The 72089-nt window shown below is 47.2% G+C and overlaps 2 protein-coding genes, 1 long non-coding RNA gene and 1 other non-coding gene across 8 annotated transcripts; 2 read left to right on the top strand and 2 right to left on the bottom strand.

The window, feature by feature from the left end:
• Positions 1–14689: 14689 nt before the first annotated feature.
• On the top strand, positions 14690–14851 carry LOC119296617. The gene has a single exon (XR_005145339.1). It is a non-coding gene; the product is annotated as a U1 spliceosomal RNA (small nuclear RNA).
• A 20579-nt stretch (positions 14852–35430) lies between these two features.
• On the bottom strand, positions 35431–37637 carry LOC119291257. Of its 4 annotated transcripts, none has more exons than XR_005142275.1 (4): positions 36882–37637; positions 36307–36424; positions 36156–36232; positions 35431–35753 (listed from the first exon to the last, which is right to left on the bottom strand). It is a non-coding gene; the product is annotated as an uncharacterized LOC119291257 (long non-coding RNA). The 4 variants fall into 4 exon arrangements; XR_005142274.1 differs by having other exon boundaries at positions 36307–36395; XR_005142276.1 differs by having other exon boundaries at positions 36307–37010; positions 37309–37637.
• Positions 37638–39779: 2142 nt separating this feature from the next.
• LOC119291256 (uncharacterized protein At5g01610-like) lies at positions 39780–45714 on the top strand. Its single transcript, XM_037569984.1, has 3 exons — positions 39780–40005; positions 40664–40718; positions 45111–45714. The coding sequence occupies exons 1-3, from the start codon at positions 39919–39921 to the stop codon at positions 45488–45490; spliced, it is 522 nt and encodes a 173-aa protein (XP_037425881.1). The 5' UTR covers positions 39780–39918; the 3' UTR covers positions 45491–45714.
• An 856-nt stretch (positions 45715–46570) lies between these two features.
• LOC119291254 (uncharacterized protein At5g39570-like) lies at positions 46571–50921 on the bottom strand. 2 transcript variants are annotated; one of them, XR_005142272.1, is made up of 2 exons: positions 49476–50921; positions 46571–46971 (listed from the first exon to the last, which is right to left on the bottom strand). XR_005142272.1 is itself a non-coding variant. In XM_037569983.1 (1 exon), the coding sequence occupies exon 1, from the start codon at positions 50808–50810 to the stop codon at positions 49527–49529; it is 1284 nt and encodes a 427-aa protein (XP_037425880.1). In that variant the 5' UTR covers positions 50811–50920; the 3' UTR covers positions 49239–49526. The 2 variants fall into 2 exon arrangements, 1 of the variants encoding a protein (XP_037425880.1); XM_037569983.1 differs by lacking the exon at positions 46571–46971 and having other exon boundaries at positions 49239–50920.
• Positions 50922–72089: the final 21168 nt, after the last annotated feature.

Below are 72089 nucleotides of genomic sequence, written 5' to 3'. Positions count from 1 at the left end.
ATTGACTTGACCCATTCCGTTAGCTTAGCACTTGATTGTTTAGTATATTGCTATTGCTTTCTTCATGACTTATACAAAGTTCCTGCAACTATGAGATTGTGCAACTCCCGTTTATCGGAGGAACACTTTGTGTGCTACCAAATGTCACAACGTAACTGGGTGATTATAAAGGTGCTCTACAGGTGTCTCCTAAGGTACATGTTGGGTTGGCATAATTCGAGATTAGGTTTTGTCACTCTGATTTTCGGAGAGGTATCTCTGGGCCCTCTCGGTAATACGCATCACCTAAGCCTTGCAAGCATTGTAACTAATGAGTTAGTTATAAGATGATGTATTACAGAACGAGTAAAGAGACTTGCCAGTAACGAGATTGAACTAGGTATTGGATACCGACGATCGAATCTCGGGCAAGTAACGTACCGATGACAAAGGGAACAACGTATGTTGTTATGCGGTTTGACCGATAAAGATCTTCGTAGAATATGTAGGAACCAATATGAACATCCAGGTTCCGCTATTGGTTATTGACCGAGAATAGTTCTAGGTCATGTCTACATAGTTCTCGAACCCGTAGGGTCCGCACGCTTAACGTTACGATGACAGTTTTATTATGAGTTTATAAGTTTTGATGTACCGAAGTTTGTTCGGTGTCCCGGATGTGATCACGGACATGACGAGGAGTCTCGAAATGGTCGAGACATAATGATTGATATATTGGACGACTATATTCGGACACCGAAAGTGCTCCGGGTGATTTCAGAGAAAAACCGAAGTGCCGGAGGGGTTACCGGAACCCCCCGGGGAAGTATTGGGCCTTAGTGGGCCTGAGGGGAGAGAGAGGGCAGCAGCCCAAGAGGTGGCGCGCCCCCTCCCAAGGGGAGTCCGAATTGGACTAGGGGAGGGGGGAGCGGCCCCTCTTTCCCTCTCCCTCTCCCCCTCTTTCCTTCCCCCTTCCTCCTTCCTAGTTGGACTAGGAAAGGGGAGTCCTACTCCCACTAGGAGGAGGACTCCCCCCTCCTTGGCGCGCCCCAAGGGCCGGCCGGCCTTCCCCCTTGCTCCTTTATATACGGGGGCGGGGGGGCACCCCATAGACACACAAGTTGATCTACGGATCGTTCCTTAGCCGTGTGTGGTGCCCCCCTCCACCATATTCCACCTCGGTCATATCGTCGCGGAGTTTAGGTGAAGCCCTACGCTGGTAGAACATCATCATCGTCACCACGCCGTCGTGCTGACGGAACTCATCTCCGGAGGTTCGCTGGATCGGAGGCTGGAGATCGTCATCGAGCTGAACGTGTGCTGAACTCGGAGGCCCCGTATGTTCGGTGCTTGGATCGGTCGGATTGTGAAGACGTACGACTACATCAACCGCGTTGTGCTAACGCTTCCGCTTACGGTCTACGAGGGTACGTGGACGAACACTCTCCCCTCTCGTTGCTATGCCATCACCATGATCTTGCGTGTGCGTAGGAAATTTTTTGAAATTACTACGTTCCCCAACAGTGGTATCAGAGCCAGGTTTTATGCGTTGATGTTATATGCACGAGTAGAACACAAGTGAGTTGTGGGCGATACAAGTCATACTGCTTACCAGCATGTCATACTTTGGTTCGGCGGTATTGTGAGATGAAGCGGCCCGGACCGACATTACGCGTATGCTTACGCGAGACTGGTTTCACCGTTACGAGCACTCGTGCTTAAAGGTGGCTGGCGGGTGTCTGTCTCTCTCACTTTAGCTGAATCGAGTATGGCTACGCCCGGTCCTTGCGAAGGTAAAAACAACACCAACTTGACGAACTATCGTTGTGGTTTTGATGCGTAGGTAAGAACGGTTCTTGCTCAGCCCGTAGCAGCCACGTAAAACTTGCAACAACAAAGTAGAGGACGTCTAACTTGTTTTTGCAGGGCATGTTGTGATGTGATATGGCCAAGACGTGATGCTATATTTTATTGTATGAGATGATCATGTTTTGTAACCGAAGTTATCGGCAACTGGCAGGAGCCATATGGTTGTTGCTTTATTGTATGAAATGCAAACGCCCTGTAATTGCTTTACTTTATCACTAAGCGGTAGCGATAGTCGTAGAAGCAATAGATGGCGTAAACGACAACGTTGCTACGATGGAGATCAAGGTGTCGCGCCGGTGACGATGGTGATCACGATGGTGCTTCGGAGATGGAGATCACAAGCACAAGATGATGATGGCCATATCATATCACTTATATTGATTGCATGTGATGTTTATCATTTATGCATCTTATCTTGCTTTGATTGACGGTAGCATTTTAAGATGATCTCTCACTAAAATTATCAAGAAGTGTTCTCCCTGAGTATGCACCATTGCCAAAGTTCGTCGTGCCCAGACACCACGTGATGATCGGGTGTGATAAGCTCTACGTCCATCTACAATGGGTGCAAGCCAGTTTTGCACACGCAGAATACTCAGGTTAAACTTGACGAGCCTAGCATATGCAGATATGGCCTCGGAACACGGAGACCGAAAGGTCGAGCGTGAATCATATAGTAGATATGATCAACATAGTGATGTTCACCATTGAAAACTACTCCATCTCACGTGATGATCGGTTATGGTTTAGTTGATTTGGATCACGTAATCACTTAGATGACTAGAGAGATGTCTGTCTAAGTGGGAGTTCTTAAGTAATATGATTAATTGAACTTAAATTTATCATGAACTTAGTACCTGATAGTATTTTGCTTGTCTATGTTTGTTTGTAGATAGATGGCTCGTGCTGTTGTTCCGTTGAATTTTAATGTGTTCCTTGAGAAAGCAAAGTTGAAAGATGATGGTAGCAATTACACGGACTGGGTCCGTAACCTGAGGATTATCCTCATTGCTGCACAGAAAAGTTACGTCCTGGAAGCACCGCTGGGTGCCAAGCCTGCTGCTGATGCAACTGACGACGTTAAGAACATCTGGCAGAGCAAAGCTGATGACTACTCTATAGTTCAGTGTGCCATGCTTTACGGCTTAGAACCGGGCCTTCAACGATGTTTTGAACGTCATGGAGCATATGAGATGTTCCAGGAATTGAAGTTAATATTTCAAGCAAATGCCCGGTTTGAGAGATATGAAGTCTCCAATAAGTTCTACAGCTGCAAGATGGAGGAGAATAGTTCTGTCAGTGAGCATATACTCAAAATGTCTGGGTATAATAATCACTTGATTCAACTGGGAGTTAATCTTCCAGATGATAGTGTCATTGACAGAATTCTCCAATCACTGCCACCAAGCTACAAGAGCTTTGTGATGAACTATAATATGCAAGGGATGAACAAGACTATTCCCGAGCTCTTCGCAATGCTAAAAGCTGCGGAGGTAGAAATCAAGAAGGAGCATCAAGTGTTGATGGTCAACAAGACCACTAGTTTCAAGAAAAAGGGCAAAGGGAAGAAGAAGGGGAACTTCAAGAAGAACAGCAAGCAAGTTGCTGCTCAAGAGAAGAAACCCAAGTCTGGACCTAAGCCTAAAACTGAGTGCTTCTACTACAAGCAGACTGGTCACTGGAAGCGGAACTGCCCCAAGTATTTGGCGGATAAGAAGGATGGCAAAGTAAACAAAGGTATATGTGATATACATGTTATTGATGTGTACCTAACTAGAGCTCGTAGTAGCACCTGGGTATTTGATACTGGTTCTGTTGCTAATATTTGCAACTCGAAACAGGGACTACGGAATAAGCAAGCACTGGCCAAGGACGAGGTGACGATGCGCCTGGGAAACGGTTCCAAAGTCGATGTGATCGCGGTCGGCACGCTACCTCTACATCTACCTTCGGGATTAGTTTTAGACCTGAATAATTGTTATTTGGTGCCAGCGTTGAGCATGAACATTATATCTGGATCTTGTTTGATGCGAGACGGTTATTCATTTAAATCAGAGAATAATGGTTGTTCTATTTATATGAGTAATATCTTTTATGGTCATGCACCCTTGAAGAGTGGTCTATTTTTATTGAATCTCGATAGTAGTGATACACATATTCATAGTGTTGAAACCAAAAGATGCAGAGTTGATAATGATAGTGCAACTTATTTGTGGCACTGCCGTTTGGGTCATATCGGTATAAAGCGCATGAAGAAACTCCATACTGATGGACTTTTGGAATCACTTGATTATGAATCACTTGGTACTTGCGAACCGTGCCTTATGGGCAAGATGACTAAAACGCCGTTCTCTGGAACTATGGAGCGAGCAACTGATTTGTTGGAAATCATACATACTGATGTTTGTGGTCCAATGAATGTTGAGGCTCGTGGCGGGTATCGTTATTTTCTCACCTTCACAGATGATTTGAGCAGATATGGGTATATCTACTTAATGAAACACAAGTCTAAAACATTTGAAAAGTTCAAAGAATTTCAGAGTGAAGTGGAAAATCATCGTAACAAGAAAATAAAGTTTCTACGATCTGATCATGGAGGAGAATATTTGAGTTACGAGTTTGGTCTACACTTGAAACAATGTGGAATAGTTTCGCAACTTACGCCACCTGGAACACCACAACGAAATGGTGTCTCCGAATGTCGTAATCGTACTTTACTTGATATGGTGCGATCTATGATGTCTCTTACTGATTTACCGCTATCGTTTTGGGGTTATGCTTTAGAGACGGCCGCATTCACGTTAAATAGGGCACCATCAAAATCCGTTGAGACGACGCCTTATGAACTGTGGTTTGGCAAGAAACCAAAGTTGTCGTTTCTTAAAGTTTGGGGCTGCGAGGCTTATGTGAAGAAACTTCAACCAGATAAGCTCGAACCCAAATCGGAGAAATGTGTCTTCATAGGATACCCAAAAGAGACTGTTGGGTACACCTTCTATCACAGATCCGAAGGCAAGACATTCGTTGCTAAGAATGGATCCTTTCTAGAGAAGGAGTTTCTCTCGAAAGAAGTGAGTGGGAGGAAAGTAGAACTTGATGAGATAACTGTATCTACTCCCTTATTGGAAAGTAGTTCATCACGAGAACCGGTTCCTATGACAACTACACCAATTAGTGAGCAAGCTAATGATAATGATCATGAAACTTCAGATCAAGTTTCTACTGAACCTCATAGGTCTACCAGAGTAAGATCCGCACCAGAGTGGTACGGTAATCCTATTCTGGAAGTCATGTTACTTGACCATGATGAACCTACGAACTATGAGGAAGCGATGATGAGCCCAGATTCCGCAAAATGGCTAGAAGCCATGAAATCTGAGATGGGATCCATGTATGAAAACAAAGTATGGACTTTGGTTGACTTGCCCGATGATTGGCAGGCCATTGAGAATAAATGGATCTTTATGAAGAAGACTGACGCTGATGGTAATGTAACTGTCTATAAAGCTCGACTTGTTGCAAAAGGTTTTCGACAAGTTCAAGGGGTTGACTACGATGAGACTTTCTCACCCGTAGCGATGCTTAAGTCTGTCCGAATCATGTTAGCTACTGCTGCATTTCATGATTATGAAATTTGGCAAATGGATGTCAAGACTGCATTCTTGAATGGATTTCTAGAAGAAGAGTTGTATATGATGCAGCCGGAAGGTTTTGTTGATCCAAAAGGTGCTGACAAAGTGTGCAAGCTCCAGTGTTCCATTTATGTACTGGTGCAAGCATCTCGGAGTTGGAATAAACGCTTTGATAGTGTGATCAAAGCATATGGTTTTATACAGACTTTTGGAGAAGCCTGTATTTACAAGAAAGTGAGTGGGAGCTCTGTAGCATTTCTAATTTTATATGTAGATGACATATTATTAATTGGAAATGATATAGAATTTCTGGATAGCATAAAGGGATACTTGAATAAAAGTTTTTCAATGAAAGACCTCGGTGAAGCTGCTTACATATTGGGCATCAAGATCTATAGAGATAGATCAAGACGCTTAATAGGACTTTCACAAAGCACATACCTTGACAAAATTTTGAAAAAGTTCAAAATGGATCAGGCAAAGAAAGGATTCTTGCATGTGCTACAAGGTGTGAAGTTGAGTCAAACTCAATGCCCGACCATAGCAGAAGATAGAGAGAAAATGGAAAATGTTCCCTATGCTTCAGCCATAGGCTCTATCATGTATGCAATGCTGTGTACCAGACCTGATATATGCTTAGCAATAAGCTTGGCAGGAAGGTACCAAAGTAATCCAGGAGTGGATCACTGGACAGCGGTCAAGAACATCCTGAAATACCTGAAAAGGACTAAGGATATGTTTCTCGTATATGGAGGTGACAAAGAGCTAGTCGTAAATGGTTACGTCGATGCAAGCTTTGACACTGATCCGGACGATTCTAAATCGCAAACCGGATATGTGTTTTTATTAAACGGTGGAGCTGTAAGTTTGTGCAGTTCTAAACAAAGCGTCGTGGCGGGATCTACATGTGAAGCGGAGTACATAGCTGCTTCGGAAGCAGCAAATGAAGGAGTCTGGATGAAGGAGTTCATTTCCGATCTAGGTGTTATACCTAGTGCATCGGGACCAATGAAGATCTTCTGTGACAATACTGGTGCAATTGCCTTGGCAAAGGAATCCATATTTCACAAGAGGACCAAGCACATCAAGAGACGCTTCAATTCCATTCGGGACCAAGTCCAAGTGGGAGACATAGAGATTTGCAAGATACATACGGATCTGAATGTTGCAGACCCGTTGACTAAGCCTCTCTCACGAGCAAAACATGATCAGCACCAAGACTCCATGGGTGTTAGAATCATTACTATGTAATCTAGATTATTGACTCTAGTGCAAGTGGGAGACTGAAGGAAATATGCCCTAGAGGCAATAATAAAGTTATTATTTATTTCCTCATATCATGATAAATGTTTATTATTCATGCTAGAATTGTATTAACCGGAAACATAATACATGTGTGAATACATAGACAAACATAGTGTCACTAGTATGCCTCTACTTGAACTAGCTCATTGATCAAAGATGGTTATGTTTCCTAACCATAGGCATGTGTTGTCATTTGATTAGTGGGATCACATCATTAGGAGAATGATGTGATTGACTTGACCCATTCCGTTAGGTTAGCACTTGACCGTTTAGTATATTGCTATTGCTTTCTTCATGACTTATACAAAGTTCCTGCAACTATGAGATTGTGCAACTCCCGTTTACCGGAGGAACACTTTGTGTGCTACCAAACGTCACAACGTAACTGGGTGATTATAAAGGTGCTCTACAGGTGTCTCCGAAGGTACATGTTGGGTTGGCATAATTCGAGATTAGGTTTTGTCACTCCGATTGTCGGAGAGGTATCTCTGGGCCCTCTCGGTAATACTCATCACCTAAGCCTTGCAAGCATTGTAACTAATGAGTTAGTTATAAGATGATGTATTATAGAACGAGTAAAGAGACTTGCCAGTAACGAGATTGAACTAGGTATTGGATACCGACGATCGAATCTCGGGCAAGTAACATACCGATGACAAAGGGAACAACGTATGTTGTTATGCGGTTTGACCAGTAAAGATCTTCGTAGAATATGTAGGAACCAATATGAACATCCAGGTTCCGCTATTGGTTATTGACCGAGAATAGTTCTAGGTCATGTCTACATAGTTCTCGAACCCGTAGGGTCCGCGCGCTTAACGTTACGATGACAGTTTTATTATGAGTTTATAAGTTTTGATGTACCGAAGTTTGTTTGGAGTCCCGAATGTGATCACGGACATGACGAGGAGTCTCGAAATGGTCGAGACACAAAGATTGATATATTGGACGACTATATTAGGACACCGGAAGTGTTCCGGGTGATTTCGGAGAAAAACCGGAGTGCCGGAGGGGTTACCGGAACCCCCCGGGGAAGTATTGGGCCTTAGTGGGCCTGAGGGGAGAGAGAGGGCAACAGCCCAGGAGGTGGCGCGCCCCCTCCCAAGGGGAGTCCGAATTGGACTAGGGGAGGGGGGCGCGGCCCCTCTTTCCCTCTCCATCTCCCCCTCTTTCCTTCCCCCTTCCTCCTTCCTAGTTGGACTAGGAAAGGGGAGTCCTACTCCCACTAGGAGGAGGACTCCCCCCTCCTTGGCGTGCCCCAAGGGCCGGCCGGCCTCCCCCCTTGCTCCTTTATATACGGGGGCGGGGGGCACCCCATAGACACACAAGTTGATCTACGGATCGTTCCTTAGCCGTGTGCGGTGCCCCCCTCCACCATATTCCACCTCGGTCATATTGTCGCGGAGTTTAGGCGAAGCCCTGCGCCGGTAGAACATCATCATCGTCACCACGCCGTCGTGCTGACGAAACTTATCTCCCGAGATTCGCTGGATCGAAGGCCGGAGATCGTCGTCGAGCTGAACGTGTGCTGAACTCGGAGGCCCCGTACGTTCGGTGCTTGGATCGGTCGGATCGTGAAGACGTACGACTACATCAACCGCGTTGTGCTAACGCTTCCGCTTATGGTCTACGAGGGTACGTGGACGAACACTCTCCCCTCTCGTTGCTATGCCATCACCATGATCTTGCGTGTGCGTAGGAAATTTTTTGAAATTACTACGTTCCCCAACAATTTATTGATTTGACACAAGGGGAGGCAAAGAATATTCACGAGTATTAGCAGTTGAGTTGTCAATTCAACCACACCTGAAAGACTTAATATCTGCAGCAAAGTATTTAGTAGAAAAGTAGTATGATAGTAACAGAAACAGTGGCAATAGTAGCAGTAGCAGTTTTGTGGTGATTGTAACAGTAGCAACAACAAAAGTAACTTAGCAAAGATCAATATGTGAAAAGATCGTAGGCATTAGATCAGCAATGGATAATTGTGTTGGATAATATTCATCATGTAGCAGGTATAACCTAGGGCGACACAAAACTAGCTCGAATTCATCGGTTTAATGTAGGCATGTATTCCGTATATAGTCATACGTGCTTATGGGAAAGAACTCGCATGACATCTTTTGTCCTTCCCTCCTGTGGTAGTGGGGTCCATAAAGAAACTAAGGGATATTAAGGCCTCATTTTAATAGAGAACCGGGACAAAGTATTAGCACTTAGTGAATACATGAACTCCTCAAACTACGGTAATCACCGAAAAGAATCCCAATTATTGTCACCTTGGGGTATGCGGATCATAACTCGTAATAGGTGTCTACAACTTGAAAGATACGATCAAGAACTCAAATATATTGATGAGAACATAATGGGTTCAGATCTGAAATCATGGCACTCAGGTCCTAGTGACAAGCATTAAGCATAGCAAAGTCATCGCAACATCAATCTCACAACATAGTGGATACTAGGGATCAAGCCCTAACAAAACTAACTCGATTACATGATAAATCTTATCTGACCTATCACCGTCCACCAAGCCTACAAATAAATTACTCACTCCCGGCGGTGAGCATCATGAGATTGGTGATGGAGGAAGGTTGACTATGACGATGGTGACGAATTCCACCCTTCGGAGCCCCGAACAGACTCTAGATCGGCCCTCCCGATGAAGAACAGGAGGTGGCGGCGGCTCCGTATCATAAAATGCGATGAATTCTTCTCTCTGATTTTGTCTCCGCGAGTAGGTATATATGGAGTTGGACTTAGGGTTGTCGGAGCTCCAGGGGGCCCACAAGCCTGGGAGGCGCGCCTTGGGGGGTAGGCGCGCCCCAGAGCTTGTGGCTCCTCGGTGCCCCCTTCTGGTATCTTTTTCCACCAATATTTTTTATATATTACAAAAATTCTCCGTAAGTTTTCAGGTCAATCCGAGAACTTTGATTTCTACATAAAAACAACAACATGGCAATTCTGCTGAAAACAACGTCAGTCCGGGTTAGTTCCATTCAAATCATGCAAATTAGAGTCCAAAATAAGGGCAAAAGAGTTTGGAAAAGTAGATACGATGGAGACGTATCACTTATCAATTGCCATTCTATTACGTGTCGCCTATAGTGTCCAAGCTAACGTTGCATACACAAGCCAGAATAGGCGCCGCTTCCACGGGTCTGGTTGGCTCTGGTTCGAAGGAACCCAGTCAAGTCCACGACCTCCCAGTCATGCCCTAGAGCATCCTAGACGAAACTTCAGAGAACTCTCGCCGTCGTGCAAGAGAAAATGATGTGGGCACCCGTCTTTGGGACATCACAAAGGGGACACATGCCATTACCTAGGTCGTGCCTCTTCAAAACCTCCGTCCCAAATGGGAGTCAATCCCTCAATAATTCCCACACAAAAATCTTAATTGTCAAGGGCAAAGGTACTTTCCAAACATGATAAGCCCATAGAATAGTCGGCGTATGACACAGAGCATGGTATGTCGAACCAACGGAGAAAACACCCGAAGGTGAGATACTCCAGGATACGGTGTCCGGATAATCCGCGAGCACCGGTGGTAGAGTAGCCCGCAAACTCTATTGTCTTCGCTTGTCCAAATGACCGTCGGAACAAGATTATCTAATGGCCATTTTGGGCAGCCGTCGAGACCAACACCATCGGATCCGTGCAGATGGCATACAAGTTTGGGTCCCTTACATAGTGGGACTCCACCAACCCATGGATCAAGTCAGAATAGAGTCCCTCTCCATTGTCGATACAGAAGGAAACCCCTAGGCAGATTTCCTGCTAGATCCGTTGGATGGACTTCCAGAACCGGGATCCCTTCATGAGCGAGCAAGCAAGGAGGGGCTCGCCCCGCAAATACTTAGCATGAAGAAGCTATAACTACAACCCTCCTCGCCTCGAATGATCCACCAAACCCAACACAACATGAGGGCCATGTTCATGTGACAGGAAACAAGTATGTCTATCCCTCCCAGGTCATTTGGCATACAAATTTTGACCCACTTCATCATATGGTATTTTTGTCGGCCATTCGCCACCTGCCGGAAGAACTTATCAAATGAGCTATTTACCCCCTCCAGCAGATATAAACCCCATCATATAAATGGGGAGGCTGGAGACGTTAGAGTCAATCAGGACCGACTTAGTTCCTTTTGAAGTAAAATGTCCATACCAAGGTTCTACCCGAGACGCGACCCGTCCCATAAGTGGGTCGAACTCCCTCAGCACATCCCTTGAGTCAACAACGATATCCTCAAATATGTTATGGGAAAGGAGGGCAGCTTGCAATTTAGGTTGTCTGCAATCTGCTATTGCTCGGCCTTAGAGTATCCTTATACCACCACCTCGTTTTTGTCAGTTAATCTTAAGGCCAGACATGGCCTCGAAACATAGGAGGAAATTAAAATTGACAATGTCAAGGTCCGGGCCCTCCACCTCAATCATGGCATCATCTACATACTAAAGATGTGCGACACCACCCCTAGGGACCAGGTGCCCACCCATGCCAGTGAGATGTCTAACCACCCTAGGTTTTGTCGAGTATGATCACTAGGGCATCGACCACGAGGTTAAATAAGACATGGGAAATAGGGTCCCCTTTCCTCACACCCTGGACAACCTAAAGAAGGGTCCAACCTCCCCATTTATATTAATCATCGTGTTGTCACTCCGAACAAACTGCATGATCCAAGAGCACCACTGGTCGTCGAACCCCCTATGCTCAAGCACCAACCGCAGAAATGACCAATCGAGGCGGTCATATGCCTTTTAGAAATCAAGCTGAAGGAAAACACCCTTATGACTGCGCGGCAGATGAGGGTGACATGGGATGCAAGCCCATGGACGAGGGGATCGAGCACGGGGGCTCTCGCTCATCACTGCATGTGTGTGTGGCGGCTTTATGGAAGATGCCATGTACAAAAATAAAAATGGTGGGACATTTTGTATGACTTTATGGAATATTTCCAACCCAAAAAAGTGGTTCCAAAAATTTAGGAGAAGTTAAATTCAAACTTATTTGACTCGAAGCAAATGAGTTTGAATTGAGGCTAGCTTTCAGAATGTCCAAAAAAAATCATCCAAGTTTTCAATGGAGCTTGGGAAGAAGATGAAAGAAATGTCACAATGTTTGGGGACCAAATTTGATGTAGAGAAGACATGGGAATTAAATTGCAAGTGTATTTATGGGTGATCCCAAGTTAATGGAATGGTTTATTATAGCTCCCTAAAATACTGGGAGGATATATTCATAGGTTATATAGAGAACCAACATGTGAAATCCTGCTATTTAAATAGATCAAAAGATCTATGCAATTTATTTATTTGAGGAACATTTGGGTTGGAAAATTTAATGACATGTTGTAATGCAAAAAAGTATAGCACAAGCAATTTAATAATTATTATGGAAAGAATCAGCCTCGGCCTGTCACGAGAAGCTAGAATGAACTTGAAACTCTGGCTTGTAATATTCTTTAGCATGTTCCAAAGAGGAGCATTTGGATTTGGTGGGCTACAGTTTGTAATGGTTATGCAAGGATCGATTCCCGCTAGAGAACTAGTAATTACGACATCAATATCATTGTCATCATGCGTTGTGGCCGCTGAATTTTTAGGCTTTGACTTGACTTGTTCGATTGCTATGGAGGCACTGTCTTTGGATTCCCAGACTTCTTGAATATTTTCTTGTTAGGCTTCATACCACTAACATTATATGTTGAAGCTGCGGCAACTGATGCCACAACCTTACAATCATCGCTATCTGACTCGAGTTTATCTGAGTCTTCGCCAACGTATCCAGACATACTCACTCCTTTTCAGTTTATAAGGCTTATCTCAAATTTTTCGTTTTCCCGATTTAAAGAGCTCATCTCCATCTTCTATTGAGATTCCGAGGCGCATTAAATCTTTGCATGCAATATTAAAAAGGAACTTACCAATTTCAATGTTCACACTCATCCAGTGGCCAAGCATGCAAGCAGTATAATTAATCCACAGTAATGCATTAGTTTGATTTCGGTAGTTTTGTAAAATACGAGATATATTACTCCACTCATCATCTGCCTTGGTAGATAAGATTTCAGATTTGAGCCCTATAAACCGTAAAGGAGGGAGTATTATTCATATTTTCTTGTGCACTATCTACATTGTCAGAACCAGCTGTAGTGGAAGGATCATGCATAAATGCTCCATCAGCAGAGGAATCACTAAATATTTGCCATCGTGCATGCATCCACCGGTTAGATAGAAGCGTATAGACAATACACCGATTGAGATTCGTGAGATCTCCGGGCAGCTCGGCGAGTCCAAGTCAGCTACATCAACTATTCAGGGGTATTTCAACGGAGCAATAAGGAATCGTCCTGAGGAGGATGACGACTTGGATGAAAGATGCTATTTGGGCGTAGGTCACTGAATAACGCGCAGCCCCCAATGCCCCTTCCTTTCTTTCTGGGCTGACCCAATTACTCGCTTCCTTTCGCATGGAGTGATGCGGTAGTTTTTTCCAAAGAATCCTCGTTCGCTTTTTCTTTTTCTCTCTAAGTTTCTTCTTGTCCGGTTTTTTCTATTTTTTATTTATATATTTTTTTCTTTCATTTCCTGTTTTTCTTTTTTGTTTTTATTGAAATATGGGAACATTTTTTAAATTGAGAACCCTTTCTCAAAGTCATGAACTGTTTATTAATTCAATACATTTTTCAAATTCATGAACAATTTTGAAAATCATGAACACTTTTTAAATTTATGAATATTTATATAAAATATAGGAATAAGTTTTGGAATTCAGATCATTTTTTCAATTTGCAAATATATTTTGAAATCTGGGTATATTTTTTCAAATTTGTGGCAGTTTTTGAAATCCAGAACATTTTTTCTAATTCATGAACAGATTTTCAAATCCTGGATCAATTTCCAAATTTGCGAACAATTTTTATAATACGGGAACATTTTTCAAAAATGTGAATTTTTTCTGATATTCAAAACTATTTTCCAAATTTGCGAACACTTTTTAAAATCCTAGAAATATTCCTAAATTGTTTTTAAATCCAAGAACATTTTTTTTCAAATTTGAGAACATGTTTGGAAATTTGGAATATTTTATGGAATCCAAGAAGATTTTTCAAATTTGTGAATATTTTAAATTAATTTTTAAATCCCGAACTTGTTTAAAGAAGTAAAAACAAAAAGAAAAAGGAAAACACAAAAAACAAAGAAAACGAGGGGATACCGGCCCCGCATATGGGCCGGCCCAAAGCTGGTGCGAGGCAAGGGGGCTGTATGTTTCCTCTCTATTCCCCGCACAGGTCGATGAATAGGATGTTCTTAGGGGTCTGTTTTGTGTACTTGTGTTAATGGGCTATATGTACAACTGGTCTCTTGAATCCTCGGCCTTCCTGACGCCGATGGGGTTAGAAAATACTCCCTCCAATAAGTGTCTTGACTCTAGTATAACTTTGTACTAGAGTTAGTACAAAGTTGAGACACTTATTTTGGGACGGAGGAAATACTGGTTAGCCAACGTTAACGTGTGTGACTAGTTTGAACCTGGGGACTCAAAAATAAAAACCAGTTTGAACCTGGTACTACCTCCGTCCGGGTTTATTGGTCCCCATTGTATTTCATGCCAAATTTTGACCATAGATTAAACTAACAAAATATTCACGCATGTCACCAAACATTATATTTTTGAAAACTATGTTCAAATACGAATCCAATGAGATAATTTTTCTTGACATGCATTAACATTTTGTTAGTTAAATCTTTAGTCAAAATTTGGCACAAACTATAAAAAAGATCTATAAACCAGGACGGAGGTAGTAATTGCGTCTAGTTTAGTCCCATATGAAAAGATTGTGAAGATCTAATCAGGGAAGGCATCTATATAAGTGGAGGATCGGTCACTTTGAAACCTACTTACCTGGATGGGGTTTATGAGTGATCAATAAGGCTCATGGCCTAGATGAGTAGGTCATATTGCACTTTGTGAGTGTGTTGACCTATCGTCTCCTTTTTGTGGGAGTGTGGATGTCATAATTTATGATAGAGGGGCTATGCGTTCGCGCAACCCCTACCAAGTTTTCAAAGTAATTTTTATGTTGAATTTGAATAAAAGTGATCCAAGTTTTATGTATTCCTTTTGCTAACTTTCATGCTTTGGTAAACAATCAATAAATACTCCATCCGTTCCTTTTTACTTCGCATATAAGATTTGCGTCGAGTCAAACTTTACAAATTTTGACCAAATTTATATAAAAAAATATCAACATCTACAATACCAAATATATATAATATGAAACTGCATTCCATAATGAATCTAAAGATATTCCTTTGGCCCTGTAAATGTTGATACTTTTTTCTATAAGTTTAATCAAAATAGAGATATTTTGACTTCAGACAAACGTTATATGCAGACTAAAAAAACCGGAGGGAGTATGTCTAGTCGATCAGATCGACAACACACCAACCATATGCAAGTTGACGAAGAGTTTTCTTTATACTTCGAACCTCTTTCATTCATTCATGAGAATGGTGGCAACGTTTACAAGCATGGAGATTATAGAGTTCAGGGCATCTTCTAACGAAACATTAGGAGGATCATATGTAGCTACCTAGCTAGTTCATATGGGCGATACAATTTTCAGTTTGTGCCGTCATCTCTTACATGTCATGATGCTCTTGAATGTGGGATTTGGCTTGCATTGCGATGGAGTCATCTTTCTATCATCAATGAATCAGATTGCTTGGATGCTGTAAATCTAATGAAGAAGGGATATATGGACAGATCACGACGTAGACACATTCGCGTAGAAGTATGTGCTTTGTTGTGGGCAATTTGAAACTGCAGAATGATTTGGCTTTTAACAGAACAACAAATATTGATTTTTTTGCAGGTTATATTCCGAGCCACTGCGCTGATTCGTATGTGCTCGTTACTCACTCCGACAGAGGCCAGGGAGCGTTTGGTTACTGGATCTATCTGGTGAGAGATGGTAGCACGGGATATCTTCAACCGGTTTGGATGGCGGTCATGTAATAAGATAGGCAATTAGTTTTTCTATCTTTGTTATGCTAGCCGGTTGTGGCCTCTTGGCTTTTTTGTTTTTGGCGTTGTGACTCTTTGTGAGCTTGCCGTTACTTTATTTTCAGACTTTAAGACCTTATTGAACCTATTTGCTTTCTATAAAGGTGGCCGTATGCATCGTTCTGATGCAGAGGCCGGGGAGTCCTCCTTTTCGAAAAAAATGGACAGATCACGACATAGCAACATTGTACGTGAGATCAAACTACTCATGGAGCAATGAAATTATTTTATTACTCACACCCGGCGTCTTTTATTACTCACACCCGGCGTACTCAAAATGTCATAAGCCATCTAGTGGCAGCTTATGGTACGAATACCGGTCGGTGGTCGCACTCAAACCACAGTGTGGATGGGATCAGGTCCTAATGAGGTCGTTAGACAATGTAATTATGATTGTAATAATGCTACATGAGTAATAATACAAGTAATTTCCCGAGAAACAAGAGTAGACTGCTCAGCCAAGTGGTGAGTTGGACTAGTGGACATGCATCACGAGCACACCTCAAAAAATGACAAGCGCTTATGTGATGGTTGCAGCTTACGGGCGGCGCGCCGCTCAAGACCACACGACCAAACGAGTCAAACGACAAAGAAAAAGGTGGAAGACAGCCGTGAATGACAAGGACTTCGTCCAGATGTACTATACGTCGTAGATAGATGATACCATGCGCTTGTGCAACTTTTGCTTTGATAACGTGTTGCGTAGGTGACCACTGCTCGGTAGACGATCAACAGTTGTGGAAGGCCTTGTGGAAACTGAATGTCATACCAAAAGTGAGGATCTTTTGGTGGAGAGTTTTTCGTGGGATTCTTCCAGATGAAGCTACTCTCAACTATCGTCATATTGCATCAATTAGTCGGTGCAAAGTTTGCTTAGCGATGAGGGATGGAGCATGCTCTAATCCATTGTTCTCATGCGCAACGATTCTGGGATGAGGCCTGCGCATGGTTTGGTATACGTTTACCACGCCTCCATCCGGACTCATGGGCTCGCGACATTACATGTGACACCAGGTTCTCTGATGATGACTGAGCCAAAATTACCACTGTCATGTGGTCAATATGGCACTCTCGGAACCGAGTCAAGCATGGCGAAGAGGGGAGGGATCCAACATCAACGATCAGAGCTATCAAGGAGGCCCTTGCTATACTGCATCTTCCACGAAGTGCAGCCACTATTTTACCTGGTTATGGCTGGAGGCCACCTGAGGATACTACTATCAAAATCACGACGGATGGTGCACTGAACTTTGCTGAGGAACGGGGCGGCGCAGGTGGTGTTCCCGTTCTTCTTCGGCCTTGATAGGTGCTTGGTGCAAGCCATACATGGGGATTTCAGACCCTTTGATCATGGAGGCTTTCTCTCTGCGAGACGGAGTTTTATTTGCCACCCTACGAGGAATCTCGCATGTGATAATGGAAGTTGACTGCGCGGAGTTAGTGACACTCTGGAACACTCGACACAATTCTCGTTCAATTGTGGCTCCCATTCTACTAGAAATAGGAGAGCTTAGTACTCATTTTGTTTCTTTTGATATTCAGCATATTAGTAGATCAGCAAATTTACCGGCGCATCTTTGTGCGAAGCACGCTTGCACTCTGAATGTGACCGACTGCTGGATGGATGTAACTCCTAGCTTCCTAGTGACCAGCCTTATGGCTGACTGTCCTAGGACTGCTCTTTTTTGAATAAAGCTCTCTGAATTGCCCGTAAAAAAAGGTGACCACTGCTCGGTCATAGCACGGCCCCCTTCGTTGATTAGAATCGGGCGTTTCGCACACCGAGGCTGGGTCTGTGCGTGGCGGAGGACAAAATTGTGGGCAGCGCTGGGCTGCAATGCAATGGACCACCGCTCTTGGTCATGCGTGAACCAACCTGTGATTGGATGGTTAGAAGGACAGTGGTATTTTCAGTCTATCGGGGTTTAAATCCTGATGCTCGCATTATTTTTGAATTTACTTCAGGATTTACGGCGATGCGCTTTTAGTGGTAGGAGACGTTCCTGTCGACGACGAGGCACCTACAGTAACTTCGTAAATCTTAAGGTGATATTGCTCACTCAAGATGATATGTCGGCTCAGTCTTTCGGAGGTGCTCATAGGGGTAGGGTGTGCGTGTGTGCATTTATAGGGGTGAGTGTATGCGCGTATGTATGAGCTCTTGCGTCTGTACTGTGTTCAAAAAACGCTCTTGGCCATGCAACACGGGGAAATTGTCGTTCCTTACTCTGGTACCGGACCCAAGCGAGACGTCCCGCCCCGGCTTGTGTGACTAGATGGAAAGTGCGGCTTGCCGCACCCCGCACCCCTGCCAGGTGTGGTCACATATAACCTGACACGGTAGGTCACGCTTCAAATTCGATAGGTTTACATGTTAAGAAACTGAGAATGCCTTCATAGATAACATAAGTGTGTCCAATACATGGCATCCATCCAAACTGGACCAAAAGGCAGTGCAATATGTTACAGCAAAGGCTTAGCAGCATTTTGATTCCAAAAGTAAACCAACATGATGAGTCGTCACAAATTAAATACGGTAGTTCAACAATTATATAGACAAAGGGATCCATAAGGCCCGTGCAATATAAAGAACCCAAGTAGCTGCCATGTAACCTAATATTTGATAGCTTTGTCAGGTCATCCCATTGCTCAGCTCTTGCTTGACATGATATATGAATCTGTCACGATTATACAATTTAACCAATAAAATCACAGGAAGCATTTGCATAATAGTATGAGTCCAATGACAATTATAAGCAATTATAATGAAAGAACGGTCATGTACTATTACACCATGTCAGTGTGTTACTCCAGATAGTGAGAAGTCCATGTCCACGGGAATCACTTGCTAGTAGACCAAATCTTTGACCTGGAGAGTGCACCAAGCGAGTACCTTCGATTGGCTCTTCTTTAATAGCTCCGTAGCGTCCAGATCATTCAACATGTCCTCGGCGTCGTAGGTGACATACTTGAATTTGATCCGCCCAACAACTTCCCCGTCTCTTCCTCCTCGGGCGCATCTATAATCCACATCGTGTAAACAGCTTCTAGATCTTGCATCTTATCCACCATGGCATCAACATCGTCTTTAGACCTCCACAACCAGGCGGCCTCCTCCGTGGTGGGTTCACCAAGCTTGTTCGCGATTTTTCCCCCTAGCATATGTCTTGATGCATCCTGGTTGGAGATCCTTTTCCCGAGTGATCAAACATGTTGTACGGCCTGCTAAAAAAGAACAGGGCTTGGTTATTACTGTTCATATAATATTCTTATCAACTGAAGCAGACTAAACATGTATATATCTATATATGCAACAACAAATACCTCTACCCTCTGGTAATCTCTTATAATCAATTCACCAACTCACTAATACTCATATATAGATAACAACAGAGCTATGCACTCCTTGACTAAATACTCATATATAGACAGTGGGATGCTCGGTTGTAAAGGGAAATCACAGTCATGATGCTATAGGAAACTAAGTCCCAACCTATACTACCTTCTATTGGGGAACGTTGCAGAAAATTAAATTTTTTCCTACGGTTTCACCAAGATCCATCTATGAGTTCATCTAAGCAACGAGTCAAGGGAGTGAGATTGCATCTACATACCACTTGTAGATCGCGTGCGGAAGCGTTCAAGGGAAGGGTCATGATGGACTCGTACTCGCCGTGATTCAGATCACCGATGACCAAGTGCCGAATGGACAGCACCTCCGCGTTCAACACACGTACGGGACGGGAGATGTCTCCTCCTTCTTGATCCAGCAAGGGGGAATGAGAGGTTGATGATGATCCAGCAGCACGACGGCGTGGTGGTGGATGCAGCAGAACTCCGGCAGGGCTTCGCCAAGCTGCTGCGGGAGGAGGACGAGGTGTAGCAGGGGGAGGGAGGCGCCAATGCACAGGGTGCGGCTGCCCTCCCCCTTGCCCTCCTTTATATAGGCCCCCAGGGGGGCGCCGGCCCTGGGAGATCCAATCTCCCAAGGGGGGCGGCGGCCAGGGGGGTGGAGTGCCCCCCAAGGCAAGTGGGGCGCCCCCCCACCCTAGGGTTTCAACCCTAGGCGCAGGGGGTGGGCCAAGGGGGGCGCACCAGCCCACTATGGGCTGGTTCCCCTCCCCACTTCAGCCCTTGGGGCCCTCCGGGATGGGTGGCCCCACCCGGTGGACCCCCGGGACCCTTCCGGTGGTCCCGGTACAATACCGGGTGACCCCGAAACTTTCCCGATGGCCGAAACAACACTTCCTATATATAGTTCTTTACCTCCGGACCATTATGGAACTCCTCGTGATGTCCGGGATCTCATCCGGGACTCCGAACAACATTCGGTATGCTGCATACTCATATTCATACAACCCTAGCGTCACCGAACCTTAAGTGTGTAGACCCTACGGGTTCGGGAGACACGTAGACATGACCGAGACGACTCTCGGGCAATAACCAACAGCGGGATCTGGATACCCATGTTGGCTCCCACATGCTCCTCGATGATCTCATCGGATGAACCACGATGTCGAGGATTAAACAACCCCGTATTCAATTCCCTTTGTCAATCGGTACGTTACTTGCCCGAGACTCGATCGTTGGTATCCCAATACCCCGTTCAGTCTCGTTACCGGCAAGTCACTTTACTCGTACCGTAATGCATGATCCCGTGACCAAACACTTGGTCACTTTGAGCTCATTATGATGATGCATTACCGAGTGGGCCCAGAGATACCTCTCCGTCATATGGAGTGACAAATTCCAGTCTCGATCCGTGTCAACCCAACAGACACTTTCAAAGATACCTGTAGTGCACCTTTATAGTCACCCAGTTACGTTGTGACGTTTGATACACCCAAAGCACTCCTACGGTATCCGGGAGTTACACGATCTCATGGTCTAAGGAAAAGATACTTGACATTGGAAAAGCTCTAGCAAACGAACTACACGATCTTGTGCTATGCTTAGGATTGGGTCTTGTCCATCACATCATTCTCCTAATGATGTGATCTCGTTATCAACGACATCCAATGTCCATAGCCAGGAAACCATGACTATCTGTTGATCAACGAGCTAGTCAACTAGAGGCTTACTAGGGACATATTATGGTCTATGTATTCACACGTGTATTACGATTTCCGGATAATACAGTTATAGCATGAATAAAGACAATTATCATGAACAAGGAAATATAATAATAATCCTTTTATTATTGCCTCTAGGGCATATTTCCAACAGTCTCCCACTTGAACTAGAGTCAATAATCTAGTTACATTGTGATGAATCGAACACCCATAGAGTTCTGGTGTTGATCATGTTTTGCTCGCGAGAGAGGTTTAGTCAACGGATCTGCGACATTCAGATCCGTATGTACTTTGCAAATATCTATGTCTCCATCTTGAACATTTTCACGGATGGAGTTGAAACGACGCTTGATGTGCCTGGTCTTCTTGTGAAACCTGGGCTCCTTGGCAAGGGCAATAGCTCCAGTGTTGTCACAGAAGAGTTTGATCGGCCCCGAGGCATTGGGTATGACTCCTAGGTCGGTGATGAACTCCTTCACCCAAATTGCTTCATGCGCTGCCTCCGAGGCTGCCATGTACTCCGCTTCACATGTAGATCCCGCCACGACGCTCTGCTTGCAGCTGCACCAGCTTACTGCTCCACCATTCAACATATACACGTATCCGGTTTGTGACTTGGAGTCATCCAGATCTGTGTCGAAGCTAGCGTCAACGTAACCCTTTACGACGAGCTCTCCGTCACCTCCATAAACGAGAAACATGTCCTTTGTCCTTTTCAGGTACTTCAGGATATTCTTGACCGCTGTACAGTGTTCCTTGCCGGGATTACTTTGGTACCTTCCTACCAAACTTACGGCAAGGTTTACATCAGGTCTGGTACACAACATGGCATACATAATAGATCCTATGGCTGAAGCATAGGGGATGACACTCATCTGTTCTTTATCTTTTGCCGTGGTCGGGGATTGAGCTGAGCTCAATCTCACACCTTGCAACACAGGCAAGAACCCTTTCTTGGACTGATCCATTTTGAACTTCTTCAAAATCTTATCAAGGTATGTGCTTTGTGAAAGACCTATGAGGCGTCTCGATCTATCCTTATAGATCTTGATGCCTAATATGTAAGCAGCTTCTCCAAGGTCCTTCATTGAAAAACACTTATTCAAGTAGGCCTTAATGCTGTCGAAAAGTTCTATATCATTTCCCATCAAGAGTATGTCATCTACATATAATATGAGAAATGCTACAGAGCTCCCACTCACTTTCTTGTAAACGCAGGCTTCTCCATAAGTCTGCGTAAACCCAAACACTTTGATCATCTCATCAAAGCGAATGTTCCAACTCCGAGATGCTTGCACCAGCCCATAAATGGATCGCTGGAGCTTGCATACTTTGTTAGCATTCTTAGGGTCGACAAAACCTTCCGGCTGCATCATATACAGCTCTTCCTTAAGATGTCCGTTAAGGAATGCCGTTTTGACGTCTATCTGCCATATGTCATAATCATAGTATGCGGCAATTGCTAACATGATTCGGACGGACTTCAGCTTCGCTACGGGAGAGAATGTCTCATCGTAGTCAACCCCTTGAACTTGTCGATAACCCTTAGCGACAAGTCGAGCTTTATAGATGGTAACATTACCATCCGCGTCCGTCTTCTTCTTAAAGATCCATTTGTTTTCTATCGCTTGCCGATCATTGGGCAAGTCTGTCAAAGTCCATACTTTGTTTTCATACATGGATTCTATATCGGATTTCATGGCTTCAAGCCATTTGTTGGAATCTGGGCCCACCATCGCTTCTTCATAGTTCGAAGGTTCACCGTTGTCTAACAACATGATTTCTAAGACAGGGTTGCCGTACCACTCTGGTGCGGAACGTGTCCTAGTGGACCTTCGAAGTTCAGTATGAGCTTGATCTGAAGTATCTTGATCATCATCATTAACCTCCTCCCTTGTCGGTGCAGGCACCACAGGAACATCTTCCTGAGTTGCACTACTTCCTGTTTCAAGAGGCAGTACTTCATCAAGCTCTACTTTCCTCCCACTTAATTCTTTCGAGAGAAACTCTTTTTCCAGAAAGGATCCGTTCTTGGCAACAAAGATCTTGCCCTCGGATCTTAAGTAGAAGGTATACCCAATGGTTTCCTTAGGGTATCGTATGAAGACGCATTTTTCCGACTTGGGTTCGAGCTTTTCAGGTTGAAGTTTCTTGACATAAGCATCGCATCCCCAAACTTTTAGAAATGACAGCTTAGGTTTCTTCCCAAACCATAATTCATACGGTGTCGTCTCAGCGGATTTAGACGGTGCCCTATTTAAAGTGAATGTAGTTGTCTCTAGAGCGTATCCCCAAAATGATAGCGGTAAATCGGTAAGAGACATCATAGACCACACCATATCCAATAGAGTGCGATTACGACGTTCGGACACACTGTTACGCTGAGGTGTTCTAGGTGGCGTGAGTTGTGAAATGATTCCACATTTCCTTAAGTGTGTACCAAATTCATGACTTAAATATTCTCCTCCATGATCTGATCGTAGAAACTTTATCTTTCGGTCACGTTGATTCTCTACTTCATTCTGAAATTCCTTGAACTTTTCAAAGGTCTTAGACTTGTGTTTCATTAAGTAGACATACCCATATCTACTCAAGTCATCAATGAGAGTAAGAACATAACGATATCCTCCGCGAGCCTCAACGCTCATTGGACCGCACACATCGGTATGTATGATTTCCAATAAGTTGGTTGCTCGCTCCATTGTTCCGGAGAACGGAGTCTTGGTCATTTTGCCCATGAGGCATGGTTCGCATGTGTCAAATGATTCATAATCAAGAGACTCTAAAAGTCCATCAGCATGGAGCTTCTTCATGCGCTTGGCACCAATGTGACCAAGGCGGCAGTGCCACAAGTATGTGGGACTATCGTTATCAACTTTACATCTTTTGGTATTCACACTATGAATATGTGTAATATTACGCTCGAGATTCATTAAGAATAAACCATTGACCATTGGGGCATGACCATAAAACATATCTCTCATATAAATAGAACAACCATTATTCTCGGATTTAAATGAGTAGCCATCTCGTATCAAACGAGATCCAGATACAATGTTCATGCTCAAACTTGGCACCAAATAACAATTATTAATGTTTATAACTAATCCCGTAGGTAAATGTAGAGGTAGCGTGCCGACGGCGATCACATCGACCTTGGAACCATTCCCGACGTGCATCGTCACCTCGTCCTTCGCCAGTCTCCGCTTATTCCGCAGCTCCTGCTGTGAGTTACAAATATGAGCAACGGCACCGGTTTCAAATACCCAGGAGTTACTACGAGTACTGGTAAGGTACACATCAATTACATGTATATCAAATATACCTTTGGTGTTGCCGGTCTTCTTATCCGCTAAGTATTTGGGGCAGTTCCGCTTCCAGCGACCCTTCCCTTTGCAATAAAAGCACTCAGTCTCAGGCTTGGGTCCATTCTTTGACTTCTTCCCGGTAACTGGCTTACCGGGCGCGGCAACATCCTTGCCGTCTTTCTTGAAGTTCTTCTTGCCCTTGCCCTTCTTGAACTTAGTGGTCTTATTGACCATCAACACTTGATGTTCTTTCTTGATTTCAACCTCTGCTGACTTCAGCATTGAAAATACTTCAGGAATGGTCTTCACCATCCCCTGCATATTGTAGTTCATCACAAAGCTCTTGTAGCTTGGTGGAGCGACTGAAGGATTCTGTCAATGACTGCCTCATCCGGGAGGTTAATGTCCAGCTGGGACAGGCGGTTGTGCAACCCAGACATTTTGAGTATGTGCTCACTGACAGAACTACTTTCCTCCATCTTACAACTATAGAACTTGTAGGAGACTTCATATCTCTTGACCCGGGCATGAGCTTGGAAAACTAGTTTCAGCTCCTCGAACATCTCATATGCTCCGTGTTGCTCAAAACGCTTTTGGAGCCCTGGTTCTAAGCTGTAAAGCATGACGCACTGAACGAGGGAGTAATCATCAGCGCGAGACTGCCAAGCGTTCATAACGTCTTGGTTCTCTGGGACGGGAGCGTCACCTAGCGGTCCTTCTAGGACATATTGTTTCCTGGCAGCTATGAGGATGATCCTCAGGTTCCGGACCCAGTCCGTATAGTTGCTGCCATCATCTTTCAGCTTGGTTTTCTCTAGGAACGCGTTGAAGTTCATGTTGATATGAGCGTTGGCCATTTGATCTACAAGACATATTTGCAAAGGTTTTAGACTAAGTTCATGATAATTAAGTTCATCTAGTCAAATTATTACAATGAACTCCCACTCAGATTAGACATCCCTCTAGTCATCTAAGTGTTACACGATCCGAGTCGACTAGGCCGTGTCCGGTCATCACGTGAGACGGACTAGTCATCGTCGGTGAACATCTTCATGTTGATCATATCTTCCATACGACTCGTGTTCGAACTTTCGGTCTCTGTGTTCCGAGGCCATGTCTGTACATGCTAGGCTCGTCAAGTTAACCCTAAGTGTTTTGCATGTGTAAAACTGTCTTACACCCGTTGTATGTGAACGTAAGGATCTATCACACCCGATCATCACGTGGTGCTTCGAAACGACGAACTTTAGCAACAGTGCACAGTTAGGGGAGAACACTTCTTGAAATTGTTGTAAGGGATCAGCTTATTTACTACCGTCGTTCTAAGTAAACAAGATGCATAAACATAATAAACATCACATGCAATTATATAGTAGTGACATGATATGGCCAATATCATATAGCTCCATTGATCTCCATCTTCGGGGCTCCATGATCATCTTGTCACCGGCATGACACCATGATCTCCATCATCATGATCTCCATCATCGTGTCTTCATGAAGTTGTCACGCCAACGACTACTTCTACTTCTATGGCTAACGCGTTTAGCAATAAAGTAAAGTAATTTACATGGCGTTCTTCAATGACACGCAGGTCATACAAAAAATAAAGACAACTCCTATGGCTCCTGCCGGTTGTCATACTCATCGACATGCAAGTCGTGATACCTATTACAAGAACATGATCTCATACATCACAATATATCATTCATCATTCATCACAACTTCTGGCCATATCACATCACATGACAATTGCTGCAAAAACAAGTTAGACGTCCTCTAATTGTTGTTGCATCTTTTACGTGGCTGCAATTGGGTTCTAGCAAGAACGTTTTCTTACCTACGAATAACCACAACGTGATTTTGTCAACTTCTATTTACCCTTCATAAGGACCCTTTTCATCAAATCCGCTCCAACTAAAGTGGGAGAGACAGACACCCGCCAGCCACCTTATGCAACTAGTGCATGGCTGTCGGTGGAACCGGTCTCACGTAAGCGTACGTGTAAGGTTGGTCCGGGCCGCTTCATCCCACAATACCGTTGAAGCAAGAAAAGACTAGTAGTGGCAAGAAAGTTGACAAGATCTACGCCGACAACAAAATTGTGTTCTACTCGTGCAATAGAGAACTACGCATAGACCTAGCTCATGATGCCACTGTTGGGGAACGTTGCAGAAAATTAAAAATTTTCCTACGGTTTCACCAAGATCCATCTATGAGTTCATCTAAGCAACGAGTCAAGGGAGTGAGATTGCATCTACATACCACTTGTAGATCATGTGCGGAAGCGTTCAAGGGAAGGGTGATGATGGAGTCGTACTCACCGTGATTCAGATCACCGATGACCAAGTGCCGAACGGACAGCACCTCCGCGTTCAACACACGTACGGGACGGGAGATGTCTCCTCCTTCTTGATCCAGCAAGGGGGAAGGAGAGGTTGATGATGATCCAGCAGCACGACGGCGTGGTGGTGGATGCAGCAGAACTCCGGCAGGGCTTCGCCAAGCTGCTGCGGGAGGAGGACGAGGTGTAGCAGGGGGAGGGAGGCGCCAATGCATAGGGTGCGGCTGCCCTCCCCCCTGCCCTCCTTTATATAGGCCCCCAGGGGGGCACCGGCCCTGGGAGATCCAATCTCCCAAGGGGGGCGGCGGCCAGGGGGGTGGAGTGCCCCCCAAGGCAAGTGGGGCGCCCCCCCCCCCACCCTAGGGTTTCAACCCTAGGCGCAGGGGGTGGGCCAAGGGGGGCGCACCAGCCCACTATGGGCTGGTTCCCCTCCCCACTTCAGCCCTTGGGGCCCCCCGGGATGGGTGGCCCCACCCGGTGGACCCCCGGGGCCCTTTCGGTGGTCCCGGTACAATACCGGGTGACCCCGAAACTTTCCCGATGGCCGAAACAACACTTCCTACATATAATTCTTTACCTCCGGACCATTCCGAAACTCCTCGTGATGTCCGGGATCTCATTCGGGACTCCAAACAACATTCGGTATGCTGCATACTCATATTCATACAACCCTAGCATCACCGAACCTTAAGTGTGTAGACCCTACGGGTTCGGGAGACACGTAGACATGACCGAGACGACTCTCGGGCAATAACCAACAGCGGGATCTGGATACCCATGTTGGCTCCCACATGCTCCTCGATGATCTCATCGGATGAACCATGATGTCGAGGATTAAACAACCCCGTATTCAATTCCCTTTGTCAATCGGTACGTTACTTGCCCGAGACTCGATCGTCGGTATCCCAATACCTCGTTCAGTATCGTTACCGGCAAGTCACTTTACTCGTACCGTAATGCATGATCCCGTGACCAAACACTTGGTCACTTTGAGCTCATTATGATGATGCATTACCGAGTGAGCCCAGAGATACCTCTCCGTCATACGGAGTGACAAATCCCAGTCTCGATCCGTGTCAACCCAACAGACACTTTCGGAGATACTTGTAGTGCACCTTTATAGTCACCCGGTTACGTTGTGACGTTTGATACACCCAAAGCACTCCTACAGTATCCGGGAGTTACACGATCTCATGGTCTAAGGAAAAGATACTTGACATTGGAAAAGCTCTAGCAAACGAACTACACGATCTTGTGCTTTGCTTAGGATTGGGTCTTGTCCATCACATCATTCTCCTAATGATGTGATCCCGTTGTCACAGCCCTAGAATATTGTTTGTAAATAGTTGCATCTTCATCCAGGCATCATATTTAAATTTCTGAAACTTGAACTGAGGAATTTTGGAAGCCTCAAAAACTTAAATAAAAGAGGGGCAAAAACCCTAGAAATCTCATTCATTGCTCCAAAATGCTCTTCTTAAATGTTTGATAATTTTTGGTAAGGGTTCTGGTCCCAACCAAAATATTGAACATTTTTAAGGAATTATTTTTGGGACTTTGGATTTAATTCATTAGCTATTTGAATTTGAATTATATTTATATAATTAGAATATAATTTCAAATACCCCTGAAATATTTTATAAGCTTTTGGAAGAGTCCATCTAGCAATATAAAATATTCAGAGGAGTTTTTGGCATTGTTTGAATTATTTTAAATTCAAAACAGTGGCAAAATAAATTAAATAAAACAAAACAGAAATAAAAGACAGAGGAGAGAAACCTTACCTGGACTTACCTCTGCAGCCCACCAGGCCCACCTGGCCAGCCCAGCCCATCTCCACCCCCCCCCTCTGTCGTCTTCCTGCCTGCCAGGAGGACAGACACCGCGACGCCGCCGCGCGCGCCACCTCCTGCTTCCCCTGGCCACCTCCTGCTTCCTCCCCGAGCCCTCTAACGACGCCATGGAGTCGTCCCCGACCGCTATCCCTCTCTCTGCTCGCTCTGGCTCTCTCCCTCTCTCGATTTGGAGCACCACCGAGAGCCACCGGAGGGCGCCGCCGTCGCATCCATAGCCACCAGCCACCCCTCGCCCTTCCGATGAGCTCAGGAGCTCCGTCCCGACCCCATGAAGCTCCACCACGACGCATGCGACGCCGGGTGCCCTGTAGCCACGCCATCACCGCCATCTCCATCGCCACGGCCGGCAATCGCCGCCGTTCAATTCGCCGCCGACAGGACGTCCCCGAGCCCACTTAGCGTCTCGTCCGACTCCCCGTGAGCTCCTCTTCTCTTCCCCTCACTCCGCGCACTTGATTTCGTCCCCTAGCTCCATCTTCCACCACGGCCGAAGCTCGCCGCCGCCGTGCCTCGTCGCCGTCGTGGCCAGAGCCACTGGAGCTCCCACCTGAGTGCACCATCGTGCTCAGAACGTCTCCACGAGCCCGTTGCCTACCGCAGCTCGCCCTCTCGTGCCCCCTAGTGGTCGCCCGTGTCTCACCCGAGCTCCGGCGGCCGCAAGCGAGCTCGCCGCCGTCGACTCCGGCCACCCCAGGCCCGGAGACCACGACCATCCGACGCGCCATCGCGCCAGCTCTCCGTAGAGCCAAAGGGCGCACCGAACGGTGCAGTATAGACGAAACCCGAGCCACCCCGGTGCGTCTCCGCCGCGTTTTGGGTCGTCGCCGGCGAAACTCCGGCGACTGCCGACGTGGCACGCTTAATTAGTGTTAATGACCCAACTATTAAACCCACAGCCACTGACAGTGGGCCCCCACCCCTGGTCAAACCCTAGTCAGCGCTGGGTTTGACCGGGATTAGGTCCTGTGTCACTGACGTGTGGCCCCCACACGTCAGGTTTGACCCGAGCCAGTCCAGTTGACCTGCTGACGTCATCATGACGTCAGGCTGATGCAGTAATTGTTTTCTGGAGTTTTTAAATAAATCAGAAATGATTTATTAATTCCAGAAAATGCCTATAACTTCTAAAAATCATAGAAAATTAACCGTAACTCCAAATGAAATAAATTATATATGAAAAATTATCAGAAAAATTCAAGGAATCCATCTGTACCATTTTCATGCATGCTAGAACAACTTATAGCTGCTGTTTAGCACAAATCATATAAAGGGCATTTAAATATCCACATATGGAGTTTGAATTTGAATCTTGGATTCAAACCAACTTCATTTAATCTGGTTTTAGTTGCATTAGCTCAAAACACATTCATTTTGCCATGTCATGATCATGCATCATATTGTGCATTGCATTGATTGTGTTCCCTTCTGTGTTGCCGGTATTTGTCCCCTCTCGATAGACGTGATACCGATGATGTGATCGTTGACACTGATGAAGACTCAATGTTATCTTCAGAAGTGCCAGGCAAGCAAAACCCCCTTGTTCATTTCGATAAAATCCCACTCTCTCGCTCCTGCTCTCTTTTACTGCATTAGGACAACAACGACATTTTGTTACTTGCTGCGGTAGCTGAACCCCTTTATCCTTTGCATGACCTGTCATTCCACAGTAAATAGATGAAACCCACTAGCATGAGTAGGAGTTGTTTGAGCCCTGTTGTGCCTACTCATTCATGCTTGTTGTCATGCCTGCTATTGCTTAGAGTTGAGTCAGGTCTGATTCATCGGGGATGAATCAGAGGCGTGTGAACATGTCCTACTGTGTGTGAGCTAAGTGTGTGAACACGATTTGGTAAAGGTAGCGGTGAGAGGCCATGTAGGAGTACATGGTGGGTTGTCTCATTGCAGCCGTCCTCAGGAACTGAGTTCTGTGTTTGTGATCCATGATTCAGCTACTACCACGCATTGGGCCCGAAACCAATGGACCCTCTCGGCTTCTTAATCACCCTTGTCCTCTGTCCAGGAGTTGCAAGTAGTTTCTGGTGTTTGTAGTATGCTGGAGGCCGTGCGCAGCGCTGACCATAGGGGTGGGCTGTGATGCGGTAGGCACGTGGCACGGTGTACCGTGCGCCCGTTTGGTGTCTCGGAAACCCTGTTCACATCGTTTGGGGCTGTGAGCGAAACTCCGGCCGGATCTCCTCATGGATGGAACCCGAATAGGCGATAAACCTGGACTAGAGACTCGAGTGTTTAGGCAGGCCGTGGCCGACACCCACGTTGGGCTTCCGCTTGAAGGTTGCCGAGTACATGTCGTGTAAACGGCGGTAAGTGGTGAGAGCGTGTGTGAAGAAGTACACCCCTGCAGGGTTAATATGATCTATTCGAATAGCCGTGTCCGCGGAAAAGGACTTCTGGGTTGCTTATATCAGTTCATAGACAAGTGAAAGAGGATACCCTAAAATACGCAAGATAAGCGTGAGTGCTATGGATGGCGTTCTCGTAGGGAGACAGGAGCGGTTCCATAGTGGTGTATTGATATGGTGAATATGTGGACTCGTGTGCGCCACCTCAAAAGAGTTACTTGCAGTCGTAGTTCAGGTTAGCCACCGAGTCAAAGCTGGCTTGCTGCAGTTAAACCCCACCATCCCTTTGTTGATAATGATGCATATGTAGTTAGTTCTGATGTAAGTCTTGCTGGGTACATTTGTACTCACGTTTGCCCATTTTATGTTTTGCAGAGAGACTTCGGTCTCACTAGTAGTTTCGCGTGGACTTCGACGTTTAGCTTGATACCTCAGCTACGATCTTGTGCCCTCGGCAGGATCTGATAGATAGTCAGGCTTCTCAGCCCTTTTCATTTATAGATGTCTGTACTCAGACATGATAGCTTCCGCGTGTGCTTTGATTTGTATGCTCTGATTGTTGGGTCATGAGACCCATGTTTGTAATATCTCGCTCCTCGGAGCCTATTGAATAAATTACTTGAGTCGTAGAGTCATGTTGTGATGCCATGTTGTATTTGCACATATCGAGCATATTGTGTGTATGTTATTGAAATGCTTGGTATGTGTGGGATCTGACCATCTAGTTGTTTATCTTTAGTAGCCTCTCTTACGGGGAAATGTCTCCTAGTGTTTCCACTGAGCCATGGTAGCTTGCTACTGCTCCGGAACACTTAGGCTGGCCGGCATGTGTCCTTCTTCGTTCCTGTGTCTGTCCCTTCGGGGAAATGTCACGCGATGAATACCGGAGTCCTGTTAGCCCGCTACAGCCCGGTTCACCGGAGTCCTGCTAGCCCAGTGCTACAGCCTGGATTCACTCGCTGATGACCGACACGTTCGATGCTGGGTCATGGATGCCTGTCCCTGTAAGTCTGTGCCACTTTGGGTTTACGACTAGCCATGTCAGCCCGGGCTCCTTATCATATGGATGCTAGCGACACTGTCATATACGTGTGCCAAAAGGCGCAAACGGTCCCGGGCAAAGGTAAGGCGACACCCGTGGGAATACCGTGCGTGAGGCCGCAAAGTGATATGAGGTGTTACATGCTAGATCGATGTGGCATTGAGTCGGGGTCCTGACACCCGTTATCAACGACATCCAATGTCCATAGCCAGGAAACCATGACTATCTGTTGATCAACGAGCTAGTCAACTAGAGGCTTACTAGGGACATATTATGGTCTATGTATTCACACATGTACTACGATTTCCGGATAATACAGTTATAGCATGAATAAAGATAATTATCATGAACAAGGAAATATAATAATAATCCTTTTATTACTGCCTCTAGGGCATATTTCCAACACCTTCTGCTCGCCGCCAGCCATACTTGAGTAGACGAATGGGCAAGTCAGCAACAAAGAGGAGCGCAGAATATGATGCCCCTTGTCAATCCACTGTCAACAATCAATTCATTGACAAATACACCTACAAAAAAATGAATGTTGGTATCCACTATCAGCAATCTGATGGCAAGTCAACCTCATGTTTGTCAGACATGTCAACTGCATCCACACTCAAGACTGTATGACAACATGAGATAGTGAATAAATATTAAAAGGCATGATCCTTATGCAAACCGGATACCAAATGGAACCTTGTACCAAACTAATACTTGGATATATTTAATCAATATAACTGACCTTCACATGGTAAAGGAAATGACATATTTATATGAACTGCAAGAGTTTCTCCCCGTTTCAGATCTACAGACATCTACAGGCATTGAAAATAAGAACTTGAGGCAACTAAATTATGCTATTTTTATATTTGCAACGCTTTAATGACTGTATTACCGATTGGATATGACTATGCCCAGCAACATCGTTGTCGGGTGCATCAAGCCGCACTTCCTACCTGCTTATTCTACTGCCCCTAAGATCAAAAGAATGAGCAAGAAGAAATACATATATCTCAGAAAAATAGGATTGCACATCTGAAGAAAATAAATTTGTCTGATAAAATTCCATGTATGACTTGCAAAAGTATTTCTCTTCCCTTTGATCATTATTGTGATATAACATGTTATTATCCACCTTGATTTACAATTTCTTCTGGTAGAAAGCAGAAGATATAACCTATTATTTTCACACAAAATGTAACCTCTAACCATGATCTCTATCGTTTATATTTAACTTTTGAGCCTCTGGGAAATTCAGGATTCCTTCTTAAGCATGATAATATGATATGCAGAAGATCTATGGAACACAATAAACCTAATTTGAGCTTAATTTCCCTTGTTCACCAATCTGGGAAATACAGAGCTTTACCTTCATTACATGATGCAAATCCTATGGATTGTTTACTTAGTAATTAGTAATTGACATTCTTCCCTTGGAACATCTCTGCTACTTAGTATAGAAATTTTACTGCACATCTCTATTTGAACCAAAAATGTGTGTGTGTTAGAAACTAAAACATATGCAAGGATAACCTACAACTTCCTTGATTGGGTGAACTGCTTGATCAAGTAAACTACTCAGTCCTCGCTACTATACAAAGGGCAAAGGAACATAAAATGGGCAATGCATATAACACATTAACTACTGTTAAACTATTAGTGAAAAATATGTAGACCCACGCCTTGATATATGATACGTCCATTTTGCATCATATTTTTATATCAATATTTATTGCATTATGGACTGTTATTTCACTTTATGGTACAATACTTATGTCTTTTCTCTCTTATTTTGCAAGATTTACATGAAGAGGGAGAATGCCGGCAGCCGGAATTCTGGATTGGAAAGGATCAAATCTGAGAGACCTATTCTGCACAACTCCAAAAGTGCTAAAAATTTACGGAGAATTATTTTGAAATATATAAAAAAAATATTGGGCGAAGAAAATACCAGAGGGGACCCACCAGGTGGCTACAAGCCTGGGGGCGCGCCCTACCCCCTAGGCACGCCCCCAGGGCTTGTGGGCGCCCTGGCAGGTCTCCGGTGCCCACCTTTGGCTATATGGAGGGTTTTGACCTAGAAAAAAAATCAGAAGATAACTTTTGGGACGAAGCGCCGCCATCTCGAGGCGGAACCTGCGGAGGAGCAATCTAGAGCTCCGGCAGAGCGATTATGCCGGGGAAACTTCCCTTCCGGAGGGGGAAATCGAAGCCATCATCATCACCAATGATCCTCTCATCGAGAGGGGGTCAATCTCCATCAACATCTTCACCAGCACTATCTCCTCTCAAACCCTAGTTCATCTCTTGTATCCGATCTTTGTCTCACAACCTCAGATTGGTACATGTAGGTTGCTCGTAGTGTTGATTACTCCTTGTAGTTGATGCTAGTTGGTTTATTCGGTGGGAGATCATATATTCAGATCTTTGATGCTATTAAATACTCCTCTGATTATGAACATGAATATGCTTTGTGAGTAGTTACGTTTGTTCTTGAGGACATGGGAGAAGTCTTGTTATGAGTAATCATGTGAATTTGGTATTCATTCGATATTTTGATGAGATGTATGTTGTCTTTCCTCTAGTGGTGTTATGTGAACGTTGACTACATGACACTTCACCATGATTTGGTACTAGGGGAAGGCATTGGGAAGTAATAAGTGGATGATGGGTTGCTAGAGTGACAGAAGCTTAAACCCTAGTTTATGTGTTGCTTCGTAAGGGGCTGATTTGAATCCACATGTTTCATGCTATGATTAGATTTAGCTTAATTCTTCTTTCGTAGTTGCGGATGCTTGCGAGAGGGGTTAATCATAAGTGGGAGGCTTGTCCAAGTAAGGACAGCACCAAAGCATCGGTCCACTCACATATCAAATTATCAAAGTAATGAACGTGAATCATATGCGCATGATGAAAAATAACTTGACAGTAATTCCCATGCGTCCTCGGGAGCGCTTTGCTTTATATAAGAGTTTGTCCAGGCTTGTCCCTTGCTATAAAAAGGATTGGACCATCTTGCTGCACCTTTGTTACACTTGTTACTTGTTACCCGTTACGAATTATCTTATCACAAACTATCTGTTATTGATAATTTCAGTGTTTGTAGAAATATCTTGCCGAAAACCGCTTGTCATTTTCTTCTGCTTCTTGTTGGGTTCGACACTCTTACTTATCGAAAGAAATACGATAGATCCCCTATACTTGTGGGTTATCAATATATACCCATGAAAATGCATTCCAAAACTCACTATCATCAAGCTTCCTAACCTGTAAGATGACCAGGAAAATCACGAGGAAAGTACATCCCAACCTAAACAGGAAAGACCATACGTCATTAGATGCAGTCTCAACAGATCATCTCCAACATATATAGTTTGTAGCTTGTTACTTACTTGCTACATAGATATGGTCGCAATTTACCTAAGCAACTGTAAGTTCCTATTTACTCAATGTTTACTACATTTTTTTATTGTATCACATTTCAAACACAACAAACTAATACTAAATACATAGATGAAATTATGAACTGATTTGGAACATGCTTTTCATAAGCAAAGATCATCTAGAGCTCTAGTTTATCAACAGACTCAAAATCATAGAAGGTTTTACTCAACACGAGTAATTTCTGCTTGCACATTACTGTAAACATTGACAATGCCAACATGAAATAGGAAACATGAAGGTCTCAAAAGATAACCAAACATTGTAACATTTGAAGTAATAGCAGCAAATTATTTTCCAAGAAAGAAATTTAATAGCAAACTCTATCAGCCCAAGTTGAACTGTTTGAACACTTGAACTGTTGGTTTTTGCAGCTAACACCCAAGTTGTCATTCTCGTTGTAGCTCAAGCTCCACACCTTGCTCTGGCTGTCCGTCGGCTTCCTTATGCATGTCGGTGTGCTACTGCTCTGAAGAGCGCCAAGGCCGTAATCACATAAATAAGCAATGTACATCTCAACTTACTGGACAACATAAAGGATAGTAAGCATGCACATTCAAATGTATGTCTCAACTAATATTGCAAACATATGTGAAAATTAACATAGGACGAAAGATATTTTGATTGCACTAAAATTACCGGTCACATTTTCCCGGTGGAGCGTATCATTTATCATAAGCAACTTTAGACTTAAGAACAAATCTAAAAGGTTGGTAGCATAAACCAATGCATCCATCCACAAAATAAGCTTTGCTTCTTGACAACAAACATCCATAAGCATATAGACCAATTAATAAAAAAATATAATTATTACTCCAGTATGGTAGTATTGTTCCATGGATAGGTATGCTCCCATGGATAAGGATTGTACCTTGTAAATCAAGTTCTTTGCTTCGTTGATGTTTGGGTTGAAGTATAGCCAAGAGTGAGAGTGGTAGGAAAGATAGCCTTTGAAATTGAGTATTAGCAAACAATTACAACAAAATAGCAGGTAGCCAAAAGAAAAATAGTCAGGCGCATACCATCTGCCCATAGCATTGTTGCTACAATAGCAGTCATGTAAGTCTTGAATCTCCACCAACTCTTAATATATGACCCGTCACCAAATTATCTGAGACATTCAGTGTTAGGACATGGAGGCTGAAAATCAGAGAATATAGAAGACAAAAATAATTGGGTTATTTTGTGACTTCAATTGAGATAACTACATAAACATTTCAAATAAATTTTATTTGTGACTCCAGAAACAAAAACTGGAATTACTGCCGGCACTGACTGTCTTAATGCATACTATCCATACAATGTTAATGCTTAAGCAACTTGGTTGTCAACTCTAATATATTCGATGATAGACATATTTGTGCTTACAAAACAGTACATTGTAGAGGTTGTTCCTGTTTCTTGCAGGTTAGGAAGTGAACAAAATAGGAGTAACCAATTTTCTAAATCTGAGCACGTCATCTCCGACTAAAAGGAGCACATGAATCAACATAGCATAGTGATGAAGATATAAGGCAAACCAAACTGATATACCCCCCTGGATGAATAGCAAATCAAGCAAATAATGAAGTCTTGTACGTCTCATTTCAGAAATTACCTTGCTTAGACTGAGCTTTGTTGTAGGTCAATGATACATGGATTTTTTTTAAAACATCATTGAAACCATGCCGAACTTCACTTGTATTTTCAGATAACTAAACCTTGCCATCATCTTACATAGCATCTTCTATAAATGGTACACAAAGTATCAGAATCTGAACTAAACAGCTTGAAACAAACTGAAAAGTTATCAACATCTGAGCTGACCAAACTAAAAAATATCAAAATCTAAGCACCTGTATGCTTCATAATGGATTGCAACAAAAAAAAACTAAATTCTACAAACAACATCCTACTAACAAGTCATAATTGAGATGATTAAAAATTAGCGGGACTGTAAAAATGTGTCCCCTTTAGTGCTAGACAAGCCTGTTAGGAGGTGCAGAGGAGATTTGGCTGGCATGGCCGGTATGGTGAGTCCGTACAGTGGCTTGTACTTCCCCGATGGATGACGACGGTGATGGCACGCGCTCGACAGGGGCATGCGGTGGCGGCCATACTATCCGATGGCGCGAAGAACGACGGCAACAGCGACATGGACGGCCGTCTCAGCAGGCCATGCCCCTCACGGTGATGCCGATGCACAAGCTCGGCTCAGGAGCAGCGGCGCGGAGCAACAACGACCGTGGTGCTTCCCGACGGATGGTGGCGTAAGGGAGGTGAGGAAGAGAGGAGAGCACGGGCTGGGAATGGGAGGGGGTGGCGGCGGCGACGCAAGGGAGCGTGGGAGAGAGAGGAGTGAGACAAACCCTAGCCATCGCACCCGATTGGGGACGGGGCAACTAATCCGGATAAAGCACCTAGCACAGGGCTAGGTGAAATGCCGGAACTACCCTCGGGGGCCACTGAAGATTACAGGCGGTGGCGCGGCTCCTACACACATAACGACCATCACCAGTCACTCCCACCTTCATTGTCGATGACAACCGAGGCCCACCTCGCCTGGGACCCACATGTCATGGAGAGCTAGCACAGGGTGCAGGAAAATAAGCACTATTCATTGGTTGTCACATCAGAACGATCCAACGGCCCAGATCAAGCCATCTGAAGATCCGACGGCCCAGATTCATTTGGACACTCAATCCGACGGCTGAGAATGCAAGTGCCCTCGGAAGGCTCAACTTTGGCTAGAATGTAACAATGGGGTGCGGCATACGCTCGGCTCGGTCACGCGGCTCGCTGCCATATTCGGTCCCTTTTCAAACTTGGGGTCCGTGCGCGTCTCAAACCGCTGCCCCGGTTCGCCCGCGATCCTCCCTCCTTGGCACAAGATTTTAGGGCTGAGCGACGCGACCAAATCGGCTTGAGAACTTCTCAGTTCTCAATGGGCGCTAATAGGCGCCGGCGCACCGGCCGAAACTTTCGGCCGGTTCCGCATGGGCCACTGGATCTGTCTAACACGGAGCGCGCGGAACCGCTCGATCACGCACGTATCGGACGGGCTTGATGTGTACCCGGTCTTCGTCTTCCTCATCCGCCCCGCATCGTTGACTCTGGCCGCCGTCGCCGTCTGCCACACCCCGCGTTCCTCGTGGCTCGCTGCATCGGTGGCTCGCCATGGCTGCCGCTCGCCGCTCGCCGTCGCCACTCGCCGTCTCCGCTGCAGCAAAAAAGGTACCAGATGCATCAAAAACAAGCGGTGATGGCGACCGCCAGGTCCAACAATGTCGGGGCCGCCGGTTCCAGCATCCGTCGCAGCACCATTGGTGCATAGAAAAACAGTCATGTGCATTAACGGCTCGCCGCTGCAGCTTTTTCGTCGCCGGTCTCTGGTTGAAGCTTTTGAAATATATGGTTGAAGCTTTTGTGTTAACGATTATAGCTTTTTGCGTTTCCTGTCACCGGTTGAAGCATTCTATATCGCCGGTTGAAGCTTCTTTTCTAGCCGGTTGAAGCTTTTTTCGTCGCCGGTTGCAACCTTTCTGATTTCCAGTCACCGGTCACTGCCGTGAAATGGTGGTACAATTACTGTCTATGGTAGTAGCAAACATTCTGTGTGGTTGCAGCAAAAAACGTTGTCATGGCTGTCAAAAAGGTTGCATCTTCTTCATGAATGATGTAGCTTTTCTCTATCGTTCGGTTGAAGCTTTTTTCATTAAAGGTTGTAGCATTTTATATAGACGGTTGTAGCTTTCCTCGATAGCACTGAACGCGTACAGCTTTCTGTATACACGGTTGAAGCATTTTTAATCTTGGGTTGAAGCTTTTCTGTCAACGGTTGCAGCACTCGCCAGCCTCCCCGGCTATCGCACATCTCTGATTGAAGCAAAAAATACCATCGGTTCCAGCAAAAAATCTCTATGATAGTAGCAAAACCAAAACACAGTTGTAGCAAAAAACAGTCATCCGCCATCTCGCCGTGACGTCGAGGTTCCAGCAAAATTTGCGCCGCGGGGTGCAGTCCTGCCATGGCTGGTTGTAGCTCCGGCGTGGCCGGGTCCGGCGAGGTAGGGAGAGCTCCGATGCACGCGGATCCGCGCGGATCTGGTCGAGGGCGGCCAGATCTGCTGAACGGCGGCGCGCCTGAGAGGCCTGCGGGCGCAGGGCGATGCGTTGACCATGGCAGCGGGGAGAGAGAAAAAGAGAGATGCGCGAGAGGAAGAAGAGAAAAGGGAGGAGGACTAGTCGTCTCGGGTCCATCGCGCCACGTGGTTGCTCGCGAGTGGGTCGCATCGCGCGTGCGTGGACTGGACCGGCCGAAGCTTCGGCCGGTGCCCCGGCCCCAAACGTTTCCCATTCTCAATCCCTCTGACGTCTCCTTCCCTTTTCCTCTCTCCAGAAGCTTCACTCCACTGGAGATCCGTCGCACGCACCCACCAAACAAACACCCGGCCCGCACGGGATCCGGCGCCACGGTTTGGAACCCCGAACGAAAGCCGCTCTTTATTTATTCCGCTCCTCTCCTGTGGAGCGTGCCGCAGCTCTGAACCCGGTTCCGTCCACTGTCTGTCGCCCATCCCGCGGCACCCCCACGCACGCGCCACAGCCGCCGTCCGCGTCCGCGTCCACACGCCCCACGCCGGCGCCGAGGGAGGATGGAGAAGGCCCTCACCAAGCTCGGCAGCTTCACCATCCCCCGCAAGGCCAAGCAGGAGCTCTCTGCCATCGGCGGCGACATCTCGGTCAGTGCTCTGCTCTGCTCTCCTTCCTTCACACCTTTCCCCGTCATCTTTCTCGCCTTCGTGGCTTTGTTCGTCATGGTGAATCTCTTCTCGTTCTTGGTGAATCTCTTGGACTAGGTAAAATGCCGTTCCTGATTTCCCGGTTCGCCTGCTTGTTTCTGGGAGATTTCTACGGGTTTCCGTTATCACGGGGGTGGATCGACGGATTCTTTTTTGTTGCTCAGTTTTCTGTTTTTCTCGTCCCCATCTTTTTCTGCGGCAGTTGCATTTCAGAAATAATCTGTCTGTCAACATTTCGTGGTTCACATGTTGTTACTGCTACTAACCAAGAAAATTTTGGGTTCTTGAACGCATTCATCTGTAGATCTTTCTCTTATATTCTTCCTCCTTTAGGCCAGGTTAGATTCGTTCCTTTTCCCACCAAGACCAGCGAAAGTTCTTGCTTTTCATATGCAACCTTTTTCCGAGTGGACTGCCATATGAAAATCATTATTTGATTCGATCACACTTCTGCATTCGCTGTACCGACTCAGTAGTAGTACATTTTTGTGCATTCTAAGTTTAATTATTACTAGACTACACTCTAGTTCCAACATCCAAGTGGTTCAGTTCATCATTCACAAGTCACAGCGAATAACCCAACCACTCTGATTTGCAGCGCATCTCAAGCACCGTGGAGGAGAAGGCCAAATGGGTGTTCGAGAAACTCAAAGGTACCATCGATAGCCCTGCCCCCTAATTTCTCCAATTTCCGTTCAGTGGTTGCTTTGTGGCTCAGAAAATAGCAGTTAGTCTGAAGCTACATGTCACGTCGTCTTAGCAACATCTTCAGTACACTTGTCCATCGCTGTTAGCAACGCTGTTTTTCTTGCTGATGCGTAACACCAAAGCAAAACAAGGAGTGCTTTCCTTAATACGCACATAGCCTTTCTTCACGATTTGGATCTGGCTCCGGCCCTGTAGCTCTAATCCAAGTACTCTTTTCGATCTGCAAAGTACTAGCAATACAATGAGTGACGCTGATGCACATGGGGGCCAAACTGAAATGGGTCCAATGTTTGTTGACGCAATTATGCAAAAGCTCCTAGGAGGATATAGTGCAGAGCAGGGGGGACTTGCTCACCTAACATCTTGTTTTACTTGCAATCTTTGCACTGGGTCTGTTGAGGTCTTTGGCGGTATTAGCAAGGCTGTCTTCAGCTTGTCATGGGGTTAGCAAGCACCAGCCAGCTGATTTGGTAGTCTGTAGTGCATGGTCTAATCAATGTTTTCTTCTAAGCAGCCCCTAATCTGTACTCTTACAGGAAGCTGCGAACAACTAGTGGTATACTCGGATCCGTAATCCGACCGCTCACGTGAAAACATTGCGCGAAAAGACAGTAGTTTCTTAAATAAAATGCGAATGTTCTGAAGTACTCCCACCGTTTACTATTATAAGATGTTTTGGATATTTCAATATGGACTACGTACGGCCTGAAATGCCTGAAATGAGTGAACAAACACGCTAAAATGCGTCTATATACATCCGATTCAGAAAAAGGTTAAAACGTCTTGTAAGCTATATACATCCGATTCAGAAAAAAGTTAGAACATCTTATACTCCCTCCGTTCCAAATTACTTGACCTCCATTTGTCTAGATATGGATGTATCTAGACACTAAATAAGTATAGATACATTCGTATCTAGACAAATGAAAGTCAAGTAATTTGGAACGGAGGGAGTAATATTGAACGGAGGAAGTAGTTTGTGAAATAAAATGTGAATGCTCGCAAAGCAGATCCGTTGGCAAGTTTTTTTCCACTTGCAGGCCATCTTCAATTGTACCTTCCAGTTTGTTTGTTTTTTGGTTTAAGTAGGTGTTAGGAGCTAGGGTTCTGCCCGGTCTTGGCCGTAGGCAGTAGGGGAAAGTGGGGGCTGGGCGTGGCGATGAGCGGCCGCGCCGGCGGTTGGGCGCCGTCGCGGGAGAGGAGGGAGATGGCGGCGGCTAGGGTTAGAGGCGGCTAGGGTTCCGACTCCTCTGGGAGCCGGGCAATAGAGATAATAATCTTCTTATTGCTTAATTCCAAAAAGAGTCTTACAGCCTATATTTATAACCTAAATAACTTGCATAAGAATTAATCCTAAGATAACTTGTGGGCTAAGATTGCCCGGTGGCCTCTACGGCCGTAACACTTCTCCCCGCCTGCACAAACAGCTCGTCCTCGAGCTGTAAGGTGGGGAAGCGCTTGAGGACTCCTCGAGGCGATCAACCAGCGTCAAACACCTTCTCAACAGCTGGGGCGGTCAGGTCGGCGGCGACGGCGTCCTTCAGAATGTAGTCTGCAACCTCCAGGTAGAAGAGTCGCGGGCAGGCATGGCCGGGCGTGTAGGGCTCGTCGCAGTTGAAGCACAACCCTTGGCGGCGACGCTCGAGTAGCTCGGCTGAGGTGAGCCGGCGGAATAGGCGTCCCGCGGTCGCGGCGAGGGGTGCCGCAGAAGCCTGCGCAGGCCGACCCTGCATGGAATCCGGCCCGGGTAGCGACCCAGCGGTCCGGGACGGTGATTCCTGCTGGATGGCCACCGCGCGGCGCTCGAACGCGCGGGCGTAGTACATGGCCGACTGGAGATCCTGGGGTCCGCGAAGCTCCACGTCGACGCGAATGTGATCCGGAAGGCCGCCGACGAAGAGCTCAGCCCGCTGCAGGGCCGTCATACCTGGCGCGTGACACGCCAAGGCCTGGAAGCGGTCGGCGAAATCCTGCACCGTGGAGGTGAAAGGCAGGCGACCCAACTCGGCCAATCGGCTCCCGCGTAATGGCGGTCCGAAGCGAAGAAGGCACAGCTCGCGGAAGCGCTCCCACGGGGGCATGCCGCCCTCGTCCTGCTCGAGGGCGTAGTACCATGTCTGGGCGGCCTCGCGGAGATGGTAGGAAGCCAGCCAAGTGCGCTCCGACGCGGGTGTGCGCTGCCCGCGGAAGAACTGGTCACACTGGTTGAGCCAGTTAAGCGGGTCGTCCGAGCCATCATAAGTGGCGAAGTCGAGCTTGGCGAACCGGGGCGGCTGCTGGTTTGGCGCGCCATGGCCCACTGCCTCGGCGGTGCGGAGAGCTGATGACGGTGCTCGGTCCATGGTGGGAAGGCCGGCGTAGTTCCCCGTGGCGCCCGACGCCTCAGGCTGCAACTGGGTATCAGCTAGCTTCGGTTCGATCATGTCTTCACCGCCGCCAAGCCCGTCTCTTCCGCTGCCGGTCACCTTGTCGCCTCCGGCGACCACCACGACCGTCGCCCCGCTCCTGCCCGCGCCGGGATCCTCTGTCGCGCCCGCCCCCGCCGTACTCACCTGGGAGGAGGTGTCCGGGGTGCTGCGGGACCTAACCCAGGCGGTCTAGGAGATCCACCTGTTCTTGGCCGGGTCCTACGGGCCGCACTCGGTTGCGCCGCCCATCGCCACCCCCGCGCCGCCGTGGCTGCCGTGTCAGCCGCCGCACCAGGCGGCCTTCGCCGCGCTCGCCAGGCCGCTGCAACTGCCATCCATCGCCACCACCACCCAGCCTTGGCTGCAGTGGCAGCCGCCGCTCTTGGCGGCCTCCTCCGCGACCGGCACTCCGACGCAGCAGCCGTTGCCGCTGCCCGGCATGACAGCGCAGCAGCCGCTGCAGCTGCAGCAGCCATCGCCAGTCAGCTCCGCCGCCCAGTATGGGATGCCCTACGACGGGAGTGCGACGATCTCGTTCCCATCAGCGCCGCCGCCATCCCAGGGCGTCCACATCCAGCAGATCAAGTCCGTCGTCGCCGGCACCGCTTCCGTCTTGGATTGCTACCCGCCACGTGTCGGCGGCTGTGAGGCTGCAGGCTGCTGCGCGCGGCCTCCTAGCGCGTCGGCGTGTGCGGGAGATGCGTGGTCTGCAGCTGCCGCTCCTCCAAGTTGCCCTTCGCTGCGCAAAGGACCTCGATCTCGTCCGCTGCGTCGGGGATCTTGGTCATGCGGTTTCCCCCACGGGCGGCTGGCACGTTGTTTTCCCCGCGGGCAACGACCTCAAAATCTGCGACATCGGCGATTGGGGGGGCACACCCCTCCTCGTCATTCTCAATCGCAAGCCCTCCACTCTTTCCTGTGCGGTGCAGACTAACAGCCGTCCGGCGGGGCGAAGGCAGGGTGTCACCAACAGGAGCGCACCGCGTAGCACCACTGCTTTCCGCCGCCGACCACCGCGAGGGCGCCTTTGCTGGTCGCTCTTGCGACCACTTCCAGATGGCCATACACATGCACTCCTTTGGTCCAGGTGGTGTCCATGGGATCCAGGTGGCTGTACACGTGCACGTTTGACGTGCGGTTGGTGTCCACTTTTTGTTAAAGGGTCCAAAATAAAGCGTCTCAGTCCATTTTAGGTTGAGAATAATAAAACGAGCCGAGATGTAAAAGGCTTGTTTTTAGGTGTTAGGTTTGTGTTGCGTCGAGTCATGGTTATAAGCTGGTTAGGCTGCAGCTCGAGGACAAGCTGCATGTCCAGGTGGGGTGTAGTGTTAGAGTACGTAATAGGCTTAATGGGCCCATTAGTCTTAGGGTTAATTAGAGATAAGGGTCGCTTGCTTAGCGGTCAAGTAAGTCTTGCTTGGGAGTCAAGTAAACCTCTCTATATAAAGAGAGGAGATGTATCAATCTAATCAAGCAAGAATTAAGAAGGAAATCCCTTCCCTCTTGCCCGGCCGTGGGCAAAAAGGCCCCCGGCCGGCCCTCTCGCGCCCTCCTTCTAGCAGCGCCATAACAGTAGGTATACGGTATGCATTGCTCTGAGACCCCTTTCTTCTGATAAAAAAGTCCTTCATATGAATTTCCCATTTTCACACTTTGTTTGATTGCAATTCCAGTCTTGTAGTATACATAATTCGTCATTTACACTTTACACACAACATTCTCCATATATTTGAACTTTGCTCAAGCGCTCGAAACTGCTGCTTCTGAATTCCCTTCTGCGTTTCAATATGTTTGTGGCATTCTCATGCCATGGTTCACAAGTTGCCATTAGGTCTATGCAATTCTAGCTAGTGACAATTGAATAATTGCTACATAAATGTCTACTATATATGGACTACAAGTGGCTGACCCTATTTCTTTCTTATTCAGGCAAACCAAACAAGTCCCTCTCTGACCTGCTGCGCGAGTACAACCTCCCTCCGGGCCTCTTCCCTCGGAACATCATCTGCTACGAGTACGACCAGACGAGCTCGAGGCTCGTGGTGCACCTGGCCAAGCCCTGCGAGGTGAGCTTCAAGGACTCCTCCATGATACGGTACGCCACCCGCGTGAAGGCGACCCTGTCCCGAGGCAAGCTCTCGGCGATCGAGGGCATGAAGACCAAGGTGGTGGTGTGGGTGAAGGTGACCACCGTGAACCTGGAGAGCTTCCGGTCCGACAAGGTGTGCTTCATCGCCGGCGTGAAGAAGCTGAGGCAGAAGGACGCCTACGAGGTGCCCCGCGAAGCCGCCTCCGTCGAGGAGTTCTGAGCTCAGTCTGATGATCCGTCTTCCTATGATCCTATCCATAGTCTCCATGATTCGTGCCATTCTTTTGAGTCCCATATGGTGTGTGGTTCCTGAGGACGTGCTGGTGATTAGATTGGTGGGCTGATCGGCATGTCTGTACATTGGATTTGTTCTCCTAAGGAAAGGGTGGTGTCCCAGTAATGTGAACATTTGGCATGTGTTCTGGCTTTGTGTTGCTCGTCTGTCGGGGACCTGTGTTTCAGTGCTTTATGGTGCTGCGTGTGCCGGCTGCTGGCGGAGGTGCATTGCACTTTTGCCGAAATAATTGTTTCAGCAAGCTTTCAGACATTTCGCGACATAAAACAATGACATATATGCAAAAACATCATGATAGTATCGTGATGCCAGGAAACACATGACGGGATGAAAAAAAAAGATACTACTCAACTCACACAGCTCGCCTGAAGACAGGAAAATGAAAACAATGACTACAAAATCAGGTGCATCATCCCAAATTGCCAATGTACTGGATCATGGTATTCTTTGTATGGATTAAGCGGCAGGTTTCCTGGAACATGACCCAGGCAGAAAAAGTCAGTTACAGAAATACTTACCCAGTTGCTTTTAATCTTGGATCCCTGTATACAGGCTCCACATTCGATCATATAGTGTGCTACGAGTTTCTGCCGAAAAATCACATGCTAAACATATCTGAACTAGGACCTACCAGTGGTGAACGAAAATCCTACTAAGGAATTTCTTGTAAGGGCTAGTTTTAATTAATACTCCCTCCGTCCCAAAATAAGTGTCTCAACTTTATACTAACTTTAGTACAAAATTGTACTCCCTCCGTCCCAAAATTCTTGTCTTAGATTTGTCTAGATACTATCTAGACAAGACAAATCTAAGACAAGAATTTTGGGACGGAGGGAGTACTAAGGTTAAGACACTTATCTTGGGACGGAGGGAGTAGTATATTATGGCATTTGGGCCTTCTCTTCATGAGCTCTTAGCCTAGGTCCATGCAATTTCCACACAAAAACCACCTTCTGAATCGCTCCAAGCCAGCATGTTTTTTTTTTTTGAACCGGGCTTTACCCCTTTCCATTGCAAAGAACGGAAATACAACCAGTTCAAACGAGAAGGTCAGGGGGAGGGAAAGAAGTAAAGCGAGTTCTAGCACTACCAGGAAACCCACCATACTCGCTCGCCATCGAAACGAGTATCATGGGGCGAAAACCTGGATAGCACGACATAACATCTATCCTATTACAATCTCAAAAGCTCAGGATCAAGTATCAGAACACAACTGCAAAGTCAAGTAAACAGATGGTAATCTTCGCCGAGATAGAACAGCATCGAGGTTGCGCGCCCGTCTTCCTTTCAAGCGCCCTGGATTGGTTGCTTGACAGCGCCACACATCTTCATCAGCTGCATCGTGCCAGTCCTGATCATCTCGGCTCCAGAACGAAGATCTTTGGCGTCCTCTCCTTGTTGTAGCCCTGTCCAGTAAAGTAGAAAGGAACACAGAGAAAACACAATCTCAAAAGGAGTCTTGATTTGTTTTTTTTTTCAAAGGTAGCTCGGTTGCGAGCCAACCAAATCGCCCAACATACAGCCGCTAGACCTACTGTGTAAAACTTTTGCTTCCCAGGAAGGAATTTATTGCACCACACAAAGTATTGCCAGTAATTCGACGGACATCTATCAGTACCAAGAGCAACCCCAATCGATCGCCATACAATTCTTGCCACGGGACAATTGAAGAATAGGTGTTGTACCGTTTCAACCTGTTTGCAAAAAGAGCAACAGGGATTCCCCGGCCATTTCTTCTTTCTCATAACTTGCGTAGTGAGAATTGCGTCTTGCGACATCTGCCATAAGAAGATTTTGATTTTAAGAGGGATTTTGGCTTTCCAAATCCATCTATAGTGGCAACCACTAAGAGGCTCCTCCAACATCTTATACACCGATTTAGTGGTGAACTTGCCACTCTGGTTGAGTCCCCAAAAGACACGATCACTCCTCTCATCGAGGTGGATTCTATTAACCGCAGCACGCATATCCTCCCATTGCTTGGACAGCTCAGGGGTAAGCCTACGTCTGAACATATCGGTGTCATCAAGTCTATCTTTCCTATTCAGGGTACTCGTGGGGTAGTTGCATATCTCAAACAAACGTGGGTATTGATCCTGAAATGGGGTCAGCCCATTGATTGGATCTTTCCACAATCTTATCAGGTTCCAGCACCAGTTTCAATTTTCCTGCCCATCATATATATGTTTTTGATTTTGAGCAAGGCCTTCCAACAGGGCGAGTCGGAGAATTTGGGAGAAACTTCAGCAACAGAGATGTTGCGAAGATACCTGGCCCAGACTATGTTCTGCCAGAGCCCGTTTTGTGTCTCTAATTTCCACCACCATTTGACCATGAGACTGATATTTTGTTTTCTAAGGTCTTTAATTTCCAAGCCAGCATGTTGATCCTGCTTCTTCACAAAAATCTTTGACGGCTCCATGTAGCCCTCGGATTCATCTTCAACATCGCCAAGAGTGATTACCAAAAGCCATGTAAACATGCCTTGGGATTTCTGGCACCACTCATATTTACTGTAGCAGCAACATGTTCTTTGCTGACTGGTACATGCTAGGAGGATTTTCAGGCTGTTTGGCTGTTTGAGGCACACAGTGTATTTCACGCTCGTCACCATAGTTCATCACAGAGGTCCTTGATGGAGATTTAAGATAACTCCTCGGCATTCTCCATGTACTGGGAAAGAAGCACGGAGGATGTCAGATGTTCACCTGACCTATCCTTGTCAAGCTTGTTGATGCCGTGGTGCGATGGCAACATACCAGCGCAAGGATGGATACTCTTGTTGCCTCGGTTGGACCGTTGAAGAATGGTTCAGAGTGTTCAATTACTTGAGTTCTAGCAGATTATCAAGTAGGTCTGGAGTACTTAAAGTTTGGAGTCTGGATGCAAGGTAAGACACAAACAAGGCTGCCTGCTGATATGAAGAAGGGGCCGCGGAGAAGGATAAGATAAGAACTGTGAAATATGTTCTACCATAGTGGAAGAAAGAACAGCTCACGCTCATAAAGGTTATGTTTGTGTGGTGCTTTTCCTGCCCGCCATGGTATCTGGTTAATGTGCAATAACTGGTATAACATACTCCCTCCGTCCCAAAAAAAGAAGTGTCTACTTTGTACTAAATCAGGACACTTATTTTGGGACGGAGGGAGTATATGTTTGCAGGTAAGTTCAAGCTGATAACATGACACCAGCTGAGGGTGTGCTTCAGCAGGTGTTGGGTGATGTTTAAAACGTTTGCTTGTCATTTAACTGTACACAGATGCCGGAAACTACCAACATTTGACACAAATATCCAAAACTACCATCTGTTGAAAAGGTGTCCTCAAAACAACCATGAAAAAATTCAGTAGTTTAGCTACAAGATCAGAGCCAGTAGGTGGAACAGGAAAGTAAGATGCAGATAAAAACAGTTTTTCAACCAACCCACTTAGAGACGATTTCACAGGGCAAAGTCAAAACACTTGCTGAAAGAAACAGAGTGTCTCTTTAACTGAATCCAGCAAACATAATGCTACAACATATATTAATCATGATCTTCATATGTGCCTTTTTTTGTTTCAGATTTAGCCCAAGGGTTTTAGATACGCACAGCATTGCATTAGGGTTCAGTTCAGTATAATAAGATACTAAGATAGATCACCAGCATAGCTACATTCAAATAATAGCCATTAGAAGACACAAGTTCTATTCAACACTTCTATTATGATAACACTACAATAATTATTTCAAGTCAAAACTATTTACAAAGCGTGAATAACACACGTTTATTCATCCAATCTTTTATTCTCCTGAAATCGAAAGTAGCACCTTGGGCATTCAGTACATTGCACACAGCGCAAAGACAGCTTTGTCGGCGGAAATCATAGGAAATCCCACAACATACAGATGTTAAACAAGACAAGGGACTAACCAAACACAAAGTCCTTCATCAATCGCAATGGTAGCGAAGATCAGTTATAAATCAACGCTTCTTCATGAACCCCTCTGCAAGCTTTAAGTAGTCCCCCATACCAGCTCCATTTCCCCCTTCACCATCCTTCTTCATGAAACCCTGTGCAAGTTTCAGGTAATCTGCCATGCCACTGCCCTCCGACTCGTCTTTTCCACTCTCAGGGCGACCACCATGTTTCTTCTTGCCGCTGTCCTCTTCATTTTCCTCCTTTCCATACCCTCCTCCTCCATGTCCACTAGTCTTCTTGTGCCCACCCTCGTCATCCTGCTTCTTCATGAAACCTTGTGCAAGTTTAATGTAGTCTCCAATGCCACCGCCTTCTGACTCATCCTTCCCTCCATGGCTTCCACCACTAGGCTTCTTCTTGTAGTCATCTTCTTCATACCTTCCTCCACCACTAGGCTTCTTCTTGTAGTCCTCTTCTTCATACCTTCCTCCACCACTAGGCTTCTTCTTGTAGTCCTCTTCTTCATACCTCCCTCCATGGCTTCCACCACTAGGCCTCTTGTACTCATCATCTTCCTCATACCTCCCTCCACCATGGCCACCGGTTGGCTTCTTCTTGTACTCATCTTCGTATCTCCCTCCTCCACCTCCATATCCACCAGCACTAGGCTTCTTCTTGTACTCATCATCGTCTTCATACCTTCCCCCACCATAGCCGCCACCACCACCACCACTAGGAGGCCTCTTGAAGTCATCTTCTTGCTCATACCTCCCCCCACCATAGCCACCACTGCTAGGCTTCTTCTTGTACTCATCTTCTTCCTCATACCTTCCACCTCCGTAGTCACCACCACCACCAGTAGGCTTCTTCCTGTACTCATCATCCTCTTCATACCTCCCATCACCGCTGGGCTTCTTCTTGTACTCATCATCATCCTGTTCGTACCTCCCACCACCACTAGTAGGCTTCTTCCTGTACTCATCCTCCTCCTCGTACCTGCCGCCTGAACCCCCGTGACCACTGGGCTGGTGCTTGCCGCCTCCGCTGCCCCCCTCCTTGGCGCCGAACTTGTGGAGGTAGTCCTCGGCCTTGTTGAGGTAGCCGCCGACGGGCTTGCCCTCGAGCTTGCCGTAGAGGGAGGCCGCGTGGAGCAGGTCGGCGGCGGCCTCGGCGGTGCGGCCCTTGTCGACCTTCCCCAGGTTGTGGTCCTGGAGCGCCGCCTTGGCCGCCTCCGCCACCAGCTTGGCGCTGGCGGCGAGGTCGCCGCTGCCCCCGCCGGACGGGCGGTGCTGCTGCGGCGGCGGGCGCCGCCGGCCGGAGTCGTCCTCGCCGTCATAGGAGGCCATTCGCGTCGGATCTGGGGAAAGGGGGTGAGCTGAGCAGAGGAGACAGAGCAGAGCAGAGAGAGACGGGGCTTCGATCAGACAACACGGCACAGGGCCACGGGGTATTCGTGGTCGTGGGAGCCACCGGTTTTGATGCGAACCTCCCTCGGCTCCAGCTGCCGTCGGAGAAGCGTCTAGGGCGCGTCGGTTGGACACGGCTTGCATTTCGGGCACACGTTTTGCTCCCGTCCGTAATTTGATTACTTTCTTTTTCACGAACCTAACTTTTTTACAATTAAAATTGCCATTCGGAAAGAAAGAAAGAAAATTAAAACTGAAACATGTCATCCGAAAAAAATGTCATGATTGACAACTAAAGTTGGCATCATCGCGTCATTAAACTTGTCATAAAAAACGTTCTAAGTTGTCATGTGTTCGTGCCACACGTATACCACTTATCAGGGTCTTTATTTTTGGAATCATCTTCATTAGAGATGTAAGAGCATCGCCGATAGAAGATGTATATTTGGAGAAGTAAACATAGACATTGTATAATTTACATCACCAAAAAAAATACTTTTTACATCTCCAAAAAAGTCTCAACTCGAATAGATGATGTATATTTGGTAATGTAAAACTAGTGCTCCAACTAAATCTGAGAACGGTTTCATACTTAAACCATACTTGAACCATACCCGTACATGTATCTCTCAAAACTATACTTGAACCATACCCGTTTAATGCCATTTTCAGCCCAACCAAAACTGAACCATCTATTTTTTCCACCCAAACCAAGTTAAACCCAATACATAACCGTGGGTTTAAACCCAATACATAACTATGGATTTGCTTCAATGTATATATGATTGCACAAATCGACATGTCAAGAAGCAAATGGTATAGAAAAGACATAAGCGCATCTACAATAGTTTGGGAACAAAGTTATCGTTGAGATACGGTCAACACACAGCAAGTGTCAAAAAGACAATGCCCACTACTAAAAAGCTCACTGACAAGTGTATTAAAACCAATTGCTTAGCTAAAGCACAAGCAAACATATTCGATTTGCATGTGGTGTTTTCCCATAATACATAATTACATAGTGCATCGCAACATGTAGGCGGATCAAAGATACTCGTTGTCGATGCGTCGTTGCTTCTTGCACATAACCAATGCCCAGAAACCGGTTTGGACCCATAGTTTATAACCGTTAATAACCAAACTGTTTAAGCCCATAACCAACTATATCCAAATTGGTTTCTTCACATACCCGAACCAAAACCAAACTAAAAAAAATTTAGCCCAATAAAACCTGAACCAATCAAACCCAAAGTAATAACCGAACCGTTTCACCCAGTTTTTTAATAACCATTCTCAGGTTTAGCTCCAACATATGATGTACTCCCTCCGTATAAGTCTTTTTAGAGATTTTAATATGGAGTACATATGAAGCAAAATGAGTGAATCTACACTCTAAAGTCTAAACTATGTTTATATAAAACCATATGTAGTCCATATTAAAATCTCTAGAAAAACTTATATTTAGGAATGAAGAGGGTATATTTGAAGATGTAAAACGCCTACGGTCGCGCAGCAGCCTACAGCCGCACTCCAGCCACTGTACAACAGTATTCTTTCGAACTCAACTTCCACGCGGTGCAAATCAACACATCTTCGACGATCGTATAATTTGCGGTTCTTCCCTTGACAATGAAGCCCTCGTCCTTCATGTTGAGATTATCATAATCATATTGAGTATCGTATTCTTGTGATGCATACTCTTAAGAGAAATAATCTTCGTTTGCGACATTTATCACATGCATGAATGCTTCATCATCAAGTCTACAAATACACATACACGCAATGTCACATTATATTCGTATCGGACATGAAAAGAACAAACAAAAAGAAAAAGGATTTATTTTACCTTTGTGACATTTCGTCGAGCACGTTGGAGGCGGTGGCCGCGGGCATGGCCGGTTCTTCCTCCATGGCCGGTGTTGCTTGCGGTGGCGGCGGAGGAGGAGGTCCATGTTCGGCGGCAGTTGCCCTGGCCGGCGGCGGTATCGAATCGGCCGAAGTAGCCACGGCCGCCTTCATTTTCTTCGCCGCCCGAGATGGACCCGTGGCGGGGTTGGACGCCGCTGGCCGGTTCGGGCCGCCACCAGGGGGTTTAACAACCGACAGCTTCTTCGTCGATCGCACACCAGTTCCCGCAACGATGACTGGACGAGGTGGGGCGAAACCGTTATGGTGGGATGGGGGCGGCATGGCAGCGGAAGCAGGGTCGAGGAAGGTTGAAGCGCCGACAGTGGCCGTGGCGAGGTTGGTCAGAACGGCGAAGGCGGCAGCGGGGTCAACGGAGTCGGCCGTCAGGCCGGGCGGCGGGAGCTAGGTGGGCGTCGGTCGGGCGCTGGGATTTTCAAATTCCACGGTTGGGTGACTGGCACGTGACTGGGCATTTTACATCACCAGGTAGCTGGTGGTGCAAATTTGGATCTTCGAGTGTTGTATTTTACATCATTTGGAGGAGGTGATGTAATTTTCTTTACATCTACATCATCTGTTGTACAATGTTTTTAGGCCTTGGTGATGTAAAAATTAGTTATTTTTTGCATCTACATCTTCAATTAGAGATGCTCTAAACGCTCATACAAAACACACATATACTCACCCCTACGAACACACACACCCTATTCCTATGAGCACCTCTGAAATACCGAGCCGGCATCACATATCTTGAGATTGGTGAAGTCACCACAGGAGCATCCGTAGTCGACGGAAACATCTCCTCCCACTGAACAAACATTGTCGGGAAGCCTGAAATAAATCCAGAAAAATGCGAACACCAGTGCCAAGTCTAGAGTATAGGATTTGAACCCTGTTGGGCTGGTTCCACCACATAGAATCTAACCATCTGACCTAGACTCAGTTCGCATAAGATGAGTAGGACGTTTTGGAGGCCTAGCTCCATGAAGTTCTTATTTATTTTTTAAATAGTTCAAACTTTTCGGTTTAAAAAAATCCTAAAAAATTTATGATGAAATAGGCAAGGTGCAAAAAAATCATGGGCTTTGAGAATGAAGAGTACATATGTTGAAAAGCCATTGGTTTGTTTTTTACGTAGCTCTTATTTTAACATATCCTGATCCATGCCTTGTCAACCCTAAACCCTGATCCAATACATTACACACTTGCAAACATGTCATATATTTCAGGACGGAGATAACATGTCTTTGGGTATATGTGTATTGTTTGCAAGCATGTAATGTTTGCAAGATGGAGATGCATTCCCCCTCCAACAAAGGTTTGGATCAGGGTTGCCTCGTGAAATGATCGATATGGTTGACTAGAGGGGGGGGGGGTGAATAGGCAACTAACATTTTTTAAGCTTTTCTTTACCAAATTAAACTTTGCAACAAAATAGGTTGTCTAGATGTGCAACTAAGTGAGCAACCTATATGATGCAATAACAACTAGCACATAAGCAAGCAAGGGATACAACACAAGTAGGCTTGCAAAAGTAAAGGTACGAAATAACCAAGAGTGAAGCCGGTGGAGACGAGGATGTGTTACCGAAGTTCCTTCCTTTTAAGGGGAAGTACGTCTCTGTTAGAGCGGTGTGGAGGCACAATGCTCCCCAAGAAGCCACTAGGGATACCGTATTCTCCTCACGCCCTCACACAATGCGAGATGCCGTGATTCCACTATTGGTGCCCTTGAAGGCGGCGACCGAACCTTTACAAACAAGGTTGGAACAATCTCCACAACAATTGGAGGCTCTCAACAACACCACGAAGCTTCACCACAATGGAGTATGGCTTCGAGGTGACCTCAACCGTCTAGGGTGCTCAAAACACCCAAGAGTAACAAGATCCGCTAGGGATAAGTGGGGGGAATCGAATATCTCTTGATGGAAGTGTAGATCGGGCCCTTGTCACCCAATCCCGAGCAAATCAACAAGTTTGATTGGCTAGGGAGAGAGATCGGGCGAAAATGGAGCTTGGAGCAACAATGGAGTTTAGGGTTGGAAGAGGTGAGTCTTCTTGGAGAAGAAGACCCCCTTTTTTAGTGGGGGGGACAATTCCACCGTTACCCACCACTCAGCCCACGGCTCACGGAACTACCGCTCCACAGGCGCGGTACTACCGCACTGGTGTGCGGTACTACCGCGGTGGACTGCGGTACTACCGTGAGCACGGCAGGAGCCAGGCTAGACAAAAAGGTGCACCGACAGGGCGCGGTAGATCCGCACACGCGGTACTACCGCAGCCTCGTGCGATACAACCGCAAGGCAGACACGGCCAGGCCTGGTAGACACGGAGGTAAAAAATTACATCTGTGACTACCTCCACTGAGGAACAATCGTGCAAAAATCTGACACGGAACTACCGCGACCGAGGTGTGGTATTACCATGAAGGGCGCGGATGTAAAAAATTACATCCGCCCCTACCTCCGCTCCTGCTACAGAACCTGGACTGGTGCCACGGTACTACCGCGCCGCAGCACGGTACTACCGCGGGGAGCGCGGATGTAAAAAATTACATCCGCGCCTACCACCGCTTGAGAGCGGTGCCAGACCAGAGCTCGCGGTACTACCGCTCGGAAGAGCGGAACTACCGTGGGAGCATGCGGTACTACCGTGCCGTAGCCCGGTACTACCGCTGGCTCCTGCGGTAGTACCTCTCAAGAGAGCAGTACTACCGCCAGCCTGAGAAGAGCAAGACGGAGGCCTTCATTTCGCAGAGACACACGGGACGGAGGAACACTCCAAGGTGCTTAAAGAAAGGCGGTGCAAAAGGGAATGTGTACGTGAGATTCCACCCTAACCTTTCCAAAGTGGACCCCCTCTTAATAGTACGGCTCTCCTACGACTCAACTCCACCGAACCGTAGACAAACGCCGTCTTCAATACTCTTCGAGGGGCAACAAATCGTCTTGTGTTTAGTCGTGATGAATCTGAGAATCTCAATACACACGATTAGTCCGCAAATGCATTGTCATCAATCACCAAAACTACATAGGGACAACAGTGCCCTTACAATCTCCCCCTTTTTGGTGGATTGATGACAATACGGGATTTGCACATAGGAAATGAAAATGGCACACGCAAACCCCACAACTCTAAAATATAGATGAGATCCCCCTAGATTCGTGATAGAGAGTAAGGTGCTTTGGACTGCACGTCATGAATACTAGGATCACCACTCCCCCTATATTTTAGAAACAATGCATATCTTGCAAAGAAAAGACTGACACTAAGCAAGATAATAGATATGAGCGTAACATGAATAGCATGATAGAGCATAGGCTCAATAAGATGATAAGGTACGATAGAGTGCATATGTCTTACACCATATGATAAACAAAGTCTCACAATCACAACCAAATCAAAGCAAGCAAGTTCAACGACGGAAAGCAAAGCAAGGCAAACGACAAAACACACGACACGCAAATCCTACACTCTCTCCCCCTTTGGCATCGAGACACCAAAAAGGCAGAGAGGTCACCTACAACAACGGTGGTGGCTCAAGCGGGAAAGGACTCCTCGTCATCAGACTCTGCAGCAGGAATGGACTCCTCCTCTGAATCGGTCCACTTGTAGCCCTGCTTCTGCATCCAGGCAGTCTCTGGGGTGATGTGCTTCTCAGAACCGCTGGCCACATCCTCCCCGCAAGCCCTCAAGATCCTGATGTCACGGCGACGACTCTCCTTCTGAGCAACATGGGCCTTGTACTGACCCTGAACCTGCATGCAGAACAGCCTCTTCATCTTGTTCTTCAGCTTCTTTGCCCAAGAGGGCTCATCAGAAGGAGGCGAGAAAGCAGAACGGTCAGTAGCAGCTTCATCCCTCTCAAGTTCCTCCTCATCCACAGCCTACCTGGCAGCCTCAGCAGTAGTGGTGGTGTTAGCCCATTGAGGCTTGATGCGGAGCCTGACGGACTCATGACGAATCCACCCTGGAGCTTCAAACTCATCCTGGGGAAACAACCTTTCCCAAGTCGTGGAGATCAAGTGGAACAGGTAGGGCCCGTAGATGGGGACCTTACGGTTGAACACGGCGAACTGAAGCTCACACCACAGATATGTGAGACATCAAGTGGCTGAGTCTGAGCCTTCCGGGCATCCTCGCAGATAAGCATCATGTCAACGAGGTAAGCATGTACCTGGCCCATGTCCCCAATGCGTGGGAAGAGGGTGTTCCGGAAGAGCTGATGCATGATGTCAAGGAAAGAATTAAGAACCCACACAGTCTTCTTGTTGGACAGAACCTTCGGAACAAGGAATGGCATGAGCTTGTTCTTGTTGGCAGAGTCAGAGTTGGCATGAGGGCGAACTCCAACTGGCGTGTCGAGCCCTTCATCTGGGACGTTAAACAACTCCATGAACTCCTTCCAAGTAGCAGACAGACGGCGACCATTAGTCATCCAAGTCATGGTCCTTGCCACATCAGTGCCGAAATGGACAGAAGCAAAGAACTGAGCGATGATCTCGGGATCAAAATCCTTGTGGAAGGTGAGCAAGTGCTCAATGCCGAACTGCTCAACAAGGTCCAAGGCCTCTCCAAAGTACTCACGGTGCTTGTCCTGCCTCATATGATGCATGTCAATGTAGTGAACTTCAGCATAGTGATTCTGCTTGGCCTTGATCACATCCATGTAAATCAGATTCTGCTGCTTGTTCCAGAAAAGTTCATTGCCTCGCGTGCTAGCCCTGGGATGCACATAGGGATCGAGCTTCCTTCGAATGACAAACTCGGCCTGGGGCATCACATCCATGCCCATGACGGGCTCCTTCTGTTTGTTGGCGGTGGTCTTGGTCCGGCGTTGGGGAGCAGCAGAGGACCCCTCAGGAACATCATCTGGGTTGCGCAGATGCTTGGACCCTGTGTCTCGGCTGGGATTCGAGCGACGAGCAAAACCGGAGCCACCACCTAGACAAAAGGACACAAAAACATGCACGGGAACAAACCGAATCAAAAACACGAAAGAAAACACAAACACATGCGACTTGGACAAAAGACAAAAGGGCGCAGGAGGATTTACGGTAGTACCGGGCGGGGTTACGGATGTAAAAAATTACATCCGCGCCAACCGCGGAAGTACCGTGCCAGGGAAGCACGGTAGTATTGCGCGTGGGGCGGAAGTAATTTTTTTCTTCCGGATGCCCAGCAGTAGTACCGCACCATGGTGCGGAAGTACCGCGGAGCATCAGATCCAGAAGTGGCTGCGGTAGTACCGCTCCAGGTGGAGCGGTAGTACCGCACAGAATGAAAAAATGCCATGGAGGACGCGGATCTGGATCTAGAACCTCCGCATGACAACTTCGGTACTACCGTTGATCAAACAGAACTATTTTTGACTATCCAAAAAGCATGGGGCAACACTACCACTCTACCACGAATCCCATTTGCACAGATTTAGCCAAAAATCTCACGAACACCACATGCATCTCCCCAAAACCTAGAAGCACAAGGGAGAACAAAAAGAAGGGGCACTTGGGGAAAAACCTGGGTCCATGGCAAGAGGGAGAGGTGGGGAACGATCCCACCGGTCGGAATCCGTAGAGAGCGGCCGAAGACGGAGATCTGGCGAAGGCCTCCGGCGCCATTCTTGGTCAGGAGAGAGAGACGGGGTGGGGAATAGAGATGAATGGGTATGGGGGAGTTAGAACTCCCCCTGTCCCGCTCTTAAGCCCCACCCGCTCGCGGGGGCGCGGAAGTACCACGGGTCATCGCGGTAGTACCACCCTGGCGGAAGTACCGCACGTTGGGCGGTAGTACCGCTCGTTCAGCGATAGTAAAAAATTACTGCCGCGGAGGTAGCGGTAGTACCGTGCCCCTGGAGGGCCACGCTCAAAAGCAAAGCCATCAACTCCTGTGGTAGTACCGTGGATTACCACGGTAGTACCGTAAATCCAAGAAAGTGAAGAAAACACAAGAGAAGGGAGAGAAAAAGGCACTACTCCGGAAGAGACACCAACCAACCAAGAGAAGAACACACAAGACACAACTTCTCCGTGAGGAGAGCGGTGGCCGGAGCCACCTATGTTTGAGTCAATTGGTATGGCACCGCGAAGAATTATCCTTGGGCCCATGACCAAAACTCGTCTTTGAAGCACAAGTGCCATAAAAAATGGCTAATGTGAAAGAGTTGATCGTTTTATGCATAATGGGGGGAGGGAGAGTTCATTGAGAGAACAACACTCCCCCTATGTCCATGCCTACATCTAAACTAGACAACAAGTTGAGTGAGGTAGGGGTGTACAAGGGTTCAAGTCACATTGCTCGAATCAATGATATTTAGCTCATGCCTTAACTCGCGAAATCTTGCTTCATCCAAAGGCTTCGTGAAAATATCTACAAGGTTATCATGAGTGTTGACATACTTGAGCTCGATCTCTCCTCGCCTAATGTGATCCCGGATGAAGTGATACCGAATCTCAATATGCTTCATCTTGAAGTGTTGCACCGGGTTGAGAGAAATCTTGATGGCACTTCCGTTGTCACACCAAAGAGGCACTTTGTCACAAATGACACCGTATTCCTTTAAAGTTTGCCTCATCCATAAGAGTTGTGCACAACAACTACTGGCCGCCACATATTCCGCTTCGGTGGACGAGAGAGACACACAACTTTGCTTCTTGGAAGACCAACTCACCAAAGAACACCCAAGAAACTGGCACCCTACGGAAGTGGACTTCCTATCCACTTTGTCTCCCGCCCAATCGGAATCCGTAAATCCTTCAAGCTTGAAGTTTGCTCCTCTTGGGTACCATAAGCCAAAGTTTGGGGTATGAGCCAAATATCGAAAGATTCGCTTGACCGTCACATAGTGACTTTCCTTCGGTGCGGCTTGAAACCGTGCACACATCCCCACACTCAACATGATATCCGGTCTAGATGCACAAAGGTAAAGCAAGGAGCCAATCATGGAGCGATATACCTTTTGATCCACCGCTTTACCATTGGGATCAACGTCGAGTTGGCACTTGGTAGGCATTGGTGTAGTAGCCGGCTTGACATCACTTAGCTTGAATCTTTTAAGCATGTCTTGAGTGTATTTGGCTTGGTTGATGAAGGTTCCTTCTCTCATTTGTTTGATGTCAAAACTAAGAAAGAACTTCAACTCTCCCATTGAAGACATCTTGAACTTGGAGGTCATGAGAGCGGCAAATTCCTCATTGAAAGCTTTGTTAGGGGAACCAAAGATAATATCATCAACATATAGTTGGCATACAAACAACTCCCCTTTGACCTTCTTAGTAAAAAGAGTGGGATCGATTAGCCCCACCTCAAATCCACGATCTTGTAACAACTCGGTAAGGTGGTCATACCACGCACGTGGGGCTTGTTTAAGGCCATAGAGTGCCTTATCGAGTTGATACACATGATCCGGGAAGTAGGGATCCTCGAACCCAGGGGGTTGCTTGACATAGACCAACTCATTAATAGGACCATTAAGAAAAGCACTTTTCACATCCATTTGTTGCAACTTAAAGTTGTGATGGGAAGCATAAGCAATCAACAAACGTATGGATTCAAGACGAGCAACGGGAGCAAAGGTTTCACCCTAGTCGATACCCTCGACTTGGGAGTAGCCTTGTGCTACCAATCTTGCCTTGTTGCGAATGATGTTCCCATGAGCGTCTTGCTTGTTCTTGAAAATCCACTTGGTTCCAATGATGTTGTGGTTCCCCGATGGCCTTGGCACCAATCTCCACACCTTGTTGTACTCGAAGTTGTTGAGTTCTTCATGCATGGCATTGAGCCAATCCGGGTCTTCGAGCGCCTCATAGACCTTTTGGGGTTCAACACAAGAGACAAACGCGTGATGTTCACAATAGTTTGCTAATTGTCTACGAGTGCTTACCCCCTTTCTTAGGCTTCCAACCACATTTTCCATGAGATGGCCTTGGGTGGTGAGCTTGGAAGCAATCTTCGCGGCACGACGCTCTAGTTCCTCCTCGGGTGTGGAAGGAGGAGGGTTGACTTGATCACCTTGAGGGCCGTCTTGAGCTTGTTCTTGATCTTGAGCTTTCTCATGATCTTGAACTTGCTCGAAGGGGAGAACTTGACCTTGGGCATCACTTAGAGGTTCACCACCATCTTGAGGTTGATCTTGCCCTTAGTCTTGCTCACGAGGTTGAGGGCCTTCACTTTGTTCTTTGGAAGCGTGTGGGTCTTGGGGAGGTGATGGCTCCACTTGAGTGGAGCATTGTCCTTCTCGTTCGGCCACAAGGGGTTCCTCAATGGGTAGAATATGACCAATACCCATTCTTCTTATGGCTTGGGGAGGAATTTCATCACCTACATCACAAGTATCACTTTGCTCCACTTGGGAGCCGTTATTTTCGTCAAACTCCATGTTACACGTCTCCTCAATGAGTCCGGTGGACTTGTTGAGAACACGGTAAGCATGAGAGTTTGTAGCATAACCAACAAATATGCCCTCATGAGATCTAGCCTCGAATTTAGACAAACGAACACCTTTCTTGAGAATGAAACACTTACAACCGAAAACCCGGAAGTACTTGAGGTTGGGATTGTTGCCGGTGAGTATCTCATAAGGAGTCTGGTTCAAGCCTTTGCGAAGATAGAGCCGATTGGATGCATGACATGCGGCGTTGATGGCTTCGGCCCAAAAGTTGTATGGAGACTTGAACTCCGCCATCATGGTCCTTGCCGCATCCATCAACGTCTGGTTCTTCCTCTCCGCTACACCATTTTGTTAAGGGGTATAAGGTGCAGCATATTGATGTTTGATCCCCTCATCACTAAGAAACTCATCCAAGGTGTAGTTCTTGAACTCGGTGCCGTTGTCACTTCTTATTGTCAAGATCTTTGCATTATGTTGACATTGAGCTTCATTTGCAAAGTCGATGACGGTTTGTTGAGTCTCACTCTTCCTCTTGAAGAAGTATACCCAAGTGTATCTTGAATAGTCATCCACAATCACCAAGCAATACTTTCTACCTCCGAGACTATCAAAAGATGGAGGCCCGAAGAGATCCATGTGAAGGAGCTCCAAGGGTCTCTTTGAGTAGATGATGGTCGATGGAGGGTGAGCCTTCTCATGAAGCTTTCCTTCAATACAAGCACTGCAAGCACGATCTTTGGCAAAACTAACATTTGTTAGTCCACGAAAATGGTCGCCCTTGAGAAGACTTTGCAAAGATCTCATATTGACGTGGGCCAACCGGCGATGCCAAAGCCATCCCACGCCAACTTTTGCCATTAGGCATATCGCGGTCTTAGTGGGTCGCTCCGAAAAGTTAATCACATAGAGACTGTTCTCGACATGCCCAACAAAGGCTACTTTAAGAGTCTTGCTCCACAAGAGGGCCATGGTATCAATGTCAAAGAAAGTAGCAAAACCCATGAGTGCAAGTTGACGAACGGAAAGCAAATTGTATGCAAGGGACTCAACAAGCATGACTTTCTCGATCGTTAGATCATGAGAAATGACAACCTTGCCAAGACCCAATACCTTAGAATGTGAAGCATCACCCCACTCAACATTGGTGGGCATAGATGGAATCTTTTGCACGTCCACCACCAAGTCCTTGCTTCCGGTCATATGATTTGTTGCTCCACTATCAAGCAACCATGATCCCCCACCGGAAGTAAACACCTACAAGAGATCAATGCTTGGTTTTAGGTACCCATTTGGTAATGGGTCCTTTGATGTTAGTAACAAGGGTCTTAGGAACCCAAATAGACCACTCAATGTACTCATAAGGAGAACCAACAAATTTAGCATAAACATGTCCATCACTCGCACGACACAACACATATGACGGGTTAAAGTCACCAGCTTTGTTGGAGGAAATGCTTTTGCCCTTTTGGACGTCAACTCCCTTCACTTTTTCCTTCTTCTCCTTAGGAGCACCCTCTCCCTCTTTCACAAAAGTTTGCTTGAGAGGAGGAGGATGTTTTGTCTTGTCGTTCTTCTTCTTCTTGCTCTTGGATTTGGGTGCAAACCCAATTCCTTCCTTGGCCACAACTTCCTTTTGATTGCTCAAAAGGTCGTTGAGGTTCTTCTCACCTTGAATGCATGTCACAAGGCCTTCCTCAAGTTGATCCTTCAATTTGGCATTCTCCTCCACAAGATGCACATGCTCACAACATGGGTTAGTAGCGCATGCATTATCAACTAATACCATATGAGGGAAGGTGACCTTTTCCTTGGTTAGCTCAACTTGGAGTTGAGCATGAGACTCCTTGAGGTTAGCGTGAGCACCCTTCAAGACCTTATGGGACTTGTCAAGTATCTCAAACTCCTCTTTGAGTCTAGCATGATCAACGCCAAGTTTAGCCTTCTCGGAAGTTAGCAAACAAGACACGACAAGAGCATGATCAAGATCTTTCTTTAACTTAGCATGGTCATCGTTGTGTGACTCCTCAAAAGTCAAACGATGAGCACGCTCTTCCTCAAGAGCATTAGAGAGATCCGATATCTCATCGGCATAGTCACGACTACGACCTTCCATCTTAGAGATGGTTTCTTCGTGAGCCTCGATCATGTCATTGGCCTCACCAAGTTGTTCCAAGAGAGCAACAAAATGCTTCTTGGACTTGCCCTTGAGCTTACTAAAAAAAGACTCAAATTCATTCACTTCCTCATTAGACCCATCATGTTCATCAATGCAATCCTCCAAGGAGGGATTAGTAATGATGGTGGTTGTGATGTTGGGGGTTACCTTGTTTGAAGCTTTAGCCATGAGGCACTTGGCGGTGATGTTTTCGTTGGGTGAATCAAAGAGAGACACCGGGGGAGTAGTAGCAATGGCAACGGATGCCATGGCCATTGCTTCTCCACTTTCATCATCATCGTCATCCTCTTGGTATTCTTCTTGAACCACCAACCCACAAGTGGGAGTCTTCTTGGTGAAGTTGTTCTTGTTGGGGAAGGACTTGGCTTTGTCTTTTCGGATGAATTTGCCACCATTGTCTTCCCGCTTCTCGTAAGGACAATCCGCAACGAAGTGACTCACATTTCCACAGTTGAAGCAAGTTCTAACTCGTTGCTTGCCCTTGATGCCACTTGAGTTGTTCTTGTTGAAGTTGGGTCTTGTATTCTTCTTGCTCCAAAATTGTCTTGAAGCAAGGGCCATGTGCTCATGATAATCATACTTGGTGTCTTCGGGGTTGCTCTCCTCATCTTCCACTTCTTCCTCTTCTTCCATAATAACCTTGGCCTTCAAAGCAAGGTTGGGATTCTTTGCCCTTTGAGAACGGAGCACCGCATTGTCGGCGGTCTTGTCCAAGATGCTCATTGCAACGAACTCATCTAACACTTCACTTGAGGTCATGGAGTGGAAGTCCGGTCTTTGACGAATGACGGAGGACATGGCCTTGTTGTAGGGCATCATAGCCTTGAGGAATTTGCGCTTGATCCAATTGTCATCCGTGTCCTTGCTTCCATGATCTCGGAGTGAGACCGCGAGTTTGGTCACTCTTCGAAAGAGCTCACGAGGTTCTTCATCTTCTTTCATTGCAAACTCATCGGCTTCATCTTGCACCACTTCATAGTTGGAGCGTTGAATGCTAGCACTTCCTCGATAGAGAGACACAACACATTTCCATGCGTCCTTAGCCATGGCATGAGGTCGAAGATGAGGGAGATCTTCGGGAAGAATTGTATCTTGGATGATGAAGAGAGCACTCTCATTGAATTGATTATCCACGGCTTCTCGAGGGGTGAAGTTGCTTGGGTCATGAGGATAGAAACCTTCTTCAATGATTCTCCAAAGGTTAGTATTCACATGTTTTAAATGACGCTTGAAGCGATAAACCCAAGAATCAAAATCTTCATGTTTCTCATACTTAGGAGGAGGACCAGCATGATTTAAATGAGTAGAGGGAATCAGCCCTCCATAAATTGGAGGTTCCACATGAGCAAAGATGCCGGTGCCATTTTTACCACTAGACATAGGAGCTTTCTCACTAGTAGCTTCCCCCTTTTCGGGGTTAGCATCCGTCACCGTGCTGGCAGGATCACCCACTTTCACGGGCGTGGTGGAAAGTTTAAGCCCTTCTAAGAATTCCTTAAACATGTCCTTGACCTCGGTCGTCATGGAGGTTTTCAATGTGTCCAACGCCACATTGAATTCCTCACGTGAGATCGAGTTACCCCCATCTCCTGTAGATGATATCGGATTCGCAGCGGAGTGCTCTCCCACATCATCTACGACGTCAACCATACTCTTCGGACGGTAAAGTCCTTAAAAAGAGATGAGGCTCTGATACCAATTGAAATGATCGATATGGTTGACTAGAGGGGGGGGGGGTGAATAGGCAACTAACAATTTTTAAGTTTTTCTTTACCAAATTAAACTTTGCAACAAAATAGGTTGTCTAGATGTGCAACTAAGTGAGCAACCTATATGATGCAATAACATCTAGCACATAAGTAAGCAAGGGATACAACACAAGTAGGCTTGCAAAAGTAAAGGTACGAAATAACCAAGAGTGAAGCCGGTGGAGACAAGGATGTGTTACCGAAGTTCCTTCCTTTAAGGGGAAGTACGTCTCCGTTAGAGCGGTGTGGAGGCACAATGCTCCCCAAGAAGCCACCAAGGCCACTGAGGGAGTCCTGGACTAGGGGGTGTCCGGACAGCCGGACTATCATCGTCCGCCGGACTCCAAGACTGCGAAGATACAAGATTGAAGACTCCGTCCCGTGTCCGGATGGGACTTTCCTTGGCGTGGAAGGCAAGCTTGGCGATACGGATATGTAGATCTCCTACCATTGTAACCGACTCTGTGTAACCCTAGCCTTCTCCGGTGTCTATATAAACCGGAGGGCTTTAGTCCGTAGGACACAACATACATTACAACAATCATACCATAGGCTAGCTTTAGGGTTTAGCCTCCTTGATCTCATGGTAGATCCACTCTTGTACTACCCATATCATCAATATTAATCAAGCAGGACGTAGGGTTTTACCTCCATCAAGAGGGCCCGAACCTGGGTAAAACATCGTGTCCCTTGTCTCCTGTTACCATCCGCCTAGACGCACAGTTCGGGACCCCCTACCCGAGATCCGCCGGTTTTGACACCAGGGGCTTATGTTCCCCACATTATGGTGTGATAAGTCCGAACACTTTCACAAGTGTGGCACCCCGAACTTATAGCATTATATGAATCGGCTCCGAATCATGTCTTGGGTCAATAGTTGGGTTTGCCCGGCTCCCACATTTTGGTGCCTTATGTTCCGTTCCGTCGGCTAAGGTGGCACTGGGAGAACCACTGCGATTGCGCCCCGGTTGAGCCGGGCGAGCGCCTCAGTGGAGAAAGCTAAAACTGACCGGCATGATAAGGCGAGAGACTGGTCGCTATTCGAGAGGTCTTTTCGGGTCCTTAAAGACTCACGCCGCTTCGAGCGAAGTTCCGGATAATGTCCGACGAAGGCGTGGATAGCGCCCCGAATTCAGTCTTCCGAATACTAGGGGCTTCGCCGAAATTTAAAATTATAGAATTCTATGGCTAAGTGAGAGTGTTCAAGCATTATAAGTCCGGTTGCCTTGTTCGTTGTGTTGAGCGCCTCCCTAGATGGACCCAAAAATGGGAACAAGAGTGCTCAAGTTATCCCGAACACCCCAGCACTTGCGGCTTGGGGGCCGAAGCCAACGACTTGCCATCTCTCAGATTTCATAAACGGCCGCACAGAAGGTAATATTTTAAATTAAACAAGCGTTGCTTAAAGCGCACATGAACAAAGTTTTCAGCGCACAGGATAATACATACCGAGTTTACTCAAAAATTACATCTCTATGGCATTCATCCGCAATATCGCGGGCTCCCTTCAGGACAGTTTTATAATACATTTCGGGCATATGATACACCTTGCCCGGTGGCGGCGGGTCAGTAAGAAGCTTCTCCGCATCCAGCCTGCCCCAGTGCACCTTTGTGTGGGCAAGGGCCCGACGAGCACCTTCAATACAGGCGGAGCACTTGATGACCTCCACCCAGGGGCACGCATCCACCAGCCGCCGCACGAGGCCGAAGTAGCTCCCAGGCATGGCCTGTCCAGGCCATAGCCGGACTATAAGGCCCTTCATGGCCTCCTCGGCTACCTTGTGGAGTTCGACCAGCTGCTTCAGCTGGTCGCTTGGGGGCACCGGATGGCCGGCCTCAGCGTACTGAGACCAGAAGACCTTCTCCGTTGAGCTCCCCTCCTCGCCACGGTAGAATGCGGCGGCATCAGACACACTACATGGCAGATCTGCAAACGCCCCTGGAGAGCTCCGAACGCGGGTAAGTGTCAGGTAGTTTACATTAACATGCTTGCTTTGCATGAAAAATGCCTTACCCGCCGCTATCTTCTTCACATCTTCAACCTCCTGAAGGGCCTTACGGGCCTCGGCCTTGGCGGACTTGGCACTTTCGAGAGCCGAGGCGAGCTCGGACTCTCGAGTCTTGGAGTCACGCTCCAAGCTCTCATGCTTTTCCATGAGAGCCTGGAGCTCTTGCCGCACTGCCGCCACCTGTGCCTCCTGCTTTTCTCGCTCTGCCCGTTCCGCGGCCGCACTGCGTTCGGCCGCAGACACAGCCTCCTTCAGGGCTGCCACCTTATTTGTGGCCCCTGCAATACCCATATTATCCTTGTTAATTTTATTGCGACCAAAATCCTTTTCTGTAAGGTAAAAATTCAAAGTGGTGCTACTCACCTTCTTTGTCCTCGAGCTGCCTCTTGGCATGGCCGAGCTCTCGCTCGGACCGCTCGAGATCTTGCTTTAGTGTACCAACCTCCACAGTCAATGCGGCAGAGGTCAGCAGCACAGCCTGCAAACCCATATTGACATAATTTATTAGCAACCTGTGAATATCTTTTTAGATCCTCAGTCCGGCTTTTCTTTCCGAACACCAAACCGAGCATCAGGGGCTACTGTCTATGCGGTATTACATTACATAATTTTAACTTTTTACCTCAAAGCCTGTTAGAAGGCTACTGCAGGCTTCGGTCAGCCCGCTCTTGGCGAGCTGAACCTTCTGAATCACCGCACTCATAACAGTGCGGTGTTCTTCCTCGATGGAAGCGCCTTTGAGCGCCTCCAGCAAGTTGTCCGGCGCCTCCGGTTGGACGGAGGCCGCCGGTGTCACGGTCTTGCCCTTCTTTCGAAGGGGCCGCCTGCCGGACTCTGGAACCACTGCAGGTTCCGACGTAGAGTCCAGCGCAAAGTCCGGGAGGCTGCCTTGCGGCGCCTCCGGAGCCTCCTCCTGATGGGTCCCTCTCTGGGATCCCACCTCGGCGTCCTCGTCGGCGCGGGGGGTAGAGGCAGTCGGAAGTGAATCCACATCCGACGGGGCAACGACCCGCTCGATGAAGCGGGGAAATCATCATTGGCCGGACTGCGGGCAGTATGCGGCATTAGTAGGACACTATGTGACACGAAAGAAATTGCATAATCAGGGATTCGGATACTTACGATCTCGCCGGAGGCCTGGCCCTTGAAGGCCACTCCTCGTCGCCAACGTCGGTGTTGGCGGAGCTGTCCGGGGGAATGGTTCTCCCCCTCTTGGACCCTTCGGCCTCCCCTGTTGGGGAAGCCTTCCTCTTCCTTTCTCCCCCCTCCGGGAGAGAGTCTTCTTCCTCCTCCTCGTCTTCGGGGGAGGAGTCCGCCTCGTCGTCGGACGCCTGATTACGGGAACTCTTTCGAGTGCCCGTGGCCACCTTCTTGGCCTTCTTCTCCGGCACCACGTGCGGTGCCGGAACCAGCAGCCCCGCTAGACGGGCATCCACTGGGTCTTCTGGCATGGGAGCCGGGTAGATGAGCTGCTCGGCCTTCTTCATCCATTCCCGTCAAAGGAAAAGGGAGATTGAAACCCTCTTAGAATCAATCTATCTACCACGAGTGTCCCGTAAAGGGGTAGAATCACTTACCTCGTCAGTCGGATGCTGCGAGTGAAATCCGCGATCTTCTGTCGCGGATGCGGGGGCTTCGGCGCCCTTAAACAGCACCCTCCAGGCGCCTTCGTACGTCGTGTCGAAGAGCCCGCTCAGCGCCTAGTGCTGTTCCGGATCGAACTCCCACAGATTGAATGCCCGCTCTTGGCATGGGAGGATCCGGCGGATGAGCATGACTTGGACCATGTCGACAAGCCTGAGCTTCTTGTTCACCAGCTTCTGGATACAGGCTCGGAGTCCCGTCAGCTCCTTCGGATTACCCCACAACAAGCCCTTCTCTTTCCAGGAGGTGAGCTGTGTAGGGATACCAGATCTAAACTCGGGGGCCGCCGCCCATGCAGGGTCATGCGGCTCGGTGATATAGAACCACCCCGATTGCCACCCCTTGACGGAGTCCACGAATGCCCCTTCGAACCAGAGGACGTTGGGCATCTTGCCCAACATGGCGCCTCCGCACTCCGCTTACGTGCCCTTCACTACCTTCGGCTTGACGTTGAAGGTCTTGAGCCACAAGCCGAAGTGGGGCCAGATGCAGAGTAGGGCCTTGCACACGACGATAAACGCCGAGATGTTGAGGATGAAGTTCGGCGCCAGATCGTGGAAATCCAGGCCGTAGTAGAACATGAGCCCCCGGACAAAGGGGTGAAGTGGAAAGCCCAGTCCGCGGAGGAAGTGGGGAAGGAAAACGACCCTCTCATGGGGCCGGGGGTAGGAATGAGCTGCCCCTCGTCGGGCAGCCGGTGCGCGATATCGCCGGAAAGGTATCCGGCGCTGCGCAGCTTGGTGATGTGCTCCTCCTTAACGGTGGAAGCCAACCATTTGCCTCCCCCTCCGGACATGGTCGGGGAAGGTTTAGATGAGATGCGCGAGCTTGGGCGTTGGAGCTTGAGTGCGTAGAGGTGGATAAGCAAAGGAGGAAGAAGGCATGGGTGGAAAGGTGAATCCTTATCCCTTATATATAGGCGAGTGAAGACTATGCGTCCCCCACCAGCCTGGTAAAACTCGCTTATCTCCCAAGCGCCACCATCAATGGCGCGGTTGGGTTACCCACGTCCGAATTGATGAGAATCCTGGAATAAGGGGAACACGATCTCTGCTTCGACAAGACGTGCCAAGGAAACCGCTTCGCTAAATGCGCTGAGGTGGTATAATAAAAAACGATTCAAGTAAAGGCTTGGTAGTGGCGTGACGTCATGCTATGAGATACGTCAGCAGATTGAACTTGTGTGCATAATATTCTCTCTATGGTGGAATGTGGACTTTATTTTGCAGAGCCGGACACTATCCTGGTGTTCACAATCTTCTATGAATTATTCGGAGGAGGAACCCGCCTTGCAATGCCGAACAATATGCGCGCCGGACTCATCATCATTGAAGCCTGGTTCAGGGGCTACTGAGGGAGTCCTAGACTAGGGGGTGTCCGGACAGCCGGACTATCATCGTCAGCCGGACTCCAAGACTATGAAGATACAAGATTGAAGACTTCGTCCTGTGTCCGGATGGGACTTTCCTTGGCGTGGAAGGCAAGCTTGGCGATACGGATATGTAGATCTCCTACCATTGTAACCGACTCTGTGTAACCCTAGCCCTCTCCGGTCTCTGCTTCGACAAGACGTGCCAAGGAAACCGCTTCGCTAAACGTGACGGGGTGGTATAATAAGAAACGATTCAAGTAAAGGCTTGGTAGTGGCGTGACGACATGCCGCAAAATACGTCAGCAGATTGGACTTGTGGACATTTTATTCTCTCTACGGTGGAATGTGGAATTTATTTTGCAGAGCCGGACACTATCCTGGTGTTCATGATCTTCTCTGGATTATTCAAAGGAGGAACCCGCCTTGCAATGTCGAACATTATGCGCGCCGGACTTATCGTCATTGAAGCCTGGTTCAGGGGCTACTGAGGGAGTCCTGGACTAGGGGGTGTCCGGACAGCCGGACTATCATCGTCCGCCGGACTCCAAGACTGCGAAGATACAAGATTGAAGACTCCGTCCCGTGTCCGGATGGGACTTTCCTTGGCGTGGAAGGCAAGCTTGGCGATACGGATATGTAGATCTCCTACCATTGTAACCAACTCTGTGTAACCCTAGCCTTCTCTGGTGTCTATATAAACCGGAGGGCTTTAGTCCATAGGACACAACATACATTACAACAATCATACCATAGGCTAGCTTTAGGGTTTAGCCTCCTTGATCTCATGGTAGATCCACTCTTGTACTACCCATATCATCAATATTAATCAAGTAGGACGTAGGGTTTTACCTCCATCAAGAGGGCCCGAACCTGGGTAAAACATCGTGTCCCTTGTCTCCTGTTACCATCCGCCTAGACGCACAGTTCGGGACCCCCTACCCGAGATCCGCCGGTTTTGACACCGACAGCCACCGTATTCTCCTCACGCCCTCACACAATGCGAGATGTCGTGATTCCACTATTGGTGCCCTTGAAGGCGGCGACCGAACCTTTACAAACAAGGTTGGGGCAATCTCCACAACAATTGGAGGCTCCCAACAACACCATGAAGCTTCACCACAATGGAGTATGGCTTCGAGGTGACCTCAACCGTCTAGGGTGCTCAAAACACCCAAGAGTAACAAGATCCGCTAGGGATAAGTGGGGGGAATCAAATATCTCTTGGTGGAAGTGTAGATCGGGCCCTTGTCACCCAATCCCGAGCAAATCAACAAGTTTGATTGGCTAGGGAGAGAGATCGGGCGAAAATGGAGCTTGGAGCAACAATGGAGTGTAGGGTTGGAAGAGGTGAGTCTTCTTGGAGAAGAAGACCCCCTTTTATAGTGGGGGGACAATTCCACTATTACCCACCACTCAGCCCGCGGCTCACGGAACTACCGCTCCACAGGCGCGGTACTACCGCACTGGCGTGCAGTACTACCGCGGTGGACTGCGGTACTACCGTGAGCACGGCAGGATCCAGGCTAGGCAAAAAGGTGCACCGACAGGGCGCGGTAGATCTGCACATGCGGTACTACCGCGGCCCCGTGCGGTAGAACCGCAAGGCAGACACGGCCAGGCCTGGTAGACACGGAGGTAAAAATTACATCCGTGACTACCTCCGCTGAGGAACAGTCGTGCAAAAATCCGACACGGAACTACCGCGACCGAGGTGTGGTACTACTGTGAAGGGTGCGGATGTAAAAAATTACATCCGCCCCTACCTCCGCTCCTGCTACGGAACCTGGACTGGTGCCACGGTACTACCGCGCCGCAGCACGGTACTACCGCGGGGAGCGCAGATGTAAAAAATTACATCCGCGCCTACCACCGCTTGAGAGCGGTGCTAGACCAGAGCTCGCGGTACTACCGCTCGGAAGAGCGGAACTACCGTGGGAGCATGCGGTACTACCGTGCCGTAGCCCGGTACTA

This window comes from Triticum dicoccoides, chromosome 4B (assembly GCF_002162155.2).
Source record: "Triticum dicoccoides isolate Atlit2015 ecotype Zavitan chromosome 4B, WEW_v2.0, whole genome shotgun sequence".
Lineage (NCBI taxonomy): Eukaryota > Viridiplantae > Streptophyta > Magnoliopsida > Poales > Poaceae > Triticum > Triticum dicoccoides.
Note: the sequence above shows the minus strand (reverse complement) of the source record. Positions and strands in the feature narration are given on the sequence as shown.

What these genes read in the sequence shown, in the direction of transcription:
- LOC119291256 (XM_037569984.1), top strand. Translation starts at nt 39,919, where the DNA reads ATGGAGAAGGCCCTCACCAAGCTCGGCAGCTTCACCATCCCCCGCAAG. An exon ending in CCATCGGCGGCGACATCTCG is followed by an intron (nt 40,006 to 40,663) that starts GTCAGTGCTCTG and finishes TCTGATTTGCAG; the next exon opens with CGCATCTCAAGCACCGTGGA. An exon ending in GGTGTTCGAGAAACTCAAAG is followed by an intron (nt 40,719 to 45,110) that starts GTACCATCGATA and finishes TTTCTTATTCAG; the next exon opens with GCAAACCAAACAAGTCCCTC.
- LOC119291254 (XM_037569983.1), bottom strand. Translation starts at nt 50,810, where the DNA reads ATGGCCTCCTATGACGGCGAGGACGACTCCGGCCGGCGGCGCCCGCCG.